Source organism: Humulus lupulus, chromosome 4 (genome assembly GCF_963169125.1).
Source record: "Humulus lupulus chromosome 4, drHumLupu1.1, whole genome shotgun sequence".
Lineage (NCBI taxonomy): Eukaryota > Viridiplantae > Streptophyta > Magnoliopsida > Rosales > Cannabaceae > Humulus > Humulus lupulus.
Window position 1 is genome coordinate 247,523,013 of NC_084796.1, and position 72,089 is coordinate 247,595,101.

The 72,089-nt window shown below is 42.1% G+C and overlaps 1 pseudogene; it reads right to left on the reverse strand.

Moving 5' to 3' along the window:
• Nucleotides 1-20,104: 20,104 nt before the first annotated feature.
• LOC133833150 (UPF0481 protein At3g47200-like) lies at nt 20,105-22,611 on the reverse strand (annotated as a pseudogene).
• Nucleotides 22,612-72,089: the final 49,478 nt, after the last annotated feature.

Consider the following 72,089-nt stretch of genomic DNA (forward strand, 5'->3'; position numbering starts at 1 on the left):
AGAAACACTCAAAACCAATGAGAGCAATAAATAAATTTCAGATTATAAAATCAACCATCAAAACACTGTATATTGGAGGCCTAACACAGTGCATAACAATAAAAACACATAACACATAAAAACAGGGGTATTCAACAAATGATCAACCAATAAACCCCATTAAAAAACAAAATCACTAAAAACCTTAAAAATAAAAAAATAAAAAAACCACTTCTGTTAATTGCAGCATCTAGCTGAAACAAAAGTATATTGTTTAAAGTTAATTGCAACACCAATTTATAGCAAAAACCATATAGTGCATAATATAAGAAGAGAGTTTATATGTATGTACCCAGTGGTCCTTGGAATCCAAGGAAAAATTTCAACAAATGCCCGAGAGTGGTCCCGAAATGCTACAAGGCTTATATATATATATATAAATTAAGTTAACAATATTACAATAAAATAAATAAATATATATTAACAATATTAATTATATATATGTAAAGCTACCTGTGAATGCCGCCGCCTACGATGGAGCTTCCTGAGAGGTGATAACTCTACAAATTAGAGTTATTTTACCATATTTTATATGCTAATTGTTGGTTAGTTCTTGAGTTTTTAATTGATTTATTAAGCTTTTAAGTAATTTTGAATTTATTAAGTTTATTTTGATTTTATATATTTTTGTGTGTTTTTATAGTTATTTTGTTGTAAATTATTGTAGTTAATTATTTAAGTTGTTGTGTTTAGGGAAGTAAAAAAATTGTGTGTTTTATTGAAACTAAATGTTAAATTAAATTAAGTTGTAATTAATATTTTCAATAATTAATTTGGTTTATTTTATAAATTGAAAATATTTTATCATGACTTAATTTATATTATTTTGTGTAGGTAATTTGTTGCATTTTAATGCTCTTGAAAAGAGAAGAAAAAAATGTTAGTTTTGTAAGACAAGAAAGAAAAAGTGATGTTTTTGAAGACCCCAAGCCTGGCCCAAGGCCCAAGCCCACACTAGAATCTCACCACCACCTCCAAGCAAGCCATCAGCCTCCTCCAACGCCAGCTGTCACCCAACATATCCTCATATGCACTTGCCTCCAATGCCTAGCATAATCAATTGCCCAGCTCTTCCATTCGGCCAACCACACATGCATAAAGCCAAGTCCAAGGCCCATTTCCTTCAAGGCCCAGCTGCATCAATGAAGCTCTTGCCTCCTTCAACGCCAGCCATGCACCATCTTCGGCCCATTCGGCCCAGCCCCAAAGCCCAGCCGAATTCACCTGCCATCAGCCACTTCTTGAGCCCTTAAAATTGCCCAAATGTACCATGTGTCCCCTATGACAAAAATGCCAACTTTTTACCTTTTGTCTACACATTTTCACCACAACATCATCATTACACCCTATAATTTACCTCTACATACCATATTTATTTTATTTAATTAATCTAATCAATTTAATTAATTTAAATTGATTATTTTAAGAAACTCATTTTGGCTATAAATATGGACTTTCAAGACCATTTGAGGGTGCTTAATGTTTTGGTTACCATCTTTTTCTCTCATTTTCTCTCTACCATTCTCTCTTCCATTAGGGTTTTTCAAGAGCATTTTGCAAGTATGTATGTCATTTATTTTGTAATTTCTACTCTAGTTATGTGCTTCTAATCTTTTTCATAAGATTATTAAGATCATGATGAAGCAACTTGTAACTAGGTAATATTTATGTTGTATGTTGATTTCCCTTGTAATGCAACAAAGTTTATGGATTTTTCTTCTACATATATTTCTTTCATCTTAAATATCTTGTATTTTAGATTGTTAGAACATATTTACACTTTGTTCTTCATTAGTGCATAAACATAATATTCTTTGTGTAAGATGTGTCATTAAATTGTACACATCCATGCTTAGAACAAAAATATTATGTTTTGCCTTATAAATAATGTTCATTGATTTATTTGTTATTTCATTAGATTGATTTACACTAAATGCTTTGAAATTATAATTTTGAAAAGTGAAGAAAAATCCTATCTTTTTATAAGAAAATTGTGCTTAAAATTATAAATATTTTTGGAAAATGATAGTTTAAATTATTTTAACTATCACTAAAACTTGGGAATCAATATACTAATAAATATTATTAAACTTACATTTTGTGGATTCTAATATCTTAATAATCTTTTCTTTTAACACTTATTTTCAACTCATTATTGGTTTATTTTCATTATCTTAAATAGCTTTATTTTTCAATCTTTTATTTTATGTTCATAATATTGAAACTTATCAATCTTTGGAACTAGGTTAGAATTTATTACTTTTGATTTAAAATAGTTTCATTTTCGATTTTAGACAACTCCTTTGGGTTCGACATCCTTGCTTACGATCACTATTCTATATGGACGATTCGTGCGCTTGCGATATATAAATTTTTAAACATACCCGTTTTGGGTCCATCAAGAGGACGCCACTGCACGAGAGGAAGATTGGCCCGAGAGGATGATCGGAGGATGGGGTTCAGTCGATTGGGGTTCTCATGGTTTGGGGTTTGAGGTCTGAGAGAAGAGAGAGGGAGACTTACAAAGGAGAGAGAGGAGTTTGGGTCTGAGAGGAGAGAGTGGGGTTTGAGGTTTGGGGTCTAAGAGGAGAAGGGTTTGGGGTCTGAGAGGAGAAGGGTTTCGGTCTGAGAAGAGAGAGAAAGGTTTGGGGTATATATGGGTCTGAGGGAAAAAAAACCAGGGAAAATAAAAAATTGGTGGGTTTTTTTATTTGGTTTTGGGCTAAATAGAGGAGACGTGGGCGGCTGTGTCTGAAAGTACCTATAGCGACGAAAATTGTAATGTCGTCGCTAGATGTGTCGTCGCTAGAACCCAATTTTCCTGTAGTGACACGGACATACAAATATATACACACCCATATATAATTTATATAAAAACAATAAAAGTTAAATAAAAACTGAAAAAATAATAAATATAAACTAAATATATATACATATGTATATACCTCAGATGAGGTGGGTGTGGAGGGGTGGGGGTATCCTAGCGGCGGCACCAGCGTCCTCCCGTTTGCGACAAGACCTCGCGGTGGTGGGAGAGAAAAAAAGAGTGAGAAAGGGGAGATGGGGGGCAAATAGAGGGTCGGGTTTATGCTTTTGAGGGTTTGAGAACACATTAAGGGCATCAAATTTGAGTTGTTTTGGGGGGGGGGGTGGAAATACGATTTTCGGAGAGAAATATGCAGGGAGGCGGCGACTCTAGGGTTTTCCTCGAGAAAAATGCAGAGAAAGAAATGAAGAACACGACATCGGGCTGGGGTATTTAAAGGACTATTAGCGGTGACATATGTCGCTGCTAATGTGCACACATATCGCCTAAAAAAATTAGGTGGGAAAATTCCTATGTTTTTGTTTGAAAATTTTCAAAATTATTATGGCGAAACGTGTCGTTGCTAATAATCAATAAAAAATAAGGTAAGAAATTTCTCACGTTTTTTCAAAAAAATTTCAAAATCATTAGGGGCGACAACCCGCACGAGTTCCGGTGGAGGGTGAGGACCCGGATAGAGAGGGACCTATGGCAGTAGTTTAAGTCGGCCCAGCGGTGGCAACAACAAAGCCTTTTTTTTAGGGATAGTTTAATTTCGGATCGAAGAGATTCACCCGTAGTAGATAAGGGGGCAAAGCCAGAGGAAAGGCTATAGGCGCCTCTATCTGTAATGGGGGAATTTCTTGCTCAAGCTTCTCGATCTGGGAAGGAACTGCTCGCTACAACTACATACGATGCACTATTGAAAGGCTCGACCTGGCCCGGAAGAGCGATCCAGGCATTTTGAAATCGTGATCCAAAGAGAGTCCTAGTCATATTACAAAAGTTGTTGCTAATAATGATCCATATTAAAGAAATTTTCTGTGATAATATTAGCGCCAAAAAATGCGATTTTGCTGCTAATAACAACATTATTAGGGGCGATTTTAAGTCACCGCTAATAGTGTCGCCCCTAAAAATCATTTTTCTTGTAGTGCATGGGTATGACTGAGGCCATGTGCCAATAATTCCAAATTATATCTCTATATTTTATTAAATAGTATAAAATACTCTCTTGAACTCATTTTTAGTCAAAATTGAGTTTAATAATACAATTGTACGCCCTGATTTTCCCACGGGCTGATTAGCGAGCTGAGCTGCGGCATAATCATGATTATCTCGTGGACATCCCCACAACTGGAGCTGCCATCATAAGATCGTACCTCCTTAGCTCGAGGTAACCCAAGGGTTCGCCTCTGGTTGCTTAAGGACTGAGCCCAGGCTCTGAAGGTCGGAGGTCGAGTTAAGCCTCCAGATCATGGTACGAGCTAGAGTTGGAGGCTATGACCCTTTATAAAGTCAACCACGCAAGGTAAACGTGCATATATCAGACATCACGTGTCTGATATATCCCTGACTTCTCGGACACGCAGCGTGAACGTGCGTATTCAGACACCCACGACTGGGTTGGGCTGTGCGGCCCATTATCCCCTTACCTGTTGATTTGACCACACTTATGTGTCAGGTTTAGGAATTAATCATGAATGTCTCAGAGTTGATATGATAGGTAAGAAGGTCACGGGATGACCTTCTTACCAACTCCCAGGTGCCTTCTCCTATAAATATGGAGACCCTGGGAATTAATAAGGGTTGGATTCTCTCTTGTAAGAAATACCCTGTAATCAAATATCCAGTACTTAGCAATAATACTGACTAGTAGAGTAGAAGGATTTTAACCTTTGAACCACTTAAAAAACGTGTCTTGAGTCACCTTTTCATTTCTAAGATCATATATCTGTTTCGGTTCAACATTAGCACTAATCCCTTTCTCTTCTTTTCTTAAATTACTTGTTGGCGAAGAACCGCGTCAACAGTTTGGTGCTTTCATTGAGAGCAAGTTCGATTAGTGCTGTCGCAAACATCCAACTATAGTGACTACTCGATCCAGGCACGGTAACGAGACAGAACAGCATGATGGGCAGGAGGCTCATCATACTGCCGCCCCTGGTGAACAAATTCCTGAAGTTCAGTAGCAGCCAGGCAAACAGCCGGCGGGCCAAGACGATACCGGAAGTTCGGTGCCCCAGTCACCTAATCCGAACCCATGTTATTACACGGCGGTGGAGATGGAGAATGCTCAGCTGAGGAGCCAACTAGCAATAGCTAACCAACAAATCAAGGATGTGCTGGCCCGATTACCCCCTCTCACAACCGACGCTAACGTCGGAGAGTGGCAAGGCGAGGCTCTTAAGTCTCGCCGGGGTAACTGGCCCAGGCATAGCCGCTCGGACAGACTTCTGACAACCAACTCCACCCCTTCATCACACCATCGAGAGGAAAACTTCGAAGAAGTGCCTAGAGCCAGACAACAACAGTACAACCGTTCGGTCAGAACATCGACTCCTAGCTCCCAACCATCCTCGAGCGCGCCTAGGAGAGCTCGAGGAAATTCCCGAAGGATATCCGGGGATGGCTCAGAGCATCAGCCCGTCCCCAACAACCTTCCTGCGCCTCGTCCAGACCGCCAGGCGCGGGACCAGCAGGTTGGCAGGGCCGAAAGGCCCCCACCGAATTTAATCCGACCTGACGGGACCAGGATCGCCTCTCTGGTATAGCATCCTCCGTCTCCAATCAGATATCCATCTCCTCCTCGGCCCGTCCGAGATATTCCAGCCTACGGAAGTAGCAGAAGAGATCCGCCATCAGCTGGACCTTCCCGGCATAGCAGGGCGCCAAGGGAAGGCCCAGGTCCTCACCACCAAAGGCGGACTCCAAGCCTATCTAGCAGGAGCCACTGGACCGGCAGTCACCGGAGTGATCTCTCTGGGGGAGACCTGCGTCAGCGTTTGAGTTCGGCACAAAGTCCGCAAGCCACCCAGGGGGGCGACCTGCGGGACCGCCTTAACTCCCATAGAGGGGAGCAGATAGGAGGAGACAGCCATGCTCGCTCAGGGGGGGCCCTGTCCGAAGTACGTAATGGAGGGAATGCCCCAAATAACCTATCTCAAGATAGGAGGGGCAATAACCCACCAAATATGTACAATGGATCCAGAGCTGTTGAACAGCCCCGGAATAACCAAGGACATCAGGACCAAACCCTCGAGCGCCTGGCTCAGATGGAGGAGCTGATGAGGAAGCTTCTGACGGAGAAAGAAAAAGATGAGTACGATTCAGGGGACGAGATGGAGCTCTTCGCCCCCACCATAGCAGCAACGACGTACCCACCTGGCTTCCGTATGCCGCACCTGTCAAAGTTCAATGGAGACGGAGACCCGTCGGATCATCTGGGGATGTTCAACACACTGATGATGGCCCACAATATCGACCCCGAGCTGAGGTGTTTAATCTTTCCTTCCACACGGACTGGACCTGCCAGGCAGTGGTTCAAGCAAGGTAAAAAACAGTCAATCAGCTCCTGGAAGACTTTCTCGGCAGATTTCAAAAGGGCATTCCGAGCCTCCCAGGCTGCCCGCGTTTAGGCCGACTCTCTGGCTAACGTGAGGCAGCAGCCCGGCGCAACTCTGAAGGCATACCTGAGCAGATTTGCGAATGTCGCTGCTCGGGCCAGAGACGCGGATGATAGCTCCAAACTCATGGCCATGAGAACTGGAATCCTCGTCAGAGGGGATCTCTGGAAAGACATACAAAGAAAGGGAGTCAGCTCGGTTAACGAATTCCTTAACAGGGCCCAGGAATGGATCAACTTGGAAGAAGCCGAAGCCTCAGCCGCAGGAACCAGCCAGGTCCCTGATCAGCCCGCTGGAGTGGGGACGAAGGTCATGGCAGCGACCCAAAATGTCACACAGAACAACCAGCTTGGTGGAGGCAAAAGAAAGGGGAATGGTGAGGGCAGCCAGCACGGCCAAAAGAAGAATAAGTCCGTGGACAAGTTCAAGCCCGTCTTCGCGACTTATATAGAGCTCACCCAGTCTAGGGAGAATATCTTCCTAGCCAACTCTACTCGAGTCCCCTGGAAGAGGCCGGAGCCATTAAAGCACCACAAGGGGAAGAGAGACACCTCTAAGTTTTGCCGTTTTCATAACGATGTTGGCCACAATACCGACGATTGTAGGCATTTAAAAGATGAGATCGAGACCCTCATCCGAGCTGGCCCCTTGGCTCAATACGCACGGAACAGGGTCCAGCAAGTCGACCTGCTCCAGAAGTCACGGTCAGTCAGCCCGGGTCTCGGGTAGATCAGGATGTCCCTCCTCCTGTGGTAGGAGGAGAGATATCCACCATCTTTGGAGGTCCGCATATGGCAGGCACGAGCAAGGGTGCCCAGAAGAGATACGTGAACGAACTAAAGGCTCATAACGGAGTAGAGTTCATCCCGGAGCAGCGCCTGCCAAAGCAGCAGCGATTGGAGAGGCAACCGATCATTTTTACAGAGGAAGATGCGGGCCATGTCCAGTTCCCTCACAATGACCCTTTGGTCATGGCAGTTCAGCTCGCCAATCGGAGAGTCAGGACGGTGCTGAATGACAATGGAAGCTCTGTGAACCTCCTATTCCGGTCCACGTTGGAGAAGATGGGTTTGACCATCGCCGAGCTAAAAGCGACCTCCATGATGCTGTATGGTTTTTCGGGAGAAGGATCAGCATCAATTGGGACGATCGAGCTGGTGATCACCCTAGGAGAAGGATCTCGGACAGTCTCCAAACTCCTTGAGTTCGTGGTCATTGACTGCTCCGCCGCCTACAACGCCATTTTGGGATGACCTACGCTCATAGCTTTTGAGGCCGTCACTTCCATTCGCCACCTCACGATGAAATTCCCTACTTCCACGGGAATCTGCACTTTCCATGGCGATCAGCTCGCTGCCAGGGAATGCTACAGCATTTCCATGAAGGGAAAATCTAAACCCGGGCAGCTGGCAATGGTCATTCAAGAAGGTGAAGAGGAATCTCAGGAACCCTTACCTGATCCTGAGATTGAAAAACCTCAAAGCGCCGAAGGGGAAAATATCGTCTTAAGTGAGGATATTGACCCCCGGATAGGCGAGGACAGATCCGAGCTCCAGGCTATTGAGGAGCTCGAGGAGGTAACATCGATCCGCAGAACCCTTCTCGGAAGGTCAAGCTCGGGAAAAATCTCTGTAGCAAGAGGAAGGCGGAGCTGACCAAGTTTCTGCGGAATAACCTAGACGTGTTTGCATGGTCACACGAAGATATGGTGGGAATCAGCCCGAGTGTCATCATGCACACACTTCATCTGGATAAAAGCGTTCCCGCCAAGTCCCAGAAGCAAAGACGTTTAGGAACAACCCGGGCTGAAGCCCTAGAAGAAGAGGTAGCCCGGCTCAAGAAATGCAGCTTTATCCGTGAAGCCAAGTTTCTGATTTGGGTCGCCAACCCCATGCTAGTTCCAAAGCCTTACGGGAAATGGCAGACCTGCATCGACTTCTCTGACCTGAATAAAGCCTGGCCCAAGGATTGCTTTCCATTGCCAAGGATTGATCAGTTGGTAGATACTACAGCAGGGCACGAGCTCATGTCCTTTATGGACGCATACTCAGGCTACAATCAGATCGCCATGAATCTGGCGGACCAGGAACACACCAGCTTCATGACCCCAACTAACGTCTATTGTTACAAGGTCATGTCGTTCGGATTGAAGAACGCAGGAGCTACCTACCAAAGATTAGTAAATAGAATGTTCGCAGACCAGATCGGAAAAAACATGGAAGTGTACGTTGACGACATGCTAGTCAAGTCAAAGACTGCCGATGACCATGTTTCCGACCTGGAAGAATGTTTTAAGATACTACGGGAGTATGGCATGAGGCTTAATCCGTAGAAGTGCACTTTTGGAGTTGCATCAGGGAAGTTCCTGGGTTTCATAGTCAATACCCGAGGAATCGAGGCGAACCCCGACAAGATCAAATCGTTGCTCGAGCTTCCCTCGCCCAGGTTGCGCAAGGATGTCCAAGGCCTGACAGGGAGAGTGGCGGCCCTCAATCGATTTATTTCCAAGTCCACCGATAAGTGTTTGCCATTTTACAACCTGCTCCGATGAAACAAGAAGTTCGAGTGGACAGAAGAGTGCGAAAGCACTTTCCTCGACCTGAAGGCACATCTGGCCGAGCCGCCCGTGTTATCCAAACCAAAAGCAGGAGAGCCTCTTTTTCTCTACCTAGCTGTCACGGAGGATGCAGCTAGTGCCGTATTGGTACGGGAAGAAGACCGAGTTCAGAGACCAGTCTACTACATCAGCAAGAGACTTTTTGGAGCTGAATCCCGATACCCGTTGATGGAGAAACTGGCGTTTTGCCTCATCACGGCCTCGCGAAAGCTCAGGCCGTACTTCTAGTCCTACTCGATACACGTCATGACCGATCAGCCTTTAAGACAGGTTTTGCAAAAACCTGAAGCATCGGGACGTTTGTTAAAGTGGGCAGTCGAACTCAGTCAGTTCGAGATTTTGTACACTCCGCGAACTGCTATAAAAAGTCAGGCCCTGGCCGATTTCGTAGCAGAATGCACAGGATTCCAGGAGGATCCCGCAGAAGAATCACCCCAGGTCACCTCGGCCCTGGCCTCGTGGAAGATCTTCGTGGATAGTTCATCCAATGAGAACGGTTCCGGAGCTGGAATCATCTTGATATCCCCCGAGGGACACAGATTCCACTCGGCACTGAGATTCAGATTCAAGGCCTCCAACAACGAGGCCGAATACGAAGCTTTGCTGGCCGGGCTGAGGATAGCCCAGGAGCTGAAGGCGAGCTCCGTCCAGTGCTTTAGTGACTCCCAACTCATGGTGAACCAGGTTGTGGGCGAATATCAAGCTCGGGGACCCAAAATGACTGCCTATCCAGCAAAGGTAAAAGGTGAGCTGTCCGCGTTTAGACGAGGCTCGATCGAACAGATACCTCGGGAGCAGAACGCCAACGCAGATGCTCTTGCCAAGCTCGCCACCTCTGGGGAGACGGAGACCTTGGGGTTAGTACCGATAGAATTCTTGGAGAAACCAAGTATAGAAGAAGCCAGGACGGAGGTCGAGATGATCGATGCCAGGCCGACCTGGATGACCCCCATCCTTGAGTATCTCATCGAAGGAAAGCTGCCTGAAGGACGTAATGATGCACGGCGAGTCCTGTATCAAGCTCCCATGTACACGATGATAGATGGAGTGTTATACCGACGTGGGCACTCCCTACCTCTCCTCCGATGTGTTCTTCCAGGCGAAGCAAAGGCCATCCTGCAGGAGGTGCACGAGGGATTTTGCGGAGACCACACTGGGGGGCAAAGCTTGGCCTTAAAGGTCCTGAGTCAAGGATATTATTGGCCAAATCTGTCCAAAGACTCGATTTCATACGTGAAGAAATGCGACAAGTGCCAGCGATTCGCCGCAGTTGCCCGAGCTCCTCCAGTCGAGCTGAAGATGATCTCATCCCCATGGCCGTTCGCAGTTTGGGGGATCGACTTGGTGGGCGCCCTCCCTACTGGAAAGGGCGGGGTCCGTTACGCCGTGGTAGCCATCGACTACTTTACGAAGTGGGTTGAGGCAGAACCTTTGGCGACGATAACGTCTAAAAAAGTGCTTGACTTCGTGGTTAAAAGCATTATCTGTCGATTTGGCCTGCCCAAGAAGATCGTTTCCGATAATGGCACTCAGTTCGACAGCGACCTGTTCACCAAGTTTTGTGAAAGGTACGGAATTGTGAAAAGTTTCTCCTCCGTGGCCTATCCTCAGGCGAATGGCCAGGTCGAAGCTGTCAATAAAACTCTAAAGGCAAGCCTCAAGAAGAGATTAGATGAAGCGAAGGGGGTCTGGCCAGAACAGCTCCCCCAGGTCCTATGGGCATACCGGACCTCGCATCAGACTCCTACGGGTCATACTCCTTTTTCCTTGACCTTTGGAAGCGAGGCAGTCCTCCCCGTGGAAATTAAGGTGCTTTCGCATAGGGTCCAGTCTTACGACCAGGACCGCAACCACGAGCTACTGTGCAATTCCCTTGACCTAGTTGATGAAAGGCGAGAAGATTCGCAACTCCAGCTTGCCCACTATCAACAAAAGATCACTCGCTATTTCAACTCCAAAGTAAAAAAGCGCGCCTTCAGCGTTGGCAACCTGGTCCTAAGGAGAGTCTTCTTAGCTGGTAAGGACCCCAAAGATGGAGTCTTGGGACCGAACTGGGAAGGACCATATCAAGTCATCGAGGTCATTAAGGAGGGAACTTATAAGTTAGCTCGGCTAGATGGAGGGGCAGTCCTGCGGACTTGGAACGCCATCCAGTTAAAGAAATATTATCAATGATTCACTTGTAAGGCCTGGAAGGCCATTTTTTATGTATTAAGCAATGAGAATAAACTTTTTGTTTATATTTGTACATGTTTTCAAATGTAATCTAAAGTAACCACGAAAGACCCTTTCCCAGTTACTTGGGGGGCATATGGTACCTGGATATAACCAGGTCTCCTTAATGACTTAGAAGTTGATTTATATCGATTGACCGTTGTTTTTCTTAAAAAACGTGAGATATTGATGAGGATTAACGCTAACTAAGTCCTATCCTGGATATAACCGGGTCATAAAACTTAGAAGTTGATTTTAATCTATTGATCGTTGTTCTTCCTAAAGAGCTCGAGATATGGATAAAATTTAACACGAACTAAGTTTTCAAATTAAGTTCCTGGATATAACCGGGTCATAAAACTTAGAAGTTGATTTAAATCTATTGATCGTTGTTCTTCCTAAAGAGCTCGAGATATGGATAAAAGTTAACACGAACTAAGTTTTCAAATTAAGTTCCTGGATATAACCAGGTCATAAAACTTAGAAGTTGATTTAAACCTATTGATCGTAGTTCTTCCTAAAGAGCTCGAGATATGGATAAAGATTAACACGAAATAAGTTTTTCAAAAATTGTAACCAAAATGCGTAGGGGCAAGAAAGAGAATCAATTAAAAATAAAATTGAGTCAAATTGTCTCGAGGTGGAAACACCTCATGCAAAGGTTACACAAAAAATATTGAAGGAAAGGGCACAAGAGAAGAAAGCCCTAAACTCCGCCAGGTGGCCCCTTGGAGGTCGCCGTCTCGCCTTGCTCAGCTGCGCCCGAGCCTTCCCCGACCTCGGAGGGTGCCTCTTTATCTAGGCGAGCTTGGAACTTCACCAGCAAGCGCTCCCAGAGGCTCGCTGACAGGAAGGAGAAGTCACCGTCTGGATTGTAGGCCCAACAATGGTAGAACAGGTCTTCCAAGGCCTTTTTCGAAGTTGTCCGCTCGGCCTCCAGGGCGGCCTTGGCCTCAGCCTTCGCGGCATCTAGGTCTGTTCGCGCAGTGGCGAGGGCGGCCTCGAGCTCTTGGACCTTTGGGCGGGTTTTCTCCAACTCGGCCTGCGAGGCCGCCAAGGCATCCTTAGTCGCCTGCAGAGAAGTCTGGTGCTCGCTCTTCATCTCCTTGAGTTGAAGCTTGGGCCTGGCGATGCTCCGGTGAAGGGCAACGACGCCTTGCGAGAGATAAGGGACAATTGCCTTAAAGAGAAGGGAGAAAAGAAACAGGGCAAAGCATGATAACAAAAAGCCATAAAAGGGTAAAGTCAGCTTACCGTTAGGGTCATGCCCATTGAAGACTCCATCACGCCCACCGGGCTCATTGTCTCGATGGCCCTGAGCTCCTTCTCATTGAACTTGTATATGTGGCTGACGGCGTAGTTCGCCGACTCATACACCGTTCCCCGGAAGGCCTCTGGAATCTTCTCTAGGTCCTGGGGATTGACTGGGATACGTACCTCGGGAGTTACAATCGCCGAAGCCCCGGGCTCCGCCCCGGCGTCCTGGACGAGGGCAAGAGCTCGCGGAGGAGGCGGGGGCATGTTGCTTCCCCCTGCGGGAGGAACCGCTCCCATGACCTGGGCAGCCGGGGTTGCTCCTTCTCCTTTGCAGGAGACTTGGTGGGGGTCTCGGCGGCGTGCTTGGACGTCCGGAGCCTCTTCATTCTTGGCCCAGCAGCCCCAGCTGAGGGGTTCCCCCCGGCGAGCGCACCTCGCAGGCTCTCCTCGGGCTGAGACATCTCTTCTGTCAAAACAAAGGCATGGTTAGTGCAAGAGTTGGCAATCATATAGAAACAGAAACAAAGGGGGAAAAAGAGAAATTCAAGTATATGCATACTAAAGGGAATCCTACCCCCTGAGTTAGAAGAAGAATCTAAGTCGATTACTTCCCGAGCTGGCACAAGTTCTGGGTCCAAGGCTGATTTTGGGCTAGATTCCTCTACCTATTGCCTAAGCCCCGGAGCTATGGCACCCCTCCGGAGTGATGGCCATGACCGACGATTGGTCCCATACTCCTCGAATAGGATCGACCTAAAGGCTAGGGTGTTATCTATTACTACGGTACCCCTAGGTCGGCTATCTTGGTAGTCCAACACAAGCCGGTCGACACAGTGAAGCAGGGTTGTGTTCAGGTCCGGATCATTTCGGTGAAGATAGACGAGCTACCTAGGATTGAACCTAGCTAGCCGGGGGTCTGTTGTGGCCCTATCTAAACTCCTAAACAAATAAGGGTTACCTTGGCCAGAAGGACCCGCGGCTGCTCCGGATCAGATCCGCTCCACATTCGCTGTCTGGGCGACCTCCAACGCCCGCTTCTTGTTTCTCACGAGAGGAACCTCGTCCTCCTCATCTTCATTCCCCGCGACCTCCTCCACGAGGATGGGCCTGGTGTCGCGAGCTGGGGGAAGCCCCCGGGGCCTCCTTAGGTTCAGAGTCTAATTTGGGAAAATCAGCTTGCAGGCCACCATCGTCTCGTCCGTCACGAGCACGCAGTAGTGCTTTTCGCTGGGGGCAAGCCCGCCAGTGTTTCGTATTGGGCCCCGAGGTTCACAGATTTCTCTGTCCTCGCAAAGATGGCTGCAGAATAAATCTAAGTCAGAAAAGGATACAGGAGGAGCTGTATGATGCTTAACTTACGAGCTAAGGTTGAAAGACACTTACGAGGACGATTGAAGTAGTGGAGCTCACAGTTCCTGAACCCCATCGACATAAAGAATTGATCTTTGAAGTCGTTGGGGTGGCTGGGCAGCTCGATGACCGCAGCCGTGTTGGGGAATCAGGTTAAGTAATAAAACCCGTCACCTCGCCCCCGCTGATTCGGGCTGGCCTTGAGGCAGAAAAAGTACAAAATATCTGCTGGAGTGGGGACCTCCCACTCGTGCTTCAAAAATAAATATCTCAACCCCGCCAACAACCGATAAGAGTTGGGGGGGGGGGGGGGAGCTGGAAGGGGGCCAACTTCACATAATTTAGGAAGTCAGCAAAGTACTGGTCCAACGGGAGGAAGGCCCCCGCCTTGAAATGCTCGCCGCTCCAGGCCGCGGATTCCTCGTCGAGTGGCGCGCAGCTCCGCTCGCCCTCCGCGGGAGGTCGGGCAACCAACCACTGATGCTCTCCCCAGCCCGATGTTGTGGGAGAGGAACAGTTTGTTGATCTTCGTCTGGTCGGTAATCTTTGAGACGATCCTCTCCGCCTCAAATAATGCGTCAGGAGCCACCTCGAGCTCCTGTTCCATTGCCGGCCCAAAGTTGGGGATTGGGAAATCTGGCATCACCGCTTTTCCTTTGTCTTGCTGCGAGACCGAGTTGCTGATGGTCTTTTTTGGAGCATTCCTCTTCGGTGCCATCTGGTCGCCTAGTGAACAAAAGAAAAGATTTCAGAAAAGGCGACCTAAGCATGAGGAAGAATCAAAGTGTTCTTTGCACGAGCTGAGGTAAGCCCAGCCCGTGGAGAGTGATACCACGCGGTTCTATGAACACGCGCCTATGCTCCCAACAGATCCCCGATTACTCGGAATTCGTGTGTCAGGAGGGTCAGAATAGAATTTTCCTTGGAGGGAAAGTTTCAGTAGGCAAAGAGGGCAAAACCGCCTGTGAAGCGTGTCCCCTAAGCTACTCGGTTTTGCACCAAAAATACCAAAACTCCTACCCAGAAATTTTCCCCAGAGAATGCATCCTGTAAACCATACTCCTAAACGATTTCCTACAGCAAAAATACCCTAACCTATAAAGGCTTTCACCCTTCATACCCACAGAAACCAGTAAAACCCTTGCATGGAGCTACAATAGATATTTACCTAAGCTACAGTGAAAAATATTTTCAAAACATGCATGGTCAGGAGACTTACAGAGTATTTGGCTGGGAGGTGGAGGAAGGTGTCGACTAGATGGGAGCTCCGTCAGAGTGTTTATTTCCAAAGCTTTGAAGGAGTCCTTACGCCTGAGCTTCTGGAACGCTGAAAATGGCAGTCGGAAAGAATAGGGTTTTTCTTCTGAGATGAAGAGAGAAGAAGGAGATAATTTCAGAGAAATTTCAAATGAAAGGGTGGCCCATGCGTAGGGTGACCACCCCTTTTATATACGTGAAGGGTCACGTAAAGAGGGCCGTTGGATGGCCCTGATGTGGGATCCAAGGCCCTCCACTCGAAATACGAAACGACGGCTGGGCATAGGCTAGGCCATTAAATGCAGTTCTCGGAAGACGTACCGTCACCAACCAGGATGTTCCACATAATAGGCGCCTACGTAAAGTGTGGAATGTGAAGAGGTCTTGGGGAAGCCTAAAAGTCCCTACTGTGACCTTATACGACGTCGTATACCACGAGCAGGGGCTTGGGGGGCAGATGTACGCCCTGATTAGCGAGCTGAGCTGCGGCCTAATCATGATTATCTCGTGGACATCCCCACAACCGGAGCTGCCATCATAAGATCGTACCTCCTTAGCTCGAGGTAACCCAAGGGTTCGCCTCTGGTTGCTTAAGGACTGAGCCCAGGCTCTGAAGGTGGAGGTCGAGTTAAGCCTCCAGATCGTGGTACGAGCTAGAGTTGGAGGCTATGACCCTTTATAAAGTCAACCACACAAGGTAAACGTGCATATATCAGACATCACGTGTCTGATATATCCCTGACTTCTCGGACACGCAGCGTGAACGTGCGTATTCAGACACCCACGACTGGGTTGGGCTGTGCGGCCCATTATCCCCTTACTTGTTGATTTGACCACACTTATGTGTCACGTTTAGGAATTAATCATGAATGTCACAGAGTTGATATGATAGGTAAGAAGGTCACGGGATGACCTTCTTACCAACTCCCAGGTGCCTTCTCCTATAAATATGGAGACCCTGAGAATTAATAAGGGTTGGATTCTCTCTTGTAAGAAATACCCTGTAATCAAATATCCAGTACTTAGCAATAATACTGACTAGTAGAGTAGAAGAATTTTAACCTTTGAACCACTTAAAAAACGTGTCTTGAGTCACCTTTTCATTTCTAAGATCATATATCTGTTTCGGTTCAACATTAGCACTAATCCCTTTCTCTTCTTTTCTTAAATTACATGTTGGTGAAGAACCGCGTCAACAACTTTAATACAAAATTCAAAATTATTGACTGAATTTTTAGTCAATGAATTGAAAGAATTGAACTAATGAATTTCGGTAAACTGAATGAGAAAAAATGAGGACTTTAAAAAAATATAATGGACCGAAAGTGGTTTTATGGAAGAAATTAGACTAGGTGCCTACTTTTAGATAACCATTTTGATTTTTACCCATTTATTAATTCTCTTACTTTTATACCCAGATTTATAATGAATGTTCCATTATACCCTTTCTCTACACAAGGTGTCTAGACATTCATGCTATAAAAAAATGTATCAATTATAGTTGCCAAGAGTTGAACACATGCCCCTTAGGATAGTATAAGAAGCCACATAACAATCATATCCAACTCTTTTTACTGTTAGTTAATAGCTTTAAATAATATTTAATAACAAAGAAACACAACAAATACATAGTTAAATTAATAGCTAAAAATATATACATTTTATTTTGTTAAGCCTAGTAGTATAACTTTTAAGGCCTTTTGTTTAAATTTATAAGAATTGTGATTTAAATTTTAAGTCTTGTGGTTTTAATTTTAAAAAGTTGTAGTTTAAATTTTAAGTCTTGTAGTTTAAATTTTAAAGACTAGTGATTTAAATTTTAAGGAGCCGTGGTTTAGATTTTAAAGGATCATGATTTATATTTTATATGGTCGTGGTTTAGATTTTAATCGAGTGGTTTAAATTTTAAGCCTTGTGGTTTAAATTTTAAAGAGTCGTGATTTAAATTTTACGTCTTGTGGTTTAAATTTTAAAAAGTTGTGGTTTAAATTTTAAGCCTTGTAGTTTAAATTTTAAGGATCCGTGGTTTAGATTTTAAATGATCATGATTTATATTTTATATGGTCGCGATTTAGATTTTAATTGCGTGGTTTAACTTATAAGCCTTGTGGTTTAAATTGCAAAGAGTTTTTGTTTAAATTTTAAGCATTGTGGTTTAAATTTTAAAGAGTCATAGTTTAAATTTTAAGTCTTATGGTTTAAATTTTAAAGATTAGTGATTTAAATTTTAAAGAGTCGTGGTTTAGATTTTTAAGGATCATTGTTTATATTTTATACGATCGTGGTTTAGATTTTAAGCCCAGTGGTTTAACTTTTAAGCATTGTGGTTTAAATTTTAAGCCTTGTGTTTTAAAATTTTAAGCTTTGTAGTTTAAATTTTAAGCCTTATGATTTAAATTTCAAAGAGTCGTAGTTTAAATTTAAAGACTAGTGGTTTAAATTTTAAAGAGTCATGATTTATATTTTAAATGATCATGGTTTATATTTTATATGGCTGTGGTTTAGATTTTAAGCCTTGTGGTTTAAATTATAAAGAGTCGTGATTTATATTTTAAATGATCATGATTTATATTTTATATGGTCGTGGTTTAGAATTTAAACCAAGTAGTTTAACTTTTAAGCATCGTGGTTTAAATTCAAGCCTCATGGTTTAAATTTTAAAAAGTTATTATTTAAATTTTAAGTTTTGTGGTTTAAATTTTAAAGAGACGTTGTTTAAATTTTAAGCCTTGTAGTGGTTTAAATTTTAAAGACTAGTAATTTAAATTTTAAAGAATCATGACTTAGATTTTAAAAGATTATGATTTATATTTCATATGGTCGTAGTTTAGATTTCAAGTCTAGTGATTTAACTTTAAGCGTTATGGTTTAACTTTTTACAAGTCGTGGTTTAAATTTTAAGGTTTGTGGTTTAAATTTTAAAGATTGATAGTTTATATTATAAGCTTTGTGGTTTATATTTTGAAGAGTTGTGGTTTAGATTTTAAGCTTTGAGTTTAAAATTTTAAAGAGTCGTAGTTTAGATTTTATGTTTTGATGTTTATATTTTAAATGATTGTTGTTTACATTTTAAAATTTATGGTTTACATTTTAAGCCTTGATTTTTATATTTTAAAGAATAATTTTTAATAGATTGAATACATTCCTATAAATATAGTTATTACACATATATATGACACACTACAATTAGAATTCATATCTAATTTAACTATAATATGACACATATAATACACATTACAACAACACTTAGAACCATGTGCTCAAATAAGGGTAATTTTGGAAGTCTCATGATAATAATGTGTAAAGTTCAACTAAATATATTTAATGTCTAATTTTAGTTAACTATACTACTAAAAGTGGGTAGTTATCAACTTTTCCCCTTTTTATGTGGTTAATAAAACTTAGGCCTTTGAGACTTTTTATTTATTAAAATATTGTAAAGTAATAAAGAAATAGAGTTGAGACTTTATTTATTATCTAGTTCGTGTCAGTGTGACTTTATTTTTAGTTGTTTGTCGGCCATATGTCTGTTCTCATTTGATTAGTTGGCCATTATAACGGGTGTTTTTTTGATTGAGTGTTATTATTTGGTATTTTAAGGAATATTATAGATGGCTAGCCATCGATACTCTATAATACATATTAAATTTAAATATGTGTGACTCAATATTAGATTGTATAAATAATATATTGTTATTTTTTTATTTTTCTCTTCTGCTATCTTTTGCCAATGAAGTTTGGTGGCCCTGCCTTTGAAGGGGTTGCAAACTTCCAAAAAAAAATAATTAAAAAATCATAACAACTAATTTCAACACCATATGCTTAATAAACTGGTTCACAATCATAAACTTAGCAACGAGGTACATGAAAATCTATATCTAGTAATTTGTTTCACGAAAATCTTTTTAAAGGTTTCGCATTTTGGCTATATGTGTAATAATATTTTTTTGAATAATATTAAAAATATCTTCAAATATAAGAATTATTTGAAAAATACCACAATATTCAAATTCATTTTCAAAATATCATATTATGGCTATAAAATTACCAAACTTAGCAAGTTTATATTTATTGTTTGCAAAATTATAACTGTACATTTGTGTTTTAAAAAATACCATCTGATATATTTTTATTTGTTAAACTATTTCTCATATATATATATATATTTAAAAACTAATCTCCTTTTTCGGATATTATTCTCTACAAGGAAAGTTCCATAATTTAAAAAATAGCTTCCCTCACTCAGTATGATCACAAAATACCCAGATCCAAGAAATTATAAATCAAATCAAGAGTGAATGAAATTTTTTATTATAATAACATCACACTTTATAAAAACTAATGTGCAAAGGAGTAAAAGTAGTAACTCAAAATCCAGATTACAAATAATTGACTGTATGCATATATATATATATATATATATATGAGGCACTCTTAATTGTTACTACCCATGTATGATTATTTTAATATTAACCATTAGATTAAGATCAATGATCTATACTTATAGTTGTCAATTAATATTTCTAAAAATAAATTTTTATTTTTTTAAATTTTTGGAAAGGCTACCTGATTACATAGCGGTCATATATTTATTAAATTAAAGAATTAAAAAAAATCTTATTTAAGCATTATATATGAAAATTCAAAATTAATGTAAATTTTTTTTTTTTCCTATTCGTGACTTGCTATACCAAGTCACTATATTGTTACATCATCATAATTATTAGTACCCATCTATAAATATTAACCATTCAAAATCTTCCATATATATATATATGCGTATAGAAAGAAGCTGCTCACAAATTTATTAGGATCATCAATCGATGCCTTTTTTTAAAAAAAAAATAGTATATAAATTTTGATGGAAAAAGAATAATAAGAGTCCAATTAATGTAGTGCTGAAGGTCCATTATATTTGATCTCATATATATATATATAGATCAGCCTCCTCTAGGATAGATAGTGTAATAGGTCTGAATAAAGGACATACCAAGAGCCAAAAACGCAGCCAAAAAAGTGACAATCGTCCAAGGAGTACTGAAATGTTCGTTCAAGACCTGAGCTATCCAAGTCAGGCACTTGTTGTGGTAGTGCTTCTCTATTTGGCTTATCACCTTCTCGTACACCTCAGGATTTGGCACCAAAAATCTGCCCATCTCATTAAAAAGTAGTGCCACTTCTTTGTCACAGCCAAGAAGGTTGTGGAGTACGTGAGATGATCTCAACTCTTTCACATCGTTGGGATAATCAATGAGTGAGTCTAAGAAACTTATGTAAGATGACACTTCGTACTCGGTCTTGGTATTGTCTGGACACATTTCAAAGGCGATCAGGTTCAAGAATTTAGGAGCCATTGAGTCATCTACTGTTATTGGTGGAAGTTCTAGTTCAGCTGAGAAGAGACTCGACGAAAATTTTGTCTTTTAAAGAGCTACTCTTGCTCTCTTTTAAGTTGATTCCGGCTGCCTTGAGATCCAGTACACTACGAAAAGTTTGTTGTTTTATGTCTTTTGAAGAGCTACTCTTGCTCTGTTTTGAGTTGATTCCGGCTGCCTTGAGATCCATTGCACTTCGACTACGAAAAGTTTGTTGTCTCTCCTCGGCCGGGTTCTCAACATCAAAACTCCTACCTATATTATATAGAAAATTTCAGTTTGTATGTTTGATAAATGCTACTATTTAAAAAAAAATGCTAGGCATATCATATTATTTGTAAATTAGTTCAAATAAATTCTTAAACTTAATTTTGATTAAAGTTTTTTTTGAACTAAAATTACAAATAATTCATTAAACTAACCACTCAGAACAATAACTATAATTCGGCCTAACAATTATCTTATAATATTCTTTTTTTTTCATGAAAATCGGGTATAGATCTATTTAAACCATTTACAAAAATAGGATTAAAAAAGTAATTTAATAATATAACTTTAGATCTATTTAACGAGACAAAATACAATATAAAAAAATATAAACCTTTAATAATATATAACCTTAATATTAACAGAGTAAATATCGTATTTTCGTCTGTGAAACTATTGGCAAAGACTTTGGAATATAAATAATATGACATTAAGTAAAATTCTATGTCCGCGGCTGGCAATAAGTCCTAGGTATATCATATGATTAAACAATACGTACGTTGGAATTTAAAATTATATGCAAATGAAATAGAATCTACTGACTGTACTATAAAGTCATGACTATATCTAAAAGATCAGTATACTTTTGCATGTTAATAATAATTAAAAAAAAAAGAAGAAAATTCATGACTTTTGAAAGATTTAAATATTATAGAGATCTTACTCTTGCTAGGTTTAGGTTTATTATTATCCAGAGATGGTGGCGAAGTGAGTTTGATTCTGAGTTGTCGAGGCAGACAAGCTGATAGGTATGTGTAGATCCATGAATTTGGCCTTTTATTGCGGTCATGATGAGATGTTTGAAGGAGCGCCAAGCGTAGAAAATCAAGAAGATGAACTGGCATGTAGTCCTTTGGACGGACCATCGTATGCTTGCGATACTCCTCAGGTGTCAAAACACTCAAACTAAGAAACTGCCTGATCGAGACCTCCAAATTCTCAGAGAATTTCTTTTCCGAATTCTCCATCAACAGGCTCAGGACAAGGTATGGGATTTGATTCTCTAGCAAGAAAAAATCGTGTAACACAAAAGCAACCTGGTCATTTTTAATCTCAAAATGTGTCATCGACTCATCATTCATAATGCTGTAAATGAATTGGAGTGTAAAACATCCATCCAAGAACAACATCCACCCCAAGGCCTCATCATCCTTGCCATTACCATAACACTCATCGAGCACCTCTTCATCGAAACATAGCTTCAGCTCCTTAATATTTTCCATTAATTTTCTGTAAAGGCGCTCCGGCGAGGCTTGGTGGCCGCTGTTTTTGACGAACTTTGCTGCGAAGAGAAACTTGAAATGTTGCTCTGCAAGCCGGAATTTGGGGTTGCCATGGTGAATAGGGCCTATTGATATCCACTTTGGGTAGTAGTATTTCTCAAAATTCTCCTGTTCATCTCTAAGGACCTGAGGAACCTTCTGTATCTTCGGTTGTGGGACTTTGTCGCGACCTGATAATTGTTAAAAAAAAAAAGTAAAATAAAAAGAATTAATATGTTTTGCACGTGTCTTTAGGTGAGGAAGTGCATAGTCTGAATATGCATTAGAGTGATGGTTGTCCCAGTCTATAGGAATTGTCCTATTCTAATGGAGTTAATGTAGTAGTGGTCTGTAGTGTGAAGTGTGTAGTTAGTGATCCTATTTTCTAGCAATAATCGTTGGTTAATAGCTCTATATAAAGAGTAAGTGTTTGTACGAATTGTGAGGTTCAGAGAATAATAAAAGTTTGCCTTCTGTCTTCTATATATGTGATATTATATATATATTATATATATAAAGTGAACAGTGGTATCAGAGCCATTTAGAGAAAAAGAGTGAGACGTAAAAAAAAAAAAAAGAAGAGTGGCTGTGAGATAAAATATATATATACATATAGTAGTAGCTATATTTGTTTTATTTCACTTTCTCTTTTGTTTTGCAGCAGCAATATGGCTGACAACTTTGTTCAACCGGCGATTCCTTGCTTTGATGGTCACTATGATCATTGGAGCATGTTGATGGAGAATTTTCTGAGATCCAAGGAGTACTCGCAACTTGTCTCCAAAGGAATTACCGAACCTGCAGCCGGCACAGCAGTGACAGATGGACAAAGAGCAGAGCTGGAAGCACAACGATTGAAAGATCTCAAGGCAAAGAATTATCTTTTCCAAGATATTGATCGCACAATCTTGGAGACCATTCTTTGCAAGGACACTTCCAAACATATTTGGGACTCTATGAAGAAGAAGTACCAAGGCTCTACAAAGGCAAAGAGGCAACAGCTTCAATCACTTCATACGGAGTTTGAAACACTTCGAATGAAGATGGGAGAATCGGTGTCAGATTATCTCACTCGAACAATGGCGATTGTGAACAAGATGCGGATCCATGGTGACAAGATGAAGGATGTTACCGTAGTTGAGAAAATACTACGAACCATGACGCCAAAATTTAACTATATTGTTTGTTGCATAGAAGAAGCTCATAATATTGATGAACTTTCAGTTGATGAATTGCAAGGTTCATTGTTAGTTCATGAGCACAAACTCAACCAGCAGGAGAAGGAGAAGGAGAAGGAGGAGCAAGCCTTAAAAGCTTCAGCAAACAATAATTCAAAGCCAAGAGGAGACAGAGGACGAGGTGGAAGTAGAGGTCGAGGCAGAGGCAGAGGTGGAAATGATCGTGGAACTCAGCAGCAATACCAAAACCAAGACAATTATTCCCATGATTCTCATGGAAGAGGACGAGGAGGAGGACGAGGAGGCCACCAATCAAATAGACCAAAGTCAACAGACAAGTCTAATGTGGAATGCTACAGATGTCACAGGTACGGACATTATAAATATGAATGTCGTACTAATTTGAATAGACAAAGTGGGGAAAGAACTAACTTTGCAGAAAAGGAAGAAGAAGTGTCACTTTTGATGGTGTGTCATGCCAAAGAAGAAACTCAACAAAACATGTGGTATTTGGATACTGGTTGCAGCAACCACATGTGTGGAGATAAGAAAGCATTTTCTGAGATGGACAAATCATATCGCACCACCGTCAAGTTTGGCGACAACTCCACAATTTTTGTCATGGGAAAAGGACGGGTAACTATCCAAACTAAAGAAAACTTTACCCACACTATCTCCAATGTTCTTTTTGTTCCAGATTTAAAAACCAATTTGCTTAGTGTGGGACAACTACAAGAAAAGGGGTATGAGATTTCTCTCAAAGATGGAGTATGTCGGATTGAAGATGCAAAGTTGGGCTTAATTGCTCAAGTTAACATGACGACAAATCGAATGTTCCCGCTTTATCTCCACAATAACACTCATTCATGCTTATCAGCAAAATTGAAGGATGTATCATGGCTATGGCATTTTCGCTATGGTCACCTAAATTTTGGTGGATTGAAGACTTTGCAGCAGAAAAATATGGTGACTGGTCTTCCTTCAATCACAGCTCCCGCCGAAGTGTGTGAAGAATGTGTTGTTAGCAAACAACATCGTAATCCATTTCCACATGGACAATCATGGAGAGCAAACAGACCATTGGAGCTGATTCATTTAGACTTGTGTGGGCCAATAAATCCATCTTCCAATGGAGGTAAAAGATATATAATTACCTTCATAGATGATTTTAGTCGGAAGACATGGGTTTATTTTTTGCAGGAAAAATCTGAAGCTTTTGGAGCCTTTAAAAATTTTAAAGTGCTCGTTGAGAAAGAAGTTGGCAACCCCATCAAAGTTCTTCGCACTGATCGTGGTGGAGAATACAACTCACATGATTTTTCAAATTTTTGTGAGACTCATGGGATTAGGAGGCAGCTTACAGCAGCATACACACCCCAACAAAATGGAGTATGCGAGAGGAAAAATCGCACTATTATTAATATGGTGCGAAGCCTTTTGTTGAGGAGTGGACTTCCAAAAAGTTTTTGGCCAGAAGCAGTCAATTGGAGTATTCATATTTTGAACAGAAGTCCCACTTTTGCTGTCCAAAATATGACACCAGAAGAAGCCTGGAGTGGACGAAGACCAGCGGTAGATCATTTCAGAATTTTTGGGTGTATTGCTTATGCCCACATTCCAGATGAGAAGAGGAAGAAGCTAGATGACAAAGGAGAAAAATGCATTTTTCTTGGCGTTAGTAATCAATCAAAAGCCTATAAGTTATACAATCCTAACACCAAGAAAATCATTATTAGCCGCGATGTAATTTTTGATGAAGAAAGAACCTGGGCATGGAACGAGAACATTTTTCAGCAACAAATTCCAGCAGACTTCGATGGTGATGAAGAGAAAAGACAACAGCAGCAGCCTGTAGAGACAGTCCAACAACCAACAACCAACAACAACAATCACTCAAAGTCCATATGCTAATGAAGCACCCACTGAACAAAGGCCTCAACGAGAGAGGAAAAGGCCTGCATGGATGATGGATTATGAGGTATCTGATTCTGATGATTCTGAAGAGGATCCACTCACTCATTTTTGTTTATTTTCAGATTGTGATCCAGTAGCTTATGAAGAAGCTGCTAAAGAATTAAAGTGGAGAAAGGCGATGGATGCTGAAATCGCAGCCATAGAAAGAAACAATACTTGGGAGTTGATGGAGCTTCCAAAAGGGCAAAAGACTATTGGTGTTAAATGGGTGTACAAGACGAAGCTGAAGGAAAATGGCGAAGTTGACAAGCACAAAGCGCGACTGGTGGCTAAAGGCTATAAGCAAGAGTTTGGTGTGGACTACAAAGAAGTTTTTGCTCCAGTGGCGAGACATGATACAATCAGATTGGTCATTGCATTGGCTGCACAGAACTCATGGCCTATCTTCCAGATGGATGTAAAATCAGCATTCTTACATGGAGACCTAGAGGAATAGGTATTTATTGATCAACCTCCTAGCTATGTTAAGATTGGAAATGAGCATAAAGTTTATAAATTAAAAAAGGCTCTTTATGGACTAAAACAAGCTCCACGTGCTTGGTATAGTCGTATTGAAGCTTATTTTTTAAAGGAAGGTTTTCATAAATGTCCATATGAGCACACACTTTTTATTAAATTTGGAGATGGAGGTAAAATGCTCATTGTTTGCTTATATGTGGATGATCTAATTTATACTGGAAATGATAGTGCCATAATTGAAAATTTTAAGCAATCCATGATGCTTGAATTTGAAATGACTGATCTTGGACTAATGCACTATTTTCTTGACATAGAAGTGGAGCAAACTGATGATGGTATTTTTGTTTCTCAAAAGAAATATGTCCAAGAAATTTTAGACAGGTTCCAAATGAAGAATTGCAATCCTGTGGGCACTCCAACTGAGGTTGGTTTGAAGCTTATCAAAGATCCTGAAGGAAAGAAGGTTGATAGCACTCTATATAAGCAAATAGTTGGAAGCCTTATGTATTTGACAGCCACAAGGCCAGATATAATGCATAGTGTGAGTCTTATTAGCAGGTATATGGAATGTCCAAGGGAGATACATCTTCTTGCTGCAAAGAGAATTTTTCGGTACTTGCGGGGTACAACTGATTTCGGGCTCTTTTACCAGAAGGGAGAACAAGCAGATTTAGTTGGTTTTGCTGACAGTGATTATGCAAGAGATTTGGATGATAGAAGAAGCACATCTGGTTATGTTTTTATGATGGGCTCAGGATCAGTTTCATGGTCTTCAAAGAAGCAAGCAATTGTCACATTATCAACAACTGAAGCAGAGTTTGTAGCTGCAACAACTAGTGCCTGTCAAGCTGTTTGGCTGAGGAAGATTCTTGAAGAATTACACTTCAAGCAAGAGGGAGCCACCATAATTTATTGTGACAATAACTCAGCAATTAAACTTTCTAAAAATCCAGTTCTTCATGGTAGAAGCAAGCACATTGATGTGAAGTATCATTACTTAAGGGAGCGCACTGTGGAAGGCGTTATTGATCTTATTTATTGCAGAAGTGAAGATCAAGTTGCTGATATATTCACAAAGCCTCTCAAATTGCCTACATTTCAAAAACTAAGGAAGATGCTTGGTATATATGCCTTGGATGATCAAGTTTGAGAGAGGGGAGTAAACTGAGTGTTTGTAAACACATCAGTTTAAGAGAGGGAATGTTAAAAAAAAAAAAAAAAGAATTAATATGTTTTGCACGTGTCTTTAGGTGAGGAAGTGCATAGTCTGAATATGCATTAGAGTGATGGTTGTCCCAGTCTATAGGAATTGTCCTATTCTAATGGAGTTAATGTAGTAGTGGTCTGTAGTGTGAAGTGTGTAGTTAGTGATCCTATTTTCTAGCAATAACCATTGGTTAATAGCTCTATATAAAGAGTAAGTGTTTGTACGAAATTGTGAGGTTCAGAGAATAATAAAAGTTTGCCTTCTGTCTTCAATATATGTGATATTATATATATATATTATATATATATATATATATAAAGTGAACATCCTCTCCACATTGGTCTTTTTTCTAATCAACTCATCAATTACTTCATGTAGTTTAGAATTGGCTGATGCTACTTCCCCATTACCAAATTTGAAGTCAACTTCACTTCGCTCATTTTCACTTGTCATCTTTTTTAAGTGAATTTTGTAAAGATAGGAAATGATGATATCAATAATAAGTTTTAATATAAGTGAGTAGTGAGCACACATGATGTATTATGTATATGTATATATATATATTTGTGTTTGTGTGTGAATGCACGTATCATTTTCCTAGTTTATTATTCTTTGATCAAAGAATCAAGATTGGTATAAGAAAAAGCACGAAAATATAATTATTGAAGACAATTGGAATTTTACCTCTTTTGCCAGTTTGGCATTTGTACTCTTGTTCAGAAAAACAGTCTTAGGAACTTTTACAAGTACAACCAGCTAGCTAGCACTGTACCTGTATGCACTTTGTTGAAACTTACGCATTAAAATAGCTAACTAATATTAGATTAAAAATTAATCTATATGCATATCAATCTTGATCCGGAATAAATAAATTGTTATATAGAATTTAGAGGGTCGAAATTGTATATCTCCAGCCATTGATTTAGAACGAGTACATGAGCTTCCAAGCTCTCACTAACTCTTTTAGATGGTGTTACTGAAAGTTAGAATGAGTAGTGAGCTTGGAGATCGTGTTACTGAAAGTCAGAATGAGTAGTGAGCTTGGAGATCGGTACTCTATATTGGTACTCTATATTTATAGAGTGAGACCTATTATCAGAGTCTCTGCCACAGTTACAAATGTTGAGATATTCTCTCAACTTAATTGAGATATTTTCTCTATTTAATTAGGAAATTCAAATTGGGTTTAACAAATAAATGTGGACCATTAATTTTGATATATTAAATGAATAAAATATCAATTAGTTGTAACATATTGATTTTTAATATATATCATAAAAAAATATTCCAACATTCCCGCACTTGGTCAGTATTTAATTAATGTATAACTTAATTCCAACGATTATCACTATTAGATAATAAACACATGAATCAGCGATAGGTCCTATTTTTATGGCAAGTATTATCTTTCATATTACAATATATTTATTACATAACAATGTACTTTATGTGGCTATGTACTTAAACGAATAAACCTTATGTTTATTCGGGTCCTATAAAATTTCTCAAATAAAATTAAAATGTGCATAAATATGAGAAAACTTCAAAATAAGAGTTTCATTAATAATAACTTCAGTTTGTACAATAAATTTACATAAGGGAACCAAGTCCCATGTTCACTACATGATCCTTGAATTTATGAGGTGGCAAGCCTTTTGCCATAGCACTACTACAAAAAAGGCTTTTTAATTTTTTAGGACTCGTGCCCCATTTGAGAGCCTTAAAAACTGAGGATTTTTAGGACTCGCGTTGCGAGTCCTAAAAAGTCCCGTTGAGTGCCTTTAAGTAAGTTTTTATGACTCTTTTCGCGAGTCCTAAAAGATCTCGTAAAGTATCTTTAAATTAAGTTTTTAGGATTCTCTTTGCATGCCCTTAAAAGTAATTTTTTTAAAAAAAAAAATGCAGCTACAATTTTCATTTTAATTTAAAAAATATATCCCTTTGAATGTCCAAAATGTATTAAAAGAAAATACTAAAAAAATGCCAAAAAAAATTGAAAGCTAGCTTATTATAACATCTTTCAACATTTATCAATAAAAATAAAAAAATAAAAACAAATACATTAAAAAACTCAAACCAACTATAAGTCCTAATAACAATCTAAATATTTAAATCTGATACTCTATTGATGGATCTTACATATAATGTCACTGTAAAATTGTTCTAATTTTACATTATTTATAAGAAAAAACACAAAAATAAATATAGTTAGAATCTTACCTCTTTACAAGTTTGGCATTTGTACTCTTGTTCAGGGAAACACATGCACTTTGGAATAGGGGTGTTCATATTGTTATCCCCATTTCCTGCATGGGCTCGGGGCCTTCGTCCAGGCCCATCATCAGGGGCCATGTAAGCGTGCGGGCTCGGCCCAAGGCCTCCTGGTACGGAGAATGTTCAAAGAGGGGTATGGACCGGGGATACACATCTGGGCCCAGTACAGGGGTCCGGCATGTCCCTCCGGGTCCGTCCTCCGGGACGAAAGTCCGGGCGACGTACAGAGCGTTCGGACCCCCGCGGCCTACGCGTCCAGGTCCCGGACCCTGATACGGTCCGGGCCTGTGGTAAACGAAGCGGGACAAAGGTAAACGGACCCGGATCACATCACCCCCGGTTTAAGGGGCCAAGTGTCCAGGACCCTGAAGCCGCCTCACTCCGCGTGGGCGTTGTCCCCACTTTTCACCTGCAGAAAAGGCCGCCTCTGGATTGCACGCCGTTGTTTCAGGTCTGCGCTGTCAGGTACTCTGACTGATCTTGTCTCCTGAATCTGCCTCGTAACTCGAAGTGTCCAGACCAAAGGCACCGTTTTGTCGGGCGAGGTATAGCTCCAAGGTCAACCTGTTGGGCCTCAGCTGGTTTGGAATTCACGTGTTTCGTACCTTTTGTATTGGGCCTCCACTAGAAAGGCCAGGAATATCCCTATCTTTGATGGGCCCGGGTCATACCCGGCCCAGACCCGGTGTTCCCATAAGCCTATAAATATAAGCTACAAAACACTGTAAAATGGGTCTCTCTTCACCGAAAAATACAGGAACTCTGTCAAAATATAGAGGGATAGTCCATTGTAAAAGGTTCTTCAAGTACTAATAATATAGACTCGTGGACTAAGGCTAGTTAACGTCCCAACCACGTAAAAACCCTGTGTTAATCTTCTGCTTTCATTATAATTATTGTATTAATAATAGTTATTAGTAGAGTTGCCGAAAATCTCGGTTAACACATATAAACCGAAAATTGCAGTTTGGAACTAAACCGCACTGCACTAAACCGCAAAAAACCGTAACCGGTGAAACCGTTTTTCGATGGTTTGGTTTAACTGGACCGCTCAACTTTAATAGTTTGGTCACGGTTTCTAATTTTTTAAAACTAATTAAACCGGACCAAGGGGACATGCCGGACCAAACCATCCAAGCCAAACAATTTAATTGTTTAGAATATGTTTTTAGTAGTATTTAATACAAGTTTCTGAAACTAAAAAAAAAATAAATGTAAAGTCTCACATTGTTTAGAAAGTAAACATTTCTTTTTCTCACTTATATAAAATGATTCAAAATACTTAAACTTACAACAACAAAGACAATAAGCTTCTGTTAGACTTTTATGGTCTTAAAAGTTAAGCTAAAACTATTATTATTTAAATAAAATTATTTAGTTAATTATTTTATAATAAAAAAGTTTTAAATTTTAATAATTTGGTTATATGGTTAAAACCAAATCGCACCAAATCGTTTATCTATGATTTGATTTGGTTTGGTTTTTTAATTTTAATGGTTTGGTTTGATTTTTCATTTTGAAAAAAATCATATGAGCGGTTTGGTTTTAAAATTCTTCTAAACCGCACCAAACCAAACCATGTACACCCCCTACTTTGGAATTTTTACATGTACAACCAGCTAGCTGACACTATAGCTGGATGCACTTTGTTGAAACTTCCGCATTAAAATAGCTAACTAACCCAAGTATGTTTTGAACAAAATGACATTATATTAAACTGTTATATATTTGCAAAGGCTGTATTTATTTAAGGGTAGATATGCAAAGTATTTTATTTGAAAATACTAAAAATCACTAGAAACATTTCAATATGTCTACCAATAATGATTACCCTAAAATAACGATTTTATACGAAGAAAATTAAAGCTAACACAATATAAAATATAACCTCTTTACTTAGTATCTATACTTAAATAAGATCATTGAGCATCATTCTTTATATTATATGTGCAACAAAAAGTGTTATCAATCAACACTACTATAAAAATATAAATATAGGGATAATTTGACGCCTTTAATATATATTTATATCATATTGCTTGGTTGCATACACAGTCTATTATGATGTAATAACACATGTTATGTTAGACATCACTACAACAAATAGGGGCTCCGTCGCCCCTAATAATGCCCAAAGTCGCCCCTAATAATCATTAGGAGCGATATGTCGCCGCTAAGCCGTCGCCGCTAATAATTCGATGCTAATGTTGATTATTATGGACAAAAAAAAGGTCGTCCCTAATAATTAATATTGGCAGCGACAGTTTTACCCCTAATAAATTGAAAGTCGCCCCTAATAATCGTGACTCCTGGATCAAACTTCGTCCCTAATAGTAAAAAGTCGCTCATAATAATATAACATTAGCGGCGACAAAAGTCGCTCCTAACAGTTTGTTGACCTGTGAAATTGGCCAGCAGTCGTATGTACAATATACGAACATTTTGAACGGAATAAGTAATATAAATGATAGAATACGGTTATCTTAAGTAAACACACAGAAATTTATAGTGGTTCAACCTTGTTCTGATGAACAGTAATAACCTAATCCACTTAGTTTTTAGTATTGACCTACTCGGCAATTACAAGTATGAACTCAGTAATTCACTTCTCAGAAGAGTTTTTCCAGTCCAGAAAAGAGTTCCAAAAAAAAGAAGTCCCCTTTATGATGCCCTGGGTCCTTTATTTATAGTACCCAGGGAATGTTACACGATCAGTAATACTGGAGATCGTGGTTTGGTACACGATCATGGTGAGTAGAGATACGTGTCCACCTTCCCACGATTATGAGATCGTGGTGGATAATGCACGATAGAAACCTCTGGGAAATGCTAAGTCTCTGTTGGTATGTCAGACTTAGGTGCTAGGTCCGACGACCAAAGCTTGGGTGCTGGACTTGTGACCTTCTGGGCGCTAGGCTTGTAGATCTTCGGGGTGCTAGGCCTGTTGTTCTCAGTTTGAATGAGAGGAATTACTTCTTAGTGAAGTGCACTTGGGGGTTTAGGCCGACCACCCTATGGAGGATAGGTTTAGGCCGACCACCTCTAATGTCCTTGGGCATATTGGGCCGACCACCCCAGGATAGGGTCAGGCCGACTACCCCTAGGGGGTATAGGGTCTGCTTGGGCCGATCACCCCTGGGGAGTATAGGGCCTGCTTGGGCCGACCACCCCTAGGGGTAGGGGTCAGGTCGACCACCCCTAGGGGTACTGGCTTAGTCGATTTTCCTATAGGTCCTAGACTTATCCTTTTTTCCCGTCGGTATTTTCTCAATACTTTGTCGTTTTCCCCTGATTTATGATGCCACGTGTCACATTCTCATTCGCCACGTCATCCTTGTATTTTTGAGGGATAACATTTGCCCCCGAAGTTTATTGTAATGTACTCAATATTACGGTAAACTTGATCCAGGCCCGAGAAACATACCATAGCAATACTTAGATAGTCAAGTCCCTCGGGATATTACATTGTAGTTTTTACTGCCGATACTTTGCTGGGTACGAATTTTTCAGGGATAATTAGCAATTCCAAAAAATAATTAGGTTTTTCAAGGAAGATTAATTTCTTAAAAATCCAAGATATTTTTCAAGGAAATTTGACATCCTAAAATTATAATATATTTTTCAAGGAGTTTTTAAGGTCCTAAATATATAATATATTTTTCAAGGATATTAATTCCTCAAAATAGTAAATAATTTTTAAGGAATTTGAGTTCCTAAAAATATAAATATTTTTCAAGGAATTTTAACTTCCTAAAAATATAGATATTTTTCAAGGAATTTAAATTTAAATTTAGGGTTTATGCTTTTTTAGACCCTGTGTTTTGGCTTATCACTTGTTTAGACCCTGTGTTTTGACAAATTACTTTTTGGACCCTGTATTTTCTAGAATAATTCAAACAGACCCCTAAACCTGATTTTGATCAAAGTTTTTTGAACTAAAATCACAAATAATTCATCAAACTAACAACTTAGAACAAAAATACAATCATTCTGCCTAAGAACTATGTTGTTATATTCAATTTTTTGTTCATCAAAATCAAATTTAGGGACCTATTTGAACAATTTTACAAAATACAGGGTCCAAAAAATAATTTGTCAAAACACAGGGTCTAAAAAAGTTTAAACCATATTAGATATTTTTCAAGAAAATTTGAATTCCTAAAATTATCTTGTCTGCTGAGAGGTTATAAATAGATCTCTCTTTCATTACTGCTCCATGTGCCACTTTCATCTTCTCATCTGCTCCATGCGCCACTTTCAAAAGGATTTGAGTCTAATTTTTCCAGGTCATCATCAAACTCAGATTTTTGGTAAGTATTCTCTTCTAATCATCACATCATTTAATTTAAATGTGCTTATATTCATATGAAACACTTTGCCTTTTTGAGGAATTTTTGTCTGAATCTTTTTTGTTGTATCTTAATCCAAAATAATGGACATTCTTGAAATATTTCTCTGTAAAATTTTTTAGCATGGGCGATTTCCAGGGAAGCATGACCCTAGGCCGACCACTTCATCAGTTTTGGCGATTTCTGGGGCTCCATACCCTAGCGCCTGGGATTTCCAAGGATAGGCCTAGTTTGGGCCGAGCACCTCCTTGGCATGGGCCGAGCATTCTCTAGGTGATTTCCAGACCTAGAATTAGGGCTAGGCCACTCATAGATCATAGGCTGAGTACTCCTTTCCTTCCCTTAGGAAATTTTCAGGCTAGAATTAGGGCTAGGCCGACCACTTTAGGGGCTCATGGGCTAGTCCCTTTCCTCCCCTTGGGCAATTTCCAAGGATAGAATTAAGGCTAGGCCAACCACCTTAGGGGTCCATGGGCCGAGGACCTCCTTGGCATGGGCCGAGCATTCCCTTTCCTCCCTTGGGCAATTTCCAGGGATAGAATTATGGCTGGGCTGACCACCATAGGGGTCCTTAGGCCGAGTACCCCTTGCCTTAAATGATTTTCAGGGATTCAGGGTGGCCATCTGGAATCCCAAGAAATATTCTGGAGAATTGAACGGTCCTTAGGCACCTTTCTAAAGCTTACTTCCCTGGGGTGGTCAGCCTGTGCTTAAGCTCACTGGGTTGACCCACTGTCTTGCTCTTGATTCCCTCATTTTGACTTTTTAGTTCATGAACCTGCCCCCAGCCGTTGGCTTCATTATGCTCATTGACAAATTTTAATCTTTATTCTTCCTCTGTTGTAGATGTCCAACTCTTCTTCATCATCAGACAATTCAGTAGGTGAGCGCAATCCTCAAGAGTTTTTGGAAAGGTTGAAAAGGATTATTCCTCGTTCCGCTTTATACTTATTCGGTTAGGAAGATTTCTTAAAGAGGTATTGTCCAATGGCGAGAGTGAAACAGACAACCCGACAACCCTCTGAAGATGATCCTCGGATTGCCAGGCATATCACTCAGGGCTCCTCGCTGGGCTCTTCTCAGATTACTTTTCAGCATAGTATGCCCCGCGGCTCCCAAGGTACCCAATGCACACCTCAACAGAGTCATTCTTCTCAGCTGGATAGGTCAGGTCAGTGAGAACCATTGCAATGCTCTTCGCACCAAGATACTAGTTGGGTTCTCCATCGATCTTCTTCTCAGCAAGAGTATACCGAGGGCTCACATCACCACACTGCTCATTCTCAGGAGCGTCCCGATCATAGATTCCGTCCTAAAGTAGTTCGCCCTCCTTCCAAAATCAAAACCATCTCGCCAGCTGAGCAGCAGAAGAAGAGACTACAAAAGGAGTTCCATTCATAAGATTCTGGGGCAACTTTCACCAGTGAGATCCTATGGAAACCAGCTGAGAAGCCTCGCCCTGTTGATTACGAGGTTGTTTGGTTCAATGGGGCTGCCTCCGACACGACTGAGGAGAAGGTAAAGAATTTGAGGAAGACTTTAACCTCTCTGGGGTTTCCATCACTATCCCTGGTCCAGGTGACAGAGATGAGGACCCCCCTTTGGGTATGTGCACTTGGACACGCTCTGCCATTAGGTCTAGGGCTCTGCTTCCTCTTCATCCGTACATCCGAAGTGCAGCAGGCTATTTTGGTATTAGTCCTTCTCAACTGCCTCCTAATGCGATCTTGGCCTTGTCTGCATTGTACATCATCTATCACCACAAACAATTGGCTACCCCAGTGCCTCACGAGATCCACTGTCTATTTGACCTGAAGACAAACCATTCTCAGCAAAACTCGGGATATTTACACTTCCACCATTATATGAGCGAGGGTACCAACACCTTTTTGGAAGAGATCTCTGGAAATAGCAAGGCATTTAGATATGCCGATAACAATTTCTTTACCAAGGACGCAGAGGCCAACTTCTCCAAGTTTAAGCACGTTGGGCCCTTTTATAGAGCACTCTCAACCCAAGACATGATAATTAGGCATTTAGATTTCCATGACTCCTGAGGAGAAGAACGTCAAGACCCTCGTTACACCAGAGAACGTCAAGACCCTCGTTACACCAGAGAACCTTAGGAAGGTGGGGCTATTTCCTCCTACCATATCAAACGCTCCGGATGACGACGGTTCTGAGCTTGTGATTGCCATAGACTCCCCGGGACCCATTCATGTCGAGGAGGTATCCTCTTTGCCAATATTAGCCGTACATGAGGGTGATGAGGTAGGTGCCTCTGTTGCGTACTCATCGCTTGCTTCGAATGACTTTGATGAGGCTACGTTCGAACTCGAATCACATTCAGAAGGTTCGACACTTTATCACTTTTTATCTTATGGTTCATTGGTACTTAATATTCTTTTAAGATTTGATCTCTTTTTGCAGGCTCAAACATGTTTGGTTTTGTCCATACACAGCAGAGGTTGACTCCCGCCGAGGTCAGTCCTTCTATTCGAGCAGCAAAAAAGGCCCAGTTGAGGTTGAGTCAGCCATGGAAGTTCCTCTTGAGGTGTCTCCTCCGACTCCTTTGGCGTTTAGCTCTGTCGCAGAGGTTGAGCCATCTTTGTCTACACCATTTCCTTCCACTGTCAATGATGCAAGTGCCTCTTGCTCTGCGTCTGCCCCTTTATCTGAGCCACATCAGTCTGCTATACGGAACTTAAGCACCCTCATGGACCGAGCGTCGCATCTGGAGCACACAACAACAACATTTAATGGGATCAAGAATGAGGACCTGAACACCATTCTTACGAAGTCACTCTTAGCCATTCAGAGTGTGAGTCTTTTACTATTCTCTTATTGTCTATTTAGCTTGTGTTCTGCTGTTAACACTTGTACATTTTTTGCAAGCATTGATGCTGGTCTCTTATATTCGTGATAGTTCTATAGAGTGTACTTGTACGCTCTCCAACCTTCGTTCTAATCTTGAAGTCATCTGCCAAGAGGTATTGGACCTTAGGCGTGTTCTTGGCTTTAGGGATGCTGACATTGCCTTAAAGGATGAAGAGATCAACACCCTTCGCAATACCGTGGAGCTCAAATAGAAAGAAGTGACCGAGTTGACTTCCAAGAAAACCCAGATGGAGAGGGAACTTGCCGATCGGCTCCAACAGTCTGAAGCTGAGAAAGAGAAGCTAATTGCCGACATGGACCAATTGTGGAAGGATCTTCTTGTCGAGAAGGAGCAAGAGGTCAAAGCTGCTCAGGAAAAGGCTCGAGGGGAGTATTCAGAGACAGCCTTCTCTTGCTTCTACTTGATCTGGAAGTCCAAAAAAGATCAGAACTTGGATTTCCTTCTTGAGAAGATGCGAGCAAAGGAGCTTAGGAAGTGTCTGGCTCATGAGGCTGTCGAGGCTCAGAGTAGTCTTTCAGATGATACACCTTGCCCTAGTTAGTCTTCTTGGTCTTTTATTCTATTTTTTCCTCTCATGCCATTGGTGGGGCACCTTGTACTTGAAAGTATTTGCATATGACATTTTATGTCTTTATGCCTTTTTGTTATGAGTACTCAGTGTATTGATTGATTTTTTTATTTATTTCCAATGCTTACTAAGTATATGAACACACAACCCTCATTGGTTCATGTATCAGTATACTCTGAACACATGTATTTTGTGTGCCATACTAACCTTACTCTTTTACGTTTTTCATGCTAACAACCATGGAAATATGAGTAGTATAGTACTTCACCAAGTACCATGAACAAAACGGTCAGGTCGACCACCCTATAGGGTTGATGGACTGGCCGACCACCCTATAAGGGATATGGCTAGGAGTCTCCGTACCAATTCCTTTTTTGCTTTTGTTTTTTGCACTTTCAGAACATATGTTGAACAAATGTCCTAGAAAAACTTGAGCTTGCTTAGTACTTAAGGCCACACCCTTGTTGCTCGTGTATAACTCGATCAGTATGTACTATATGCCCCATAAGTGATCATGGGTTTAAAAGCCTTGGTCACTTGCTACTTGACCATGCCTTGCTTCGAGCATTTAGACACATAGTACTATCCTTTTCATCCAATGATGCAAGCAGCAAATGCTTGTCCCTCATTGGTAGTCGAGTGATGGTTTCATACTCAGTAGTAATGATACTTATACATAGATGCAGTTTGTGTAGCAAGTGTCGATCACGATCTACGTAATCTCTTGTGTACTCATTATAATGATTGTAGACAAAAATGTCTAAGTTGGACCAACCGGGTCTAGGTGGGCTAATCGAGCCTGTAACGAATCTTAGATCAAATTATCGATCAGTCCCTCAAGGACCAGATTCGATGATGATCCGATAATGGCGACTGGTCCTCGGACCTGTCTCTTTTGTTGATCGTATAGCTCGATAACTTCCTTAAGAACCAAGATCGAACGTGATCAAATAGTTGGCGACAAGGTCCTCGGACCAATCTCTTGTTTGGATCGTATGGGTCGATAGGCTCCTCAAGAACCAAGATTGAACATGATCCATTAATTTGGCAACAAGGTTCTCGGACTGCCTCTCGTTTGGATCGTAGGGGTTGATAGGTCCCTCAATGACCAGAATCGAACATGATCCAATATTTAGATGACAAGGTCCTAGGACCTGCCTCTTGTTTGGATCTTATGGGCCGATAGGTCCCTCAAGGACCAGAATCGAACATGATCCAATATTTTGGCGACAAGGTCCTCGGACCACCTCTCGTTTGGATCTTAGGGGTTGATAGGTCCCTCAAGGACCAGAATCGAACATGATCCAATATTTGTGAGAAAAGGTCCTAGGACCTGTCTCTTGTTTGGATCTTATGGGCTGATAGGTCCCTCAAGGACCAAAATCGAACATGATCCAATATCCTGGCAACAAGGTCCTAGGACCTGTCTCTTGTTTGGATCTTATGGGCCGATAGGTCCCTCAAGGACCAGAATCGAACATGATCTTATGGAGTTGGCAAGTCTAAAGGACAAGTCCTTTGTTGAATGAAATTTAAAGAACTAAGAGAAACTTTAGAAATTAAATTCATTCATTGAAGCACAATGGCTATTACATTGATTATTCGAATATAATACATTTGCCTCCTACTCGGCTATGCTTCTTTCCGCCAAGGATTCGATGGGAGCGACATCCAGGGTGTCCACATCTTTGGCATTGGCAAGTTTGGCTAAGGCATCGGCATTGGTGTTCTGCTCTCTTGGGACTTGTGTAATTGAGTATCTCTTGAATTGCGCCAACAAGTCCTTCACCTTGTTCAGGTACTACACCATCCTAAGTCCCTTGGCTTGATACTCCCCGAGTACTTGGTACACCACTAGCTGGGAATCGCTGAATATCTCTAGGGACTGTGCATGTACATCCCGAGACAAGTGTAATCCAGCTAATAATGCCTCGTACTCGGCCTCGTTGTTTGAAGCGTTGAATCCAAATCTAAGAGCGCAATGGATCCGATGATTCTCCGGAGTGATCAGTATGATTCTTGCGCTCGAGTTGTGTTCATTGGATGCTCCATCAACATATAGCTTCCACACAGGGGTATCTCATTCCTTCTCGGTATCTCCATTCTCCAACTGGTAGGATGGGTCTTCAAGGTTGGTGCATTTGACTATAAAGTCTGCCAATGCTTGTCCTTTTATTGCCGTCCTCGAATGATAAGTGATATCGAACTGTCCTAGTTCCACTGCCCACTTGAGTAATCGTCCCGAGGCCTCTGGTTTCTGAAGAACCTGTCTTAGCGGTTGATCAGTCAGGACTCTGATCAAGTGAGCTTGGAAATATGGATGCAGCTTTCAATAGGCGATTATTGTTAGGAAAATATTGTTTTGCCTCAATGGAAATGATTATAATATTACAACTCTATGCAATAATATTACAAGTAAATATAGATTGATTAAATAAGGTTACAACTCTATAACTGAAAATCCAAATAAACTAAAGAAAGGAAGAAGATGATGATGAAGAAGAGAATAGTGAGAATACAACTCTAAGCAAAATATTACAAGTAAAATAAAGTGTTTAGACCAAATGAAAAGATTACAACTCTTAAACAAAATATACAAGTAAATAGAACAAGAGAATAAGAAGAAAAGCAATAGAATAAAAAGAAGAACAGAAACACAATCAAACTCTCACTTACACAACCTAAGTGAAGAGGATTGGGGATCACCAACTTGAACAAGGTTTAAAACCTTTGTCCAAAAGCTTATTTCCCCCTAACTCAAGCACTAAGGGATCTCTCTCAGATATTGGAAAAGCTTTCTGGAATTATCAAGCCTCAAGGTGTTTCTAGCGAAGTGCTCTAGTGGATAGAAAAGTTGTGTCTTACAAGTGAGCTATAGGCTCCTATTTATAGAGTTTAGAGACACCCTTTGAATTTCAAATTCCACCAACCCCCATGGTTGTTACCAATGTTTAATTGGATTAATATGGAATTAAAAAAGAGATTTGGGAGTTATTTGGGTTTTTTGAGCCGTTCAACAAATATTGAAAAAACTGAAAATTGGTCAGTTTTTTGGCTTGTGGCCGCGGCCACTGGTCTCTGTCCCACAGGCCGCGACCATTGAATGTTGGTGGCTGCGGCCACTGACCAATTTCAGCACAAAAAATTGTGCTGTTTTTCCAAACGGTTCCAAACCCTCCCAAATGATTTTGTAACTCCCAAAACACATTATTGGGGTTAAAATCATATCTCTAACAGTCATATCACATATGGTTTTATGAAATTCATCTCAATATTGTGTAACAACAATTTTACACAATAAAGGGTAATGTTTGGAAGTTACAAATTTGTAACACCAAATATGTTACATTATTTGGATATATCTCATATATCTAAATATTGTAACTCTCTATTATATGTTACAATATGTGACACACTTTGTCACATTTATTTAATCTAAAACATTATATTATAATATAATATAATTTTACATTATATTATAAAATAATGTAACAATTACTAAACCATAGGCTAGTTTTTCAAGAGGGGGATACCTAGACTCCGCACCTACTAGCCTTTTACTGATATAGTATACAGGGTGTTGTACCATGTTCTCTTCCTTTATCAAAGCAGCACTGAATGCATGCTCGGTGATTTCCAAATAGATTAATAATACTTCACCATATATTGGCTTCGCTAGGATAGGAGGTTGGGCGAGGTGTTCCTTTAGGGCTTGGAAAGCCTCCTCACACTCTTCGGTCCATTGGATTTTCTTGTTGTCCTTCAGTAAGTTAAAGAAAGGGACACACTTGTCTGTAGACTTTGATATGAACCTATAGTTAAGCTTTGCACTTCTTTGATTGTGGTAGGTGACTTCATGTCGATCAATGCTTTGATCTTCTCAGGGTTAGCCTTGATTCTACGTGAATTGACAATGTATCCGAGAAACTTACCAGAACCAACTCCAAACGAGTACTTGAGAGGGTTTAACTTCATGCTATACTTTCTAAGTATCGTAAAGCATTCCTCCAAGTCTTGAACATGCCATTCACTAAACATTGGTAGGTGGCTCCTGCGTTCTTTAAGCCGAATGGAATCACCTTATAATAGTACAATCCCTTGTCTATTCGGAAGCTGGTATGTTCCTCGTCGGGAGGGTGCATACTTATTTGATTATACCTGGAATACGCATCCATGAATGAGAGTATTTCATGCCCTGCCGTTGCATCAACCAGTTGGTCTATTCTGGGTAATGGGAAACAATCTGTAATGCCCCGAATTCTCCGATGTGGTTTAATGGCAGGATTAGTAGGCCGGGAGGGCCATATTTGCTTAATTATGCCATTAGTTGATAAATGCATGTATATGTGAATTATATTATAATATGATGTAAAATGCATGCATGTGGGTTCACATTTTAATTACAAGGGTGTGATGGTAATTTGGCCCGTTGAGGGTATAATTGTATATATGTATGCATGGTGATGATAAATTGTTAAGACCACATTATAATGTGGGTTTGTTCGAGCTATTCGGCATGAGACGATCTTGGATTATTGATTAGCGGTCTAGTCATAACAGGTTTAAGTTTGGGCTCGGGGTGAGTCTCGGGGTGATTTTAATGATTAGAGCGTTGCCGGGAATTAAAGGGTAACGGGATATGAATTATTGGTGTTTGAGATTATTGAGAATAGTGGGAATTGGAGAGCGTTAATTATGATTAACGAGATAGGTGGGGAATACCAATTTTGCCCTTGGGAGCCTTTGGAAAACCTTATTTGACCTAGGGGTATAATGGTCTTTTCACCCCTAGGATAGATTTAAGCCATTTTAGGCTGTGAGAGAAGAGGAAAAACAAAGTAAGTTCTTGAAGCTTTCTCGTACCTTCTTTCCTCCAGTTTTCTTTGTGATTTTTGAACCATTATTGAGGATTCAAGCTTGGGAAGTAAGCCTTGGGAGTTTGGGAGAGTGTTCCCCCATTGAAGAGCATTACAAGCTGAGCTTTGGGTAAGTTTCAAACCATTGAATTCCCTGGTTTGCCCTGTTTTAGTTCTGTTTTTCAGTTGTGATTTCTAGGTTGAATATTTGGTTTTGTTGGGAGTCTTGGCTATGGTTCTTATGGTTGTGGTGTTAGGACCGAGTTTCTTAATACGCAGCGGAAAGGTGGTGTGGTTGGCCCAGTGTACAACAAAATTTTTTTGTAACATATTTAAACTACCTTTAAATATGCGGATCCATTAATATACATACGTTAATCATAAACAAGATAAAGATAGAATTCATACCTCTTGAAGCCTATCAAGTATCCTTGCTATCTTTTCGTATTTAGAACGATCTTCCTATCCAAGCCACTCCCACGTACTCACACCAAGATCTTCCAAAGCGTTCTCTGCACCTCAAGAAATGTGGGGGCACTTAGAGAATGAAGGATAGTTTATTTGTGATTCTACTTGATGTACTCAGCACATGAGATCAAGAGAATAGGCCTGAGAATTGGTTCTTTATTTTTAGGGAGAGAAAACTATCGTTCTATTTTTCATAGAGCGAATGTTCAGAGTTGTCTCACAGACTTATCTAAATAATTTTTTGATTAGTCATACTTAAAAGAAAATATTCAAATTTTAAAAAATAAATCTGTAACCATTTTACAATTTACTTTTTAATTAATTAATTATTCTATTAATGAAAAAAATCCAAAAACCAATTTTTTGAATTATCCATTAATTAATTAAATAAATAAATAAAATTGAAAATCCCATCTCTGAAAATGATGGTCCTACATGCCACACACAGTCCATGGACTGTGTGTGAACGTGTAGCTTCCTAATTTATAGGGATATTGGTTTTTCAAAATTTATTTAATTATTTATTCAAATTACTTTGTCAGATAAGATCTAACAACCTGATAACTAATTCAAATTTGAATTCAAATTAATTATCTTTTTAATTAATTATCAAATATAATTAATTATTTAAATAAATATTAATCTTTTAAATTCAAATCCAATTTGAATTTATCAGATTATTATCTCCCACTCAAATAAAGATATTTAATTAATTCTACCAATTAATTAAATCCAAATTTTCGAAAATTATAATTAATTAATTATTTAATTAAATTTCGAAATTAATTTAATTATTTAATATAATTTAAAAAATTATACAATAATTAAATATTAATTAATTTTATTAACTACAACTAATTTGTAATTAATTAATTAATCACTATTATCATATAATTGCATATTTGGCCTGAAGAACAAATTTCTTCTTAAATATGTCTTTAAACTATTTTCCCTTCATATAAACTCTTACCTTGAACAATGTTGATGGAGCTGCTATGGGGACCTATGGACCTATAATTCCAAGCTCCAATAAATTTGAGATTATTAATTAAACTTCTTTAATTAAATAATCTTAATTTATTAATCTCATGATTATTCCACTATAAATATGAGACTGCACTCTTGTAATTATAAACATTTCATTTACAGAGTACTTTATAATCATAAAGCGTCCATTGATATAATCATTGCATACAACTTGACCCTCTAATAATGGTTCATAATTAATCGGGAATAAAATTACCGCTTTACCCTTTTAATTATATCTTGTTTCCTTAATTACCATTGACTCTACTAGTGAAGGTTAATTCATAACTAAATTATGAATTTGAGCTTAATAACCTTTCAGTCCCAAAAGTCAACCCTTAAGAGAACCATCATTCAATCTCTTGCGAGAAGGCATAGATTCCATATCTGTATACTATGTCCCCAGCCATATATATTAATGAGTTCCCAAAACAAAAGTTTCTAGCTCGATCATTCTGACAGACCCTAACAAGTGAATCAAAGAACTCATATAACATAAACAGGAGTTCATAGTAACTTCAGGATTAAGATCTATTTGTATATGATCATCAGTTGGTATATTTAATTAATACTTTGAAACGGTATTTAACTAAGTATTAATAAACGTATATGGTCCAGTTCTATATATTCTCTAATATATAAAGCACCTCCACTAAAGTGTCCTACCACACTAGTGATCCGGATCTAGATCACATGTATTCATAATACTAGTGGACCGTACTTGCAGTAATTAATCTACAGATTCCATAACTTTATTTTACTGTGAACTATTCAAGTTCATTTATCTCAAACACAATCCTCCCGTACCAATACGTGTTTGAGATCACATATATGAACTTAGGAATTTTCATAATATTATCACAGAATAATATAGTCCATAAAATATATGCATAAAAAATTCAATTTATTTATTTATTTCATAAAACAATGTCTACTACATATGCTTTCAGGGCACATTTCCAACATGTAGTGTTTGGGGTATGTTAGGATGGTTTTTGGGTTCATTTGGCACCAAAAATGGGATTTGGAAGCATTGGAATCAAGTTAGAATAGAAGGAGTTGAAGAAGGAGGCTTCAGGGGGCATCTGATCTAGAGGTAGCACTACAGTGCCCACCCTAGGGCGCTACAGCACTACACATGAGGCATTTGGGCGTGTTGGGGGTTCTGAGAATAGCGCTGGGGTACTAGGGAGCAGCGCTGTAGTGCTACTTTGTTCCTTCAAAGTCCCGTTTTGAGTGTTTTTAAGGGTTTTTGGCTTGGGGTTTCAATCCTTTACGCCCGGGATCAAATCTACTCACCATGTGGGCATGTTTCGAGGTCCCGAGAGTGGTGCTTAGGTTAAGACCCTTTCAATGTTGATTTTCATTAATGGAGGTTATAATTGGTTGTGATTAGGAAACCGCTAAGGAACTAAAAGGTTGATCGTTCTCAGGAGTCGTTCTTATTATATTTCTCGCTCGAACCTGAGGTAAGAAAACTGCTCCCTGTGTATATGACATGCATGATTGTTGTTGAGGCATGTTGGTTGATAAATGTGGACAATGATTGCATATTAAATGCTAGTGGATGTTGTTTACTGTGTATGGAACTGATTAGTCAGGGACGACATTGGTCGCGTATCACTGACCTAAGAGTCAGAAACGACATAAGCGTCCTGAACGCAGAGCCGAATGAAGATTAGATCTAATCGATATCAGCGTTGAATGGCTCTATGGAATTAATGTTGGACCGACCCTAAGGTCGATGAAACTTATAAGCGCTTGACTAGTTTAAGCTAGTTACTCAGAGCCAGGGCCTAAGGCTCAGGTGACCGTTTGTCACATGGCTAGGGAACGATGTTCCAGGGTTACGACTCTATGGTCATGAGTAAGGTTATGTTGGTGACTAGTCACCATGCACCTATCCTATTTAAGCTAGTGAAAGGTTCACTTATCTGTTAAGCTCTAGTGACCCTATCGTCACATGGCTTAAGGGAGCAGTACCCATCTTAGTGACTTTTGCGACTGTCACTTATCTGTTTTGGACTGAAAGTCTTGAATGATTATTATGATCATTGTTGATATTATATCATGCTGTATTGTGTTTTATTGCTGGGCCTTGGCTCGTGGGTGCTACATGGTGCAGGTAAAGGGAAAGAAAAGCTCACCCAACCTTGAGTGGAGAGCTTAGGTGGTGATGTGTACATATGCGGCCGCTTGACCACCACGACCAAGGAGTTCTCAGAGGAACTAGGGGTTTACCCTATTTTTGCTGCTTATGTCAGTGGGTTTGTAAATTTGAAACATTAATGACCATTTTGAGTTGTAAATAACTTGTAAAAGATTTTATGGGCCCATGAGCAGTTTTATGTATTTAATAAAATATATCCTTTCCTTTTTATTGATTTTCCACCTTAGCCTGTTAATAACACTCAGAGCATGTTTTTAACCAAAGGATTCGGGTAGCGGGTCAAATTTTCGGTTCACCGTAACTGTTCTGGGGTAACCAGGGCATTACACAGTCTTTGGGGCAGGCCTTGTTCAGATCTATGATGTCCACGCAAGTCCTCCAATTCCCGTTTGGTTTTGGGACCAACACGAGGTTTGGCACCCAATCAGGGTAGTAGGCCTCCCTTATAAAACCATTTTCCCTGAGCCGCTCGACCTCCTCCTTCAGGGCTTGAGATCAGTCTTTGTCAACCAGTCTCCTTTTTTGTTGAACTGGTGGGTAGTTCTTGTCTATATTGAGGACATAACTTATTACGGATGGAGAAATTCCAACCATGTCCTTATGTGACTAGGCAACGACGTCCTAGTTTTTCTTCAAAAATTCGACCAATCGTGCTTTAATTTCCACCTTTACTTCTTTCCCGACTTTGATTACTCTAGTTGGGTCTTCTTTATCTAGTAGGACTTCATCAAGATCTTCGACTGGTCCTACCCCCATGACGTCACCCCCAAAGCGAGGATCGATGTCGTTTTCCTCGCTTTGGGAAACTTGCTATAATGACAAATTTTTGTTAAAAGAAGCCCCTAGCTCTAGTAGAGTGTTTCTTTCAACTTCAACTTCCATGTTGACAACCTCATCAGTTTCTGCACCCTCTTCGCAGCAGGTTACTATCATGTTGTTTACGCATGGTCCTTTCTTTGCCTTGGCTACTGACACATTATAGCATTCTCGTGCCTCCCTTTGTTTACCCTACACGCATCCTTGCCCTGCGCTGGTGGAGAACTTCAAAGATAGATGCCAGATATATATTGTTGTGTGTAATGCCATCAGGAGGGGTCTCTTGAGTACCACATTGTAAGCTGATGAGAATTCTACAACCAGAAACTCTGTCATCACAGTCTCGTGCCTGGGGGCATCCCCCACTGTGACTGGTAGTTTAATAGTTCCTGTTGGTGCTAGGCATTCCCCCGTGAACCCATATATCACTTGGGAACACGGTGTCAGGTCCTTGACTATGAGCTTCATCTTCTCGAGAGATGATTTGTAGATGATATCTACTGAGCTTCCCGTATCCACCAAGCATCTCTTCACTCGGGCATGGGCGATTTGAATGGTAAGGACCAGAGGGTCATTGTGGGGGTACCTCACGTGTCTGGTGTCATCTTCTGTAAAAGTGAGAGATTCACTTTCATACTTTGGATTCTTTGGAAACCGCTCCTCAACTGCCATACACTGGGAATACTCCCCTACCTCATGCATGAGGGTCCTTGTATATCACTCATGAGCATTGTTACTGTTGCCTGCTATGTGGGGTCCTCCACATATGGTATCCAGTGTGAAGTCTACAGCTTCTGACTCAAGTGGTGGACTCCTTTGCCTTCGAAATTCTGGATTCCTGCTTGGGGTCTCGGTCTTGCCTCGATACCTCGAGAGTTTTCCTGATCAGAGAAGAAACTTTATCTCATCCTTTAATTGTTTGCACTCGTTTGTGTTGTGCCCATAATCATTATGGAAACAACAAAACTTGTTCTTTTCCTTCCTTCCTTCTTTCCTCTGGACCTGCTCATCGATCTCCAATCGTTGTCGTTCCATAGTCGCCCTCTGAAGGGAAATTTCTGCAGCAATGGCCTCCTGCCTCGCTAGAAATTGTGCCATCTCCTCCTGGTGAGCGTCCTGTGGATCTTCTGCATCAGGTTGATCTCCAACCTCCACCTGACGCTTGTTAACGGGATCGATGGGATCCTGGGTGGTGGAGTCCTTGGGAGCAGTCTTCTTGGTCGGACTGGGTTTTTGAGGCATCGTGAAAATGAAGAAAGTGTGTTTCTTGATTTCGTACTCTCAATGAAAGCACAAAAATGTTGACTTGTGAAATTGGCCAACGGTCGTATGTACAATATACGACACCTTTTTAACAGAATAAGTAATATAAATGACAGAATACGATTATCGTAAGTAAACACACATAAATTTATAGTGGTTCAGCCATGTTCTAATGAACAGTAAGAACCTAATCCACTTAGTCTTTAGTATTGAGCTACTCGGCAATTACAAGTATGAACTTAGTAATTCACTTCTCAGAAGAGTTTTTCCAGTCCAGAAAAGAGTTCCAAAAAAAAGAAGTCCCCTTTATGAAGCCCTGGGTCCTTTATTTATAGTACCTAGGGGCTGTTACACGATCAGTAATACTGGAGATCGTGGTTTGGTACACGATCATGGTGAGTAGAGATACATGTCCACCTTACCATGATTATGAGATCGTGGGTCTTATCTTGTTTCTATAGATCATGGGGGATACTGCACTATAGAAACCTCTGGGAAATGCTAAGTCTCTGTTGGTGTCGCAACCCGAGCCCTAGGGTGTGGCAGATTTGTAATATCCATGACTTGGGTGGTCAAAGGTCAAACTTTGACCCTCGGTGGAAAATAGTCTTTATAAATGATCCTTTAGTTTATATTAAATAATACTACAATTATAAGTCAAAACAATGGAATAACTTCTATAAGTATATATAAAAATATTAGTGATAAAAGTAGGATCATTTTTCCTAATACATAGAACAATAATATACCCACAATTATGTAGTCACCAAACAGTTAAATTTAATAAGTCATAAAACACCCAAAATAATACTTAGCATCCACCATTCCTCATTTCTAACTATTACATAGCTAATTTAGATATACAGACTGATAGATCCAAATTAAATACTATAATGCCCTGCTAATTAGGGTCCGTCACCAAGTGTGTTTAAAACCAGTTCTGGACTCACTAAACAACTCATTTGGACTAAACATGTGATTAAGCCACTAAGGGTTTAGGTATTAAAACTTTTGGTCAACTCATAAGCATTTTCATTAAATTAAAAACATGTTCTTTACACGAGATCCCAAAAATATCAGTTTTAAAGCTGGTTACAACACTCAAGTTACATAATAAGCCGACCTAGGCGGCAAAAGTTGGGTTTAAACCTAGTTCCCTTGAGCATCTCGACCGTGGTGGTCGAGTGGACTGAATATGTGCATGTCACTGCTATCGCCCTCCGACTCATGGCTGGTTGAGCATTTCTTTACCTTTACCTGCACCACAAAGCACTTGTGAGCCAAAAGACTCAGCAAGAAAACATATTAAACAGTTCACAGAGTAATATAACTATCAAACAGTAATAACTGAAACTGGCGTATTCATTATACAAGTTGGCAACCATGGGGTCATGCAAGCGCGTGTCACACTTCCTTTCAATTTGTTGGCATCCGAGCCAGTCAAGCGCATGTTGCACTCCTAGGGTGGCCCAGCCATGGTGGCCTACACTCCACGTGCACAATGCCAATCTCAGCTTATAAACTGAGTCCTTTAAGTCCTTGAATTATAAGTCAAGCCTCACATGCCTCCGATTGGTAAGTCGAAGCTTTAGGACTTTCGACTCATAAAACGAGTCTTTTGAGTCCAATATACCCTCGACTAATAAGTCGATCCCCATTTAGCATCCTAATAACCCTCTGGTTTATAAACCGAGCTTCCAAGTCACAACAGACAATCACATATCTCATATAGCATACATATCAACAATTACAGTGCATTATAATACATTCAAACATTGGTCATGGGTATAATCATTATTAAATGCACTCCGTGTACCTAATCAAATATTCTCAAGCATAATTATAATCATGTTCATTAATAGGGCTAAAGCCTTAATCATATCTATATTTAACATTGACTAAGCTCTAATCACACATTCACATAATGGGTGCAATTTTCTTACCTTCAATCCGAATGCAAGTTACTAGTGACACCCTTTGAGTACGATCCCCGATTTGAGCCCTTAGCATAGCCCTAGTCACAACCATAATAAGGAATTCCATCAACAATGGGAGAATAAAAGCTTCCAGACCAAATCCTAGCCTCCGGGACGTCAAGTTCCACTCAACAGGGAAGTAGAATCAACCCCGAGCCCAAATGGTCAAGTTCCCGATCTAAAAACCTCATTAGGGCCAAAAATCCCCTTAAGGGTCGCAGCTCTAAGGACCCATGCCACGGCCCACCTCTAAGTCAGAGGCTCGACCTCCCTGGAAAATCAACACGCGTCGCGGCGCTCCCCTGAGGCGCCGCGGCCCGCCTCTGCCTCCGAGCCCTCCTGGCTCCTTCTTGCTCCATAAGGCCGCGACCCAGTCTTCGAACCCAGAAATTCTAGGTTTTTTCCTTAGTCGAACCTAGCCAAAAACCACTCAATTCCATCCCATTCTTCCAACTCAATTCCCATAATTAACATACTTCCTTCTAACAACCAAACCTAACTAAATATTGAATTAAAAACCCATCAATAACCCGAAATTCTCTCCCCAACTATCAAACATGCAAAACTTTAAACTTCACTCAAAAACCACAGAAACTTCATAATTGAACTTTGAATTGTAGACCTTACCTCTGCTATGTTGATCCTCTAGTTTCCCCAAGCTTAACACCTTAACTCCTAGGCTTTGTTCTTCAATTTTCCTCAAGAAAATCCTTAAGCTTCAAGATAAAACGAGGAAGAGAGAGAGAGAGAGAGAGAGAGAGAGAGCTGCTGTGACCTTTTTCCTTTAGTTTCCTTAACCTTCTAAGAAATTCCCAGCTCACCAAACTCTATCCTTAGACAGAAAATGACTAATTTACCCATTGCCCTTAGCCTATTCTTCATATGCTCTCAAGGGAAATTTTGTCCTTTGTCTCATATCCCGTTATTCACAACTTATATCCTATAATTCCCGTTACTTCCAATATTCTCACATGATTACCAATAATTTCCCATTACCCACTAATTCTCGGTAAATGTACTAAATTACTAAAATACCCCCAAGCTCACCCCGAGCCGGGTGTAAAACCCCGTTGTGACTTTTCTGCTAGTAGGCCCATCGGGATCGCCTCACATCGAGTAACCCAAATATATCCACATAATAATGTGGTCTCAATCACACAAATACATATTTGCAATTATACCATGAACAAGTCAAATTACTGAAATACCCTTCTTATAAGAAACGGGCCCACATACACGTATTCAATATTTCTAACATGCAAGCATAATTATATTGTAATATAATTCACATAATAACTCAATTATTGCCTCTCAGCCCCCTAATCCAGGCACTAGGCCACATTAGGAAATTTGGGATGTTACAAATACATACAATGTTAAAAAGATAGGACTATGACACTAAACACATTGGCTTCATCAAAAATTCACTTTATCCACAATTGTATCACTAGGATCTTGGAATGGGAGAGATATAGAGGGTGAGCTTATAAAGCCCAGTAAGAAAACAACTATTAACATATGACCCAAAAGTTTAATAAAACCCCTGCATGGTTAGCTTTTCAAAACAAAACATACATCATCGTGTATAAACCAAAATAGAGAGAAACCAAAAATAATCATAAGAGCATAGCTACAAGTGCATATCACACCGTCCATTAGATCCCTAGTTCCCGTTACCCACCATAGAAAAACCGACATCCTAAACCGGGTAACTGGACCTGATAACTACCACAAGGGGAGGCTCAGAACACTTCCTGTATACAGATGCTAGGTCTTAACACCTACAGGTGAGTGGACACCTGATCTACCTATGATGACACAGAGACTAGGTCGTGAAACAACAACATGCACAAATCATGATCACTATGACTCTCATCAGTATAACCAAATGCAGGTACACATGAAAAGAAAGAAACATATTCTCTTTATATTTTAGAAAATTGGGCAGCATAACAGTTGCATTTGAATAAAACCCAAAAATCATAACCTGCATAAATAAGTGAACAAAAGTATATTTGGCACTCAGTGCCCTCATAACAAAACAGAATAGAAAACATGCAGATTAAGTTTTCTATTTTTCAAACATTTTATAAATATTAAAATTGGAATATGTTTAAGGCAATTCAATAAGAGTAAAATAAGTCCAATAGTCAAGTTGAGTCCCTACCTCCTTAGAATTTTCAATCCGAGGCCAAAGCGACGCTCCTAAGCTTAATGATGATCTTAAAGTGATTTAGTCCGATTTTAATATCATATTTTTCCTACGTTCACGAAATGAGCAAACGATTATCATTATTACATTCCTTATTCAAAATCGTGTCCAATGACATATAATATGACCATATTTAAAATTTCAAATTCTAGAACCTCACCCAAGCAGTGCACAATGGCAGTTGGTGGTGGTACCGGAAACGTCGAAAAATATATGCATGACATATATCAAAATGATCCTCTCGATGAGTACATCTCGGAAGTACAACTCCTTTGCCCAAATGACCTTCGGTGTTGCCGGAAAATGCTTCCAAAGGGGTGAAGATACCCAAAATCTTGTCGAAGAAAAATGACGAGTTGTCTGGAATGGTTTAGTGGGTTTTGTTCCTCTCTCCATGCTAGTTCCAAAGGTACCAACCACTCATCGAGGGGTGGTCAGAGTTGGCCGGAAAACACAGTCAAAATTGACGGACCAAAACTTTGACTGACTATTCCAAACAATTTACAGCAAGTTGGGCGGTGCCGCTTGGTGGTTGAGGTTGCCAGAGCAAGGCGAATCCAATGAGTCGCTGCATGCCGAAAATGGTGGCTGCCGGAGGTTGGGTCTTAGTGGTGGTGGTGTGTTGCCGTGGAGAGAAGAGAGAAAGAAGAGAAGAGAAGAGAAAGAGAAGAGAGAGAGGGCAATCGGGGAAAGAGAAAGAAAAGAAAGAAAAAAAAAGGAAGAGTCCATTGACTATTTTCACTTAAGTGGGTCCCACCCATTAAAATCTATTTTTTTTCTCAGTCTTTACCGTTGGTATGTCAAACTAGAGCTGTAAATACGGGTTGAGCTTTCTAGCACGACGCGAAACCAGCACAAGCTCGAGAGGCAAGATCATGACACGATACGAAAAAATATGGGCTTAGGCCAGGCGACACGAATTGAAAATTGGCATGGCAGGGCACGACACAACATGGACCTGAGCACGACACGACATGACAAGCCCGAAGGCACGACACGAAAGCACGAACAAACTAGCCCAAAAGCACGACACGATAAAAAATTCGATATTTTGACATTAATAATGATAATAAATTTATATTTTTCAATTATCTATAAATTAAAATGATAATAAAAGTTTATTATTTTTCTCAATTTTATATGTTTATAATTATTTTAAGATTTGCGAGTTAAAATTTTTAGTATTTATTATTAGGTATTCAAATTCTAATAATTATCTTTGATATAATTTTGTGCATTAAAAAGTATATAAAAATATCTAAAACTATAATTTAAACAAATAAATGTATTTGGATTGATGGTGAGTCCATTGATAGTTAAAGAGGAGGTGGAGGATGTTGTCTTTGCTATTGAGCTCCCTAGAAATTTATTAAAGATTTTTTACTAGAGGTACAAGGCATTTTTAAAAAAAAACTAGGCCAAGAAAAATAGTGTTGCTACCAGTGATGTGAGTATAACCCTTCAGAAGATTAGGAAGCATGGTATTATGCGTGTCCTTATAATTTTTTCCATTCAATTGCTTCATGTTTTCCCATTTTTCTTGGCAATACTTTTGCACCGCATTAATCATAGAACATAAATATTGTTATAGTGTATGTACTTATTATAATGAGCTAAACTTTGCTTATTTCCTCTATATTTAATCATTATTTAATTTATTTTTATTCAAGATTTATAGCTGAAAATATGCTTATCATATATTATGTGGAAATAATGATGAAAAAAATGCAATGATTGAATTCATTTTTGTGTGTGTCCCTACTGCCTTGAGTGGAAAAGTGTTAGCAAATGAGAGATATTTGGATCTAGAAATCCACTATTATCCTATATCTATGTATGTCAGTATATGCATATGTGATTTCATTTTTTTTATCAATTATATGCACGAAGAAAAGGATATTATGATAATAATGTCTTATTTTTCATATATCAAAGCATAAAGGAATCCTCCACTAATTCATATTTTGTTTTTTCTTTGGTCAAAATACTTTCATTTTTTCTTTCTCATTTTGTTGTCAAGTGTTCTTCTTTTTATATTTATTTTTTTATTGTTAAGTCTTTTAATTGTATTATATAGAGTCGATATTTTGCTTCTTATATTTCTATCCATGATATTTGCTTTTGCTCTTAATTTGATTTTCATGACTTTTGAGGTTTTTATGATATTATGCCAAGTTTTATGCATTTTTAGACTTAGTTTGAGATAATATGAAATAATTTGGTTAATAATTTGTGAGTAACTATTGAGTAATTGATTATATACTAATCCATATAATATACTAATACACCATATTGAATAAAATAATGATAATTTCTATGTCTTGTTGTTTCATATATAAAAAAAATCAGTTGCCAATTGTATATTAAATTGATGTTGACTCTTGTAATTATTGTATCAACCTTTTTGTATGGTTGTTCATTAAAAAAATTAGAGGGTTAAAATGACTTCTGTTTTGTATTGTGTGTATTAATGAGAAATGAGATTCCAAACTTACCCAAATATATTTCAAGACATTCTTTATGCTTAGATTGATAAATATCTATATTTTGGCTCACTTGTTAATATGAATAGATCTATAAATTTCAATGTTGTAACAAAGATTACAAGAGTGATTTGTGTGTGGTTTGGACATTTTGTGAGGTATTTTGATTGATCATGAGCAAATATTAGTGGGCAGAATAAGTTAATTGAACACATAACTTGGGTTTTGGTGCCGTGGTGCAACATGATTTACTATTTAAATTACACTTACGTGAACTTTTTAAGGTTAAATGTCAACATCTGACATTTTTTTTATAATATTGATAATAATGTTTAGGTTAAAATTTTGATGGTCTTAAAGCATTGGATTGGTAGCTAATTGCAAGAGGTATGTTGTATTTGATTTATTTTTAAAAAAATTCAATCTTTTATAATTTTGAATAATTGTATAATTTTAGTGGAGTTTGAATATCTTAGATATTCATCCGTAGTGAAGTAGGTTTTGGGAATTATGTGTATTGCGGTGATAATGGAAGGTTGAAAACTTGCATGTCTTAATGAAGTAGGTTCTGAGAATTTTGTGTGCTGCAATGATATATGGATGAAAACATGTTTGTTGTTTGATTTGTTTGACTTGTTGGTGTTGATTGTGACAAATGGCTAGGCTAGTAAATTAGGGGATACACTGTCTGATTTTCTGTAGATTTTTTTATACTTAGTTTTGTTTTGTATGTTTATTTTATTTCTTTAATTTGTATATTTTATTAAAGCAAGTAGGCACAATATGGAAAAGACATGCTTAATTTGGGCTCGCGGATTGCAACATTTTCTTCATTTATGATTTCTTATTTTGATAAATCACATACATTTAATTGTGATATGCTCTGATTGTAATATCATAATATATGTGTTGACGCTGTTCTTCGCTAACATGTAATTAAGAAAATAAGAGAAAGGGATTAGTGCTGAATAATTAACTGAAACAGATGAATGATCTTATTAGGTGGTTCAAAGGTTAAAATCCTTCAACTCCACCAGCCAATATTATTGCTATGTTTCTGGTATTTCTTACAAGGTATTTCGTTATACAATCGAATCCAACCCTTTGCAATTCCCAGGATCTCCATATTTATAGGAGAGGGCACCTGGGAGTTGGTAAGGGGGGTCATCCCGTGACCTTCTTACCCATCATGTCACATCTGTGACATTCATGATTAATTCCTAAATCCTGACAAATGAAGTGTGCTCTAATCAATAGGTAAGGGGGATAATGGGCCGCACGGTCCAACCCAGTCGTGGGTGCCTGAACATGCACGTTCATGCTGCGTATCCGAGAATTCAGGGATATATCAGACACGTGATGTCTGATATATGCACGTTTACATTGCGTGGTTGACTTTATAAAGGGTCACAACTTCCAACTCCATCTCGTGCCTCGAGTTGGATGCCTTCTTGACCTTCGGTCTTCATATTCCTGACTCGGCCCTTAAATAATCTTGGTAAACCTTTGGTTACCTCGAGCTAAAGAGGTAGGACCTGACAACAGCAGCTCCGGCCACGTGGTATCCATGTGGCTGATATTATTATTCCATATCTCAGCTCGCTAATAGCCCGTGGAAAATTAGGGCGTACATTTGCCCCCCAAGCCTCTGCTCGTGGCACACGACATCATCTGGGGCCACAGTGGGGGCTTTTAGGCTTCTCCATGGACCCTCCATATTCCACCTATTACGCAGGGGCCGAATACGTGGAGCATCGTGGTTGGTGACGGTACGTCTTCCGAGAACCGCATTAAATGGCCTAGCCTATACTCAGCCGTCGTTTCGCCTTTCGAGTGGAGAGCCTCAGATCCCACATCAGGGCAATCCAACGGCCCTCCTCACATGGCCTTTCACATATATAAAAGAGGTGGCCACCTTACGCATGGGCCACCCATTTATTTGAAAATTTTCTAAATTCCCCTTCTTCTTCTCTCTTTTCACCCTCAAGAAACCCTTTTTTTCTCCCGATTATCGTTCCCAGCATTCCAGAGGATCAAGTGCAAGGGCTCCTTTGAGGTTTTGGTACCAGTTACTCTGTCAAGCCCCCAACCCGGACGACCCCTTCATCCCCCCCCCCCCCCCCCACAGCAAAACACTTTGTAAGTTTTCTGAATGTGCATGCTTTAAATTTTCTTTTCACTGTAGCATAGGTGAATAGTTCCTGTAGTTGCATGCAATATTCTATCGGTTCTTTGTGGGTATGAAGGGTGTAGGTTTTTATTTTAGGGCATCGATTGTAGAAGAAAACCATTTAGGAGCATGGCTCATAGGGTGCGCTTTATGGGGAAATCTTCTGGGTAGGATTTTTTGGTATGCTTGTTTAAAATATCCAGCATTTTGGGTGCAAAACCGGGTAGCTTAGGGGACACGCCTCACAGACGGTTTTGCACTTCTTGCCTACTGAAACTTTCCTTCCAAGGCAAACTTTTATCCTGACCCTCCTGACACACGAATTCCGAGTAATCGGGGATTCGCTGGGAGCACAGGCGCGTGTTCATAGAACTGCGTGGTCTCACTCTCCACGGGCTGAGATTACCTCAGCCCGTGCAAAGGAAACACTTCTCTTCAAATTCTTTCTTATGTTTAGGTCACCCTTTCTAAAATTTCTTCTTTTGTTCGCTAGGCGACCAAATTGGATCCAAGAAGAATGCCCCTAAAAAGATCGCAGGCAGCTCGTCCTCCCAACAATCCAAAGGAAAGGAGGTGGTGACAGACTCCCCGATCCCCACTTTCGGGCCGGCCGTGGAGCGGGAGCTTGAGGTGGCGGCCGATGCCTTCTTCGAGGCTGAGAAGATCGTCTCAAAGATCACTGACCAGGGGAAAGTGAATAAAATATTCCTTTCCCACAATATCGAGCTAGGGAGGGGTGCCCTGATCGCCCGACCTCCCCTAGAAGGTGAGCGGAGCTGCGCGCCGCTCGACGAGGAATACGCGGCTTGGAGTGACGAGCACTTCAAGGCTGGGGCCTTCCTCCCGCTGGACCAATACTTCGCCGACTTCCTCAACTATGTGAAGTTGGCTCTTTTCCAGCTCCCCCCCAACTCCTACCGCTTGTTGGCGGGGTTGAGATACCTGTTCTTGAACAGGAATGGGAGGTCCCCACTTCGGCGGATATCTTATATTTTTTCTGCCTCAAGGCCAGCCCGGAGCAGCGGGGGTGAGGCGACGGGTTCTACTACCTGACCCGCTTTCCAAACACGGCTGTGGTCATCGAGCTGCCCAGCCACCCCAACGACTTCAAAGACCAGTTCTTTATGTCCAAGGGGTTTCGCAACTGCGAACTTCATTACTTCAACCGCCTCGTAAGTACCTTTTACCCTTAGCTCGTAAGTTAAGTATTGATTAGCTCCCCTTTAACAGTTTCTGACTTAGAACAATTCTGCAGCCATTTTCGCGAGGACAGACAAGTCTGTGATCCTCGGGAGTCAGTACCAGACACTGGCGGGTCTGCCCCCAGTGAAAAGGACTATCGCCAGCTCATGACAGACGAGACGATGTTGGCATGCAAACTGATCTCTCCAGGCCAGACTTTGGCCCTGAGGAGACCCCGGGGGCTTCCCCTAGCTCGCGAGATGAGGTCCATCCCCGAGGAGGAGGCCGTGGGGGAAGGAGAGGATGAGGATGAGGACGAGGAGGACGAGGTGCCCCTCGTAAGGACGAAGAGGAAGCGGGCGCCGGAGGTCACCCAAGGAACGGACGAGGAGAGGATCTGGTCCAGAGCAGCCGCAGGTCCCTCTGGGCAAGGTAATCCTTACATGTTCATGGGCTTAGATAGGGCCACCGTCGACCCTCGGTTAGCTAGGTTTAATCTCAACCAGCCCGTCCAACGCCATCGAAACGACCCAAACCTCGACGTAACCCTACTCCAGTGTGTCGATCGGCTCATGCTGGATTACGAGAGTAGCCGCCCTAGGGGTACTGTAGTCATAGACAACACCTTAGCCTTTAGGTCGGCCTTCTTTGAGGAGTATGGGACTAATCTCCGGTCATGGCCCTCTCTTCGGGAGGGTACTGTAGCTCCGGGTCTTAGGCAATATGTAGAAGAGTCTAGTCTCGAACCAGATTCGGACCCAGAACCTGTTCCAGCTCGCGAAGTCATTGTCTTAGATTCCCCCGTAGAAGCTCCGGGGCCGATGGTCGTGACCATAGATTCTTTTTCTAGCTCGGGGGGTAGGATCCCTTTCAATATATATATATATACTTGAGTTCCGCTTTTTCCCTCTTATTTTTGTTGTTCTTGTATAAATGCTTACTTGTATACTAATGTTGTCTTTGCTTCGCTAGAGGAGATGTCTCAGCCCGGGAACAAAGACCTGTGAGCTATGTTCACCGGAGGGAACTCTTCTGCTGGGGCCTCTAGGCCCAAAATAAAGAAGCTCCAGGTGGCGAAGAAAGCCGCTGGGACACCATCCAAGTCCCTTGCAAAGGGGAAAGACCAGACCCTAGCTACCCAGGCCAAGGTACCTCCACCTCCTGCAGCAGTGGAGAAGATGCCCCCGCCCCCTCCACGAGCTCCCGCCCTTGTTCGGGATATGGAGGCGAAGCCCGGGATTTTGGCAACCGCAGTCCCCGAGGTGCGCATTCCGGTGGATCCCCAGGCCTTGGAGAAAATTCCTGACGTCTTTCGGGGGACGGTGTATGAGACGGCGACTTACACCATCGACCACTATTACACCGCCACCGAAAGAGACCTACGGGCGATCGAAACAAGGAGCCCGGAGAGCGTGATGGAGTCTCACTGGGAATGGCTCTAACGGTAAGCTGGCTTTACATTTTGTAATCTTTGGTTATCATGCATCGCACGTTCTCTCTTTTTTTTTCTAAGGCAGTTGCCTCTTTGTTTTGTAGGGTGCCTTGGCTCTTCACCGGAGCATATCTAGGACCAAAGCTCGGCTCGAGGACATGAGGGGCAAGCATCAGGCTGTTTTGGCCACCCAGAAGACTACCTTGGCCGCCCAAAAGCAGGAACAGGAGGCCAAGGATGCCTTGGCGGCCGCATGGGCTGAGCTGGACGCGTCCCGCCCCAAGATGGAAGAGGCCGAGGCTAATAAGGCCGCCCTAGCCACTGTAACGGCCGAACTTGAGGAGGCCAGGGCTGCCTGGGTCGCGCTAGACTCTGCAAAAACCGAGGCTGAGGAGGCTAAGGCCGCCTTGGAAAAGGAGAAGGCGGATTCCAGCTCCGCCATGGAGGACATGCTATACCATTGCTGGGTCTTCAACCCGGACGGCGACTTCTCCTTCCTAGGAGTAGATGTCTGGGAGCCCCTCCGGGAGGGGCTTAAAGCTTGTCTTCAGCAAGAGGCGCCCTCTGAGACCGGGGAGACCTCCACAGCGGCCGAGCAAGAAGGCGAGACGGCGACCTCAACGGAGCAGCCCGGTGGAGCCTAGGGCTTTTTTTCTTTTTCAAACATATATATATATTTAACTTTTGTATGAGGTTTTTTCACCTCGAGACAATTGGCTTTATCAATTTTTGCTTTTAACTGGTTTATATCCTTTTGCCTCTATGCATTTCGGTAATATTCTTAGTTTGTTTTTCTTTTTGTTGGTGCTATGATTGATACTCTTATATTTTTCTAGGAAAAACATATTAACCAATCTTGACCCGACTCCTAAGAAAAGTCCTGGTTGCTCCCCGGACATTGTCTTGAAAACTTAGTTCGCGTTAATTCTTAATATAATATCTCGTGCTCTTTAAGAAAAACAACGATCAATCAACATGAATTAACTTCTAAGTTTTAGGACCTGGTTATGTCCAGGACGTTAGTTTGAAAACTTAACTCGTGTTAATTCTTGACTAATATCTTGTGCTTTTTAAGAAAAACACCGATTAATCAATTTGAATCAACTTCTAAGTTTTAGGACCTGGTTACGTCCAGGACGTTAGTTTGAAAACTTAGTTCGTGTTAATTCTTGACTAATATCTTGTGCTTTTTAAGAAAAACATTGATTAATCAATTTGAATCAACTTCTAAGTTTTAGGACCTGGTTATATCCAGAGTAGGACTTAGTTCGTGTTAATCCTTTATCAATATCTCGTGTTTTTTTTTAAAAAAAAACATTGATCAATTGATTTGAATAAACTTCTAAGCCTTTAAGGTGACCTGGTTATGTCCGAGCACCATATGCCCCCCAAGTAACTAGGAAAGGGTCTTTCGTGGTTACTTGAGATTACATCCACAAATATACACAATAGTAAACAAAGATTTAATTCTCATTGCTTAAAAAAAAAAACAAGTTGGCCTTTAAGCCTTACAAGGGTGCTACTGATAATATTTCTTCAAATGGATGGCGTTCCAAGTTCGTGGGACTGCTTCTCCATTGAGCCGAGCTAATTTGTAAGTTCCTTCCTTTATGACCTCGGTGATTTGATATAGCCCTTCCCAGTTCGGTCCCAATACTCCATCTTTGGGATCCTTACTGGCTAAGAAGACTCTCCTGAGGACCAGGTCGTCAATGCTAAAGGCGCATTTTTTAACCTTTGAGTTGAAATAACGAGTGATTTTTTGCTGGTAATGCGCGAGCTGAAGCTGCGAATCTTCTCGTCTTTCATCAATCAGGTCGAGGGATGCGCAAAGTAGTTCATTGTTGCGGTCCTGGTCATATGCCTGGACTCTATGCGAAGATACCTTAATCTCGACAGGGAGGACTGCCTCACTCCCAAAGGCCAGGGAGAAAGGAGTATGACCCGTAGGAGTCCGATGCGAGGTCCGGTATGCCCACAGAATCTGGGGGAGCTGTTCTGGCCAGACCCCCTTGGCTTCGTCTAGTCTCTTCTTAAGGCTCGCCTTTAGCGTCTTATTGATAGCCTTGACCTGGCCATTTGCCTGGGGATAGGCCACGGATGAGAAGCTTTTCACAATTCCGTACCTTTCACAAAATTTGGTGAAGAGGTCGCTGTCGAACTGAGTCCCATTGTCGGATACGATATTCTTCGGCAGCCCGAACCGGCAGATAATGCTCTTGACCACGAAGTCGAGGACTTTCTTGGAAGTGATTGTTGCCAAAGGTTCTGCCTCAGCCCACTTTGTGAAGTAGTCGATAGCCACCACGGCGTAGCGGACCCCGCCCTTTCCAGTAGGGAGGGCACTAACCAAGTCGATTCCTCAGACCGCAAATGGCCAGGGGGATGAGATCATCTTCAGCTCGACTGGGGGAGCTCGGGCAACTGTGGCGAATCGCTGGCACTTGTCACATTTCTTGACATACGAGATCAAGTCCTTTGATAGAGTGGGCCAGTAATACCCTTGCCTTAAGACTTTTAGGGCCAAGCTTTACCCCCCAGTGTGATCCCCGCAAAAACCCTTGTGCACTTCCTGTAAGATGGCCTTTGCCTCGCTTGGCAGAACACATCATAAGAGGGGTAGGGAATGCCCACGTCAGTACAACACCCCATCTACCATCGTATACCTTGGAGCCTGGTACAGTACCCGCCGTGTGTCATTACACCCCTCGGGTAACTTTCCTTCGGTAAGGTACTCGAGGATGGGGGTCATCCAGGTTAGTCTGGCGTCGATCATCTTGACCTCCGCCCCGACCTCTTCTATACTTGGTTTCTCCAGGAACTCTACCAGTACTAACCCCAAAGCCTCAGTCTCCCCGGAGGTAGCGAGCTTGGCAAGGGCGTCTGTGTTAGCGTTCTGCTCTCGAGGTATCTGCTCGATTGAGCCTCGTTCAAATGCGGACAGTTCGATTTTTACCTTGGCCAAGTAAGAAGCCATCTTGGCTCCCCGTGCTTGATATTCACCTAGCACTTGGTTTACCACGAGTTGGGAATCGCTGAAGCGCTGAACGGAGCTGGCTTTCAGCTCCTGGGCTACCCTTAGCTCGGCCAACAAAGCTTCGTATTCAACCTCATTGTTGGAGGCCTTGAATCCGAATCTCAGCGCCGAGTGGAATCTATGCCCCTCTGGGGATATCAAAATGATTCCAGCCCCATAGCCATTCTCATTAGATGAGCCATCCATGAAGATCTTCCATGACGCCTGGGTCGAGGTGACCTGGGGCGACCCTTCCATAGGATCCTCCCTGAATCATGTGCACTCTACCACAAAATTGGCCAGGGCCTGACTCTTTATAGCAGTTCGGGGGGTGTACAAAATTTTGAACTGACTGAGTTCGATAGCCCATTTCAACAGGCGTCCCGATGCTTCAGGTTTTTGCAAAACCTGCCTTAAAGGTTGATCGGTCATGACGTGTATTGAGTGGGACCTGAAATATGGCATGAGCTTTCGGGAGGCCGTGATAAGACAGAATGCCAATTTTTCCATCAACGGGTATCGGGATTCGGCCCCGAGAAGTCTATTGCTAATGTAGTAGACCGGTTTGAATTTTTCCAGGGACTTATTCTTCTTTGGGTCGTGCTAGTTGCCCTCGCCGTTCCCTTTTCTCTTGCCTCCACCGAACTGGTTATTTTGTGTAACGTTTTGGGTCGCTGTCACGACCGCCGTTCCCACTCCAGCGGGCTGCTCAGGGACTTGGCTGGTTCCTGCAGCTGAGGCTTGGGCCTCCTCCAAGTTGATCCACTCCTGGGCCCTATTTAGGAATTCGTTTACTGAGCTGACTCCCTTCCTTTGTATTTCATTCCAGAGTCCCCCTCCGACGAGGATTCCAGTCCTCAAAGCCATGAGCTTGGATCTGTCATCTGCATCTCTAGCCCGAGTGGCGACGTTCGCGAACCTGCTCAGGTAAGCCTTCAGAGGCTCATCGAGTTTTTGCCTCACGTTAGCCAGGGAGGCGGCCTTGACGCGGGCAGCCTGGGAGGCTTGGAATGCTCTTTTGAAGTCAGCAAAGAAAGTTTTCCAGGAGTTGATTGACTGCTTCTTGCTTTGTTTGAACCACTGTCTAGCCGACCCAGTCAGTGTGGAGGGAAATATCAAACACCTTAGCTCGGGGCCAATGTTGTGGGCCATCATCAGGGTATTGAACAAACCCAGATGATCTGACAGATCTCTATCTTCGTTGAATTTGGACAGGTGCGGCATACGGAAACCGGGCGGGTATGCCGTTGCGGCTATACTGGGGGCGAAGAGCTCAAGCTCGTCCCCCGAATCATATTCGTCTTTTTCTTTCTCCGACAGGAGCTTCCTCATTAACTCCTCCATTTGAGCCAGCGCTCAAGGGTTTTGTCCTGATCTCCTTGGTTATTCCGGGGCTGTTCAACAGCTCCGGATCCATTGTATACGTTTGGTGGGTTATTGCCCCTCCTATCTTAAGATAGGTTATTTGGGACATTCCCGCCGTTACGTACCTCGGACAGGTCTCCCCTTGAGCGAGCATGGCTGCCACTTCCTACCGGGTCCCCCCTATGAGAGTTAAGGCGATCTCGTAGGTCGCCCCTAGGGGTGGCTTGAGGGCTTTGCGCCGAGCTTAGGCGTTGGCGCAAGTCTCCGCCAGAAAGGTCACTCCGCGCGACTTCCGGTCCAGTAGCTCCCGTTAGAGAAGCTCGGAACCTGCCTCTGGGGGTGAGGGTCCGGGACTTCTCTGGGCGCCCTGCTACAATGGGAAGGTCCTGTGGAAGGTGGGTTTCTTCTGCTGCTCCCATAAGCTGGAATATCTCGGACAAGCCGAGGAGGAGATAGATATCTTATCGGTGAAGGAGGATTCCTGACTGGGGATGCAATTCTGGTTCTGTCAGGGCGGATCAGGTTAGGTAGGGGCCTTTCGGCCCTGCCAACTTGCGGGCCTTGCGCTTGGCGATCTGAGCGGGGCGGAGGATGGCTGGCCAGGACGGGCTGTCGCTATGAGTCCTCCCCGGATCTCCTTCTAGAATTCCCTCAGCCCTCCTGGGCACGCTCGAGGCTGGCTGTGAGCTGGGAGTTGAAGTTCGGACCGAGCGGCTATACTGTTGCTCGGCCCTGGGTAGTTCTTCGAAGATTTCCTCTCGGCGGTGCGATGAGGGAGTAGAGTTGGATGTCGGAGGTCTGGCCGAGCGGCTAGGCCTGGACCGATTACCCCGGCGGGACTTATGAGTCTCGCCTTGCCTCTTTCCGATGTTAGCGTCGGTTGTAAGAGGGGGTAGTCAGGCCAACACCACCTTAATCTGCTGACTAGCTTTCGCCAACTGACTCCTCAGCTGAGCATTCTCCATCTCTACCGCCGTGTAAAAATCTGGGTTTGGATTAGGTGGCCGGGGTGCCGAACTTCCTGTGTCATCCTAGCCTATTGGTTGCTTGCCCGGTCGCTGTTGAACTTCAAGGTTTTGCTCACAGGAGATGGCGGCATGATGGGCCTCCTGCCCATCATGTTGTTCCGCCTCGTTACCGTGCCTTGATCGAGTGGTCACCATAGTTGGATATTTGCGATAGCACCAATCTAACAAGCTCTCAATGAAAGCACCAAACTGTTGACGCGGTTCTTCGCCAACAGGTAATTAAGAAAATAAGAGAAAGGGATTAGTGCTGAATAATGAACCGAAACAGATGAATGATCTTAAAATGGACTGATGACACGAATACGTTTTTTAGGTGGTTCAAAGGTTAAAATCCTTCTACTCCACCAGCCAATATTATTGCTATGTTTCTGGTATTTCTTACAAGGTATTTCGTTATACAATCGAATCCAACCCTTTGCAATTCCCAGGATCTCCATATTTACAGGAGAGGGCACCTGGGAGTTGGTAAGGGGGGTCATCCCGTGACCTTCTTACCCATCATGTCACATATGTAACATTCATGATTAATTCCTAAATCCTGACAAAGAAGTGTGGTCTAATCAATAGGTAAGGGGGATAATGGGCCGCACGGCCCAACCCAGTCGTGGGTGCCTGAACACGCACGTTCATGCTGCGTATCCGAGAATTCAGGGATATATCAGACACGTGATGTCTGATATATGCATGTTTACATTGCGTGGTTTACTTTATAAAGGGTCACAGCTTCCAACTCCAGCTCGTGCCTCGAGCTGGATGCCTTCTTGACCTTCGGTCTTCATATTCCTGACTCGGCCCTTAAATAATCTTGGTAAACCTTTGGTTGCCTTGAGCTAAAGAGGTAGGACCTGGCAACAGCAGCTCCGGCCACGTAGTATCCACGTTGCTGATATTATTATTCCATATCTCAGCTCGCTAATAACCCGTGGAAAATTAGGGCGTACAATATGCTTTCTAAATTTCTCATCATAGTTATAAAGCTATTGTTTTTATTTTGCAATTTATAAAATGTTAGAATTATTGAAAAATATAGTTCTTTTTAAGATTAGCTACCATATGATTGATAAAACTCTTCAATGAGATCTTTTGATGTTTTTAGTATATATTATGTATGAATTTGAAGTTTAAGAGTTTCTGAGTATGTTGACGCGGTTCTTCGGCAACAGGTAATTAAGAGAAGAAGAGAAAGAGATTAGTACTTAAAAGTAGAACCGCCGCAGATATGAAATCTTTGTGAGAAGAACTAGGTGACCCTAAACACGTTTTTAAGTGGTTCGAAGGTTAAAATCCTTCTACTCCACTAGTCAATATTATTGATCTTTTCTGGGTAATTGGTTTACAAAATATATAGTTCTTACAAGACTATTTTTTCCAACCCCTATCAATTCCCAGGGTCTCCATATTTATAGGAGAAGGCACCTGGAAATTGGTAGGGAGGTCATCCCATGACCTTACCATTTGTCATATCAAGTCTGTGATATTCATGATTACTTCCTAAACCTGACACACAAGTGTGGTCTAATCAGTATGGAAGGAGATAATGGGCCGCACGGCCCAACCCGTCCGTGGGTGTCTGAATACGCACGTTCCTGCGGCGTGTCCGAGAAGTCAGGGGGATATCGGACACGTGATGGCAGGATTATGCACGTTTATCTTGCGTGTTGACTTCCCATAGGGTCAGAGCTTCCTGAGAAGCTCGCTACCGGAGCAATCCATAACCCGAGCTGATCCGTCAGTGGTCGCCGGATGTTGTTCCCAGCTCCTGGAACAACAAGAGGGAGCAGGAAACTCCATCCCCTCGAGCTAGAAAGGGCCCGTCCTGAAGATAAAGCCTCTGGCCTGTGGGAGCCTCGGGCTAAATCATGTTTAGTCCGAGGATCGTCCTGCTAAACAGCCCGTGGGAAATCCAGGGCGTACATCTGCCCCCCAAGCTCCTGCTCGTGGTCCATGACATCAGACATGGGAGACCACAGTAGGAGCTTTTAGACTTCTCCCACAACCCTTCGCATTCCATGCTTTTCGCATGCGTCTGATACGTGGAACGCCGTGGGTGGCGACGGTACACTCTACGAGAACCGCATTAAACGGCCTAGCCTGCTGTCCAGCCGTCGTTTCACATTTCGAGTGGAGGGTCTCCCAGGAGCCTTTTACACGTGATCCCCCCTTGTATAAAAAGGGGGTGGTCATCCCACGCACGGACCACCTTACCATTCAGATCCTCTCAAATTTCCTTCTTTTCTCTCTGACCTTCCGAAGAACAAAACCCTCATTTCCATTGCTCTCATCTTCTCCGTTCACGAAGCTTAAGCGTGCGAGTTCCTTCAAGGCCTTGGAGACTACTGTGCCAACGAAGCTCCTACCAGCGCAGTAACCTCGCTCACCATCCAACCCTATACTGTAAGTCTTCTGTCCCTGTTTATTTTTGAAAGCATGCCACTGTAGCCTAGGTAAAATTTTTTACTGTAGCCACATGCAGAGGTTTTCTGGGTCGCGCGGATATGGAGGGTGATGGCCCTTCTTTGATTAGGGCACACTTGCCATGGGACATCGCCTTAGAACATGGGTTCCATGATTCTCTCTTAGGAACAATTTCTGGGTAGGATCCGTAGGAACTTTGGGTGCAAAAACCGGGTAGCTTAGGGAATACGCCTTAAAAGCGGTTTTGCCACACCTTGCCTATTGAAACTTTCCCCCCAAGGCAAATTTTTTTTTCTTACTCTGAGCCATCTGACACACGAATTCCGAGTAATATGGGATCTGTTGAGGGCATAGGCGCGTGTTCCTTGGAACGCGTGGCGCCACTCTCCACGGGCTGGGCTTACCCCAGCTCGTGTACTTAATACTTGCCTCACTCTCCTGCTTGGGTCGCCTTTTCTAAAGTGTTTTCTTTTGTTCGATAGGCGACCAGATGGCTCCAAAGAGAAATCTGCCACAGAAGAATGTGGGAAGTTCGGCCTCCCAGAAGGATAAAGGAAAGGCGGTGGTGACCAGCTCGCCAATTCCTCACTTTGGACCGGCGGTGGAGAAGCAGGCCGAGGTGGCTCCTGACGCGTTTTTCGAGGCGGAGAGAATCGTCTCGAAGATAACCAGCCAGGCAAAGATCACCAAAATCTTCCTTAACCACAACATTCCTCTGGGGAAGAACTCCGTGATCGCCCGACCTGCTGCGGATGGGGAGAGGAGCTGCACGCCGCTCGACGAGTCGTTCGCGGCCTGGAGCGGGGAACACTTCAAGGCAGGGGCCTTCCTCCCCCTGGATCAGTATTTTGCTGATTTTCTGAACTATGTGGGGTTGGCCCCATTTCAGCTCCCCCCCAATTCCTACCGTCTGCTGGCGGGACTGAGGTATTTGTTCCAAAAGCATGAGTGGGAGGTCCCCACTCCTGCTGATATCTTGTATTTCTTCTGCCTCAAAGCCAGCCCGGACCAGCGGGGGCGAGGCGACGGGTTCTATTACTTAACCCGCTTCCCTAACACAGCAGCAGTGATCGAGCTGCCGAGCCATCCAAACGACTTCAAAGACCAGTTTTTTATGTCTACTGGGTTCCGAAACTGCGATCATCATTATTTCAACCGCCCTCGTAAGTAATCCTCCATTTAGCTCGCCTTTTAACGGTTATCTTATTTTAGCTCGTCCCTTATTCCAATTCTGATTTCAACCATCCTTGCAGCCATCTACTCGAGGACCGAAAAGTCCGTGACCCTCGGGGGTCAATACGACACACTGGCGAACCTGCCTCCCAGTGAGAAAGACTACCGCGTGCTCGTGACAGACGAGGTGATGGTATTCTGCAAGCTGATTTTCCCAAATCAGACTTTGAATTTGAAAAGGCCCCGGGGTCCTCCCCCAGCCCGCGACAACAGGCCGACCGTCGCGGAGGAGGTCGCAGATGACGAAGGCGAGGAAGAAGGTGAGGAAGTTCCTCTGGTGAGGAATAGGAAGAGGAGCTTGGAGGTCGCCCAGGGGATGATCGAGGAGAGGGCCCAATCCGGAGCAGCCGCGGGTCCTTCTGGTCAAGGTAACTTTTACTTATTTAAGAACGTAGATAGGGCCACTGCAGACCCCCGGCTGGTTAGGTTCAACCCTAGGCAGCTCGTCCATCGTCACCCAAGGAATCCGAACCTGGACACGCTTCTGCTCCACTGCGTTGACCAGCTCGTGCTGGACAACCAAGAGAGTCGGCCCAAGGGTACCGTAGTAGTAGATAATACCCTAGCCTTTAGGTCGGCCATTTTTGAGGAGTACGGGACCAATTTACGCACGTGGCCTGCGCTCCAGAGGGGCGTCTACGCTCCGGGGATTAGGCAGTACGTAGAAGAGTCCAGCCCCGATTCAGAACCGGACCTAGAACCTTCGCCAGTTCGTGAGATAATCGTCCTAGGCTCTTCCAGCTCGGGGGGTAGGGCTCCCCTAGTATTTGCTTTCTTATTGCCTTTATTTCTGTATGATTGCTGATAACCGTGTTTTTTGCTCTTTGGCAGAAGAGATGTCTCAGCCCGGGAATAGTCTGCGGGGCGTTGTGTTTGGTGGGAATCCCCCAGCGGGGCCGAGGTTAAAGAGGCTTCGCGAGTCCAAGAGCTCGACCGGGGTCTCCACCAAATCCCCAGCTACGGAGAAGGAGAGAGACCCGTCATCCCAGGTCGCGGGGGCGAACCTCCCTGTCGCCAGGACAGGACTCATGCATCCGCCACCCCAACGATCTCCACTGGCCGCCCAGGACGGGGTAATAGAGGTCGGGAATCTGGCCGCGGCAGCCCCGGATGTGCGTATCCCGGTCGACCCCCGGGCTCTGGAGAAGATGCCCGAAGCATTCCGGGGTACGGTGTACGAGTCGGCCAGCTACGCCGTCAGCCACTATTACAATATCAGGGAGAAGGAGCTCCGGGCCATCGAAACAACGAGCCCGGTCCGAGTTATAGAGTCCGCTATGGACATGACTTTAACGGTAAAGTGCCCCCTTCTTCTAAGGCTTTGACACTCACACGCCGCCCTTCTCCTTTCAGTTTGCTAATTTATCACTCTTTTCTTGCAGGGCATGGCTGCCGCCTATAGAGGCATCGTTAGGACCAAGGCCCAGCTCGAGGGTTTGGAAGCAGATCGCCAGACTGCCCTCCAGGAGTCTCAGGAGGCGAGAGACGCCTTGGCGGCCTCAAAAGCCGAGTTAGAGAAGGTCCGCTCGGAGAACCAAGAGCTTAAACGCTCCCTGGCCGCATCCGAGCTAGAGAAGCTTCGCTCCGAGAACCTAGAGCTTAAAAACTCCCTGGCCGCATCGCGGGCAGACCTTGAGGTGGCGAAGGCCGAAGTCCAGACCTCCCAGGCCGCCCTGAAAGACGAGCGGGTCGTGTCGGAGCAGTCCTTACAGGACCTATTCTATCACTGCTGGTCCCACAATCCGGACGCGGACTTCTCCTTCATGCCGCCGGACCTCTGGGCATTCCTGTTGCCGCGGCTTCAAGCCCGCCTGAATAAGGAGGCTCCTCCATCGGAGACTGGAGAGGCCTCTGCCGCGGCGGAGCAGGGTGAGACCGCGACCTCCAAAGGGCCAGCTGATGGGGCTTAGGATGCTTCTTGTTTTCGTATTTTGAAAACCTTTTTTTTTTATTGTAATTCTCTTTTTTATGTGAGGCGTTTCCGCCTCGAGACAATTTGCTCAACCAGTTTTACATATATATTTTTATGCATTTGGTCATAATTTATCTCTTTATTTTTATGAACGTAGTTCGAGTTAACTTTATCCGTATCCCGGGCTCTTTAAATAAGATCCGCGTTCAACAAATTTTTAGTTCACTCCTAAGTTTTCTGACCTGGTTAAGACCAGGAACTTATTTTGAAAAAACTTAGTTCGCGTCAACTTTTATCCGTATCCCGGGCTCTTTAAAGAAGAACCTCGGTCAACAAATTTTAGCTAACTTCTAAGTTTTCTGACCTGGTTACGACCAGGAACTTATTTTGAAAAAACTTAGTTCGCGTCAACTTTTATCCGTATCCCGGGCTCTTTAAAGAAGAACCTCGGTCAACAAATTTTAGCTAACTTCTAAGTTTTATGACCTGGTTAAGACCAGGAGCTTATTTTGAAAAAACTTAGTTCGCGTCAACTTTTATCCGTATCCCGGGCTCTTTAAAGAAGAACCTCGGTCAACAAATTTTAGCTAACTTCTAAGTTTTATGACCTGGTTAAGACCAGGAGCTTATTTTGAAAAAACTTAGTTCGCGTCAACTTTTATCCGTATCCCGGGCTCTTTAAAGAAGAACCTCGGTCAACAAATTTTAGCTAACTTCTAAGTTTTATGACCTGGTTAAGACCAGGATAGGACTTAGTTTGTGATAACTCTTATCCATAGATAAAAATGAACACCTAAGTCGTTAAGGAGACCTGGATATATCCGGGTACCATATGCCCCCCAAGTAACTGGGAAAGGGTCTTTCGTTGTTACTTTAAAATTACCCTTGCAAATAACGAGAAACATTTTATTTTTATTTATACATGGAAGGTGACCTTCTATGTCTTACAAATGTTTATTGATAATATTTCTTTAGGTGGATTGCATTCCAAGTCCGCGGGACCGCCCCTCCACCAAGTCGAGCTAATTTATACGTCCCTTCTTTGATGACTTCGATGACCTGGTATGGTCCTTCCCAGCTTGGTCCCAAAACCCCATCTTTGGGATCTTTCCCGGCCAGGAAAACTCTCCTCAAGACCAAATCGCCGACGCTAAAGGCACGTCTTTTGACCTTAGTGTTGAAGTAGCGAGTGATTTTCTGTTGATAATGGGCGAGCTGGAGTTGTGAATCCTCTCGCCTCTCATCCATCAAGTCTAAGGAGTGGCATAGGAGCTCGTGGTTCTTGTCTTGTTCGTAGGACCGGACCCTGTGCGACAGGACCTTTACCTCCACGGGGAGGACCGCTTCACTTCCAAAGGTTAGGGAGAAAGGAGTGTGACCCGTGGGAGTCCGATGTGAGGTCCTATAGGCCCACAGAACTTGGGGGAGCTGTTCTGGCCAGATCCCCTTTGCCTCACCTAACCTCTTCTTGAGGCTCGCCTTCAGAGTTTTATTGACAGCTTCGACCTGGCCGTTCGCCTGGGGATAGGCCACGGATGAGAAACTTTTCACAATTCCGTTCTTTTCGCAAAATTCGGTGAACAGGTCGCTGTCAAATTGAGTGCCATTGTCGGAAACGATCTTTTTGGGTAGGCCGAATCGACAAACGATGCTTTTAACCACGAAGTCTAGCACATTTTTCGATGTTATTGTCGCCAACGGCTCTGCTTCGGCCCACTTTGTGAAGTAGTCAATGGCTACCACGGCGTAACGGACCCCGCCCTTTCCGGTGGGCAGGGCGCCTATTAGATCTATGCTCCAAATGGCAAAGGGCCAGGGAGACGATATCATTTTTAGCTCGGCCGGGGGTGCTCGTGCAACCGCGGCGAACCGCTGACATTTGTCGCACTTTTTTACGTATGAGATCGAGTCTTTGGACAGAGTCGGCCAGTAAAAACCCTGCCGGAGGATCTTCAAGGCCAGGCTTTGCCCCCCAGTGTGATCTCCGCAGAATCCGTCATGAACTTCCTGCAGGATGGCCTTCGCCTCACTTGGAAGAACACACCGGAGGAGAGGTAATGAATGCCCACGTCGGTACAACACCCCCTC